We start from the raw sequence: 72089 nt of genomic DNA, 5'->3' as shown, positions 1-72089 counted from the left end.
TGGGCCCAGTGAAAAAAGACAGAGTGCAACCCGGGGAGGATGGGCCCAGTGAGATCAGACACTGTGTAACCCGTGGTGGATGGGCCCAGTGAGATCAGACAGTGTGTAACCCAGGGAGGATGGGCTCATTGAGATCTGACAGTGTGTAACTCGGGGAGAATGAGTCCAGTGACATCAGACAGTGTGTAACACTTGGAGGATGGTCCCAGTGAGATCCGACAGTGTGTAACCCTGGGAGTGTGGGCCCAGTGAGATCAGAAAGTGTGTAGCTTGGAGAGAATGGTTCCAGTGAGTTCATACTATGTGTAACCCGTGGAGAATGTTCCCAGTTGATTCAAACAGTGTGTAACACAGGAAGAATGGGCCCAGTGAGATCAGGCAGTGTGTAACCCGGGGAGCATGGGCCAAGTGAAATCAGGAAATGTGTAACCCGGGCAGGATGGGCCCTGTGAAATCAGGCAGTGTGGAACCCAGGGAGGAGGGTCCAAGTGATATCATCGGTCTGTAAAACAGGGAGGATGGGCCCAGTGACATCAGACAGTGTTTAGCCCGGGAGAATGTGCCCAGTGAGATCAGAGAGTGTGTAATCCGGGGAGGATGTGTCCAACGAGATCAAACAGTGTATAACACGGTGATTATGGGCCCAGTGAGATCAGAGCGTGTGTAACATAAAAACATATGAACATCAGACATAGGAGCAGGAGTAGACATTTCGGCCCTTCGAGCCTGCTCACCCATTAAATGAGCTCATGGCTGGCCTTCAGCCTCATTTCCATTCACTGGCCCTTTTGTTATATCTCTTGGTGCGCTTACTAGTCTGAAATATATCGACTTCTGTTTGGAATATACCCAATGACTAAGCCTCCACAGTCGTCTCGGGTAGAGAATTCCAAAGATTCACCACCCTCTGTGTGAAGAAATGTGTTTTCATCTCAGTCCTGAATGGCCTACCATTTATCTTCCGACTGTGGCCCCTGGTTCTAGAGTCCACAGCCAAGGGAAACATTCTCCTGCATGCACCCTATCAAGGCTTATAATAATGGTGTATGCTTCAATGAGATCCCCTCTCATTCTTCTGAATTCAATAGAATACAGTCCTAGTTTACTGAATCTCTTCGCATACGGCATCCCGCCATTCCCGGAATCAACCTCATGAACCGCTGATGCACTCTCTCTATGGCAAGTATATCCTTCCATAGGAAAGGAAACCAAAATTGTACACAGTACTCCAGGTTTGGTCTCACCGAGGCCCTCTATATTTGGAGTAAGACTTCTTTACTCCTGTACTCAAATCCTCTGGTAATGGAGGGCAGCAGACCATTTGCCTTCCTAATGGCTTGCTGCACCTGCACATTCACTTTCAGTGAGTAATGTACAAGGACACCCAAGCTCCTTTGAGCATCTGCATTCCCCAATCTTTCAGCCTTTAGGTAATACTCTGCCGTTCTGTTTTTCCAACCAAAGTGGATAACTTCACATTTATCCACATTATATTGAATCTGCCATAGTCTCGCCCACTCACTGAGCCTGTCGAGATCACCTTGGAACCGCTTCACATTCCCTTCGCAATTGACACTAGCCACCTAGCTTTGTACCATCAGCAAATTTGGAAATTTTACATTTAGTCCCCTCATCCAAATCATTGAGATGGATTGTTACTAGCAGGTGCCCAAGATCCGATCCTTGCGGTACCCCATAATTCATAGCCTGCCATCCTGAAACCCGTTTATCCCTACACTTTGTTTTCTGTCTGTTAACTAATTCTCAATCCATGCTGGTATTTTACCATCAATTCCATGTACCCTAATTTTGTTCACCATCTCTTGTGTGGGACCTTATCGAAGGACTTCTGAAAATCCAGATACACCACATCTGCTGGATCCCCTTTGCCTACTCCAGTAGTTACATCCTCAAAGAAATCCAATAAGTTTGTCAAACAGGAATTCCCTTTCATAAATCTATGTTGACTCTGCCCAATCTTACTAACTATTCTAAAGGCTCAATTATTGCATCCTTTATAATAGATTCCAGCATTTTCCGAACTACTGATGTGAGGCTAACAGGTCTGTAGTTCCCCGTTTTCTCGCTCCCTCCTTTCTTAAATAGAGGGTTTACATTTGCTATCCTGGAATCTGCAGGAACCGTTCCAGAATCTATAGAATTTTGTAGGATGACAACCAATGCGTCCACTATTCCAACGGCTACATCTTTCAAAACCCTAGGATGTAGGTCATCAGGTCCTTGGGATTTATCCAGTTTTCGTCCCATTAATTTTGCTTGTCCTGTTTTTTTACTTATAATAATTTCTTTAAGCTCCTCATTCTCGTCACACCCTTGGCTTTATCGTATTTCTGGGCGGTATTTAATGTCTTCCTCCATGAAGACAGAAACAAAGTATGCATTTAATTTCTCAGCCACTTCCTCATTTCCCATTTTAAATCCTCTGATCTCTGACTGTAAAGCACCTAAATTTACCGTCGCTAGTGTTTTACTTTTCACATACCTATAGAAGCTTTTACAGTCCGTTTTTATATTTTTCGCTAGTTTATGCTCATATTTCATTTTCCCTTTCTTTATCAATTTCTTTGTCCCCCTTTGCTGATTTGTAAAAATACCCCAATCCTCAGGCTGACCGCTTTTTCTGGCAACTTTATAAGCTTCGCCTTTTGACTTAATGCCAGCTATAATTTCTTTTGTTAGCCATGGTTGGATCACTTTTCCTTTTGGGTTTTTATGCCCTAGAGGAATATATATTTGTAGCAAATTATACATTATTTCCTCGACTGTTAGCCATTGTGTGTCCACCTTCCTACATTTTAGTGTAGTCTCCCAATCTACCATGGCCAACTTGTCACTCATACACTTGTAGTTTCCTCTGTTTAGATTGAAGACCTTAGTTTCAAATTGGTATATATCACTCTCCAGCGTAATGTAAATTTCAATCATATTATGGTCACATATCCCTAAATGCCCCTTTACCACAAGATTATTGATTAGCACTTTTTCAGTACACAGTACCAGATCCAGAATAGCCTGTTCCCTGGTTGGTTCCTCCACGTACTGATCCAGGAAACCACCTCACATGCATTCCAAGAATTCGTCCTCCACATGATTAGTGGAAATTTGATTTGCCCAGTCAATATGTAGATCAAAGTCCCCCATGATTACCGTATTACCCTTGTTGCATGCACTTCTAATCTATTGATTGATACTCTGTCCTTCATTACCATTACTGTTTGGTGGCCTATACACAACTCCCACCAATGCTTTCCACCCTTTGCTCTTTCTTAGCTCCACCCAAACTGATTCCAGTTCTAAATCACGGTCTGCCAAGCCAAGATCTTTTATCTCTGTTGTAACAATCTCATCTCTTATTAACAGTGCTACACCACGTCCTTTTCTCTTTTGTCTGTCCTTCCTACATGTTGAGTACCCTGGAACAGTCAGTTCCCGGATTTGGTTACCATGCAACCATATCTCTGTAATGGCAATTACATCATACCCATTTACTTCTATTACTGCATTTAATTCATCCACTGTGTTGCTGTGCCGGGGAGGATGGGCCCAGTGAGATCAGACAGTGTGTAACCCAGGGAGGATGGGCCCAGTCAGATCAGACAGTGTGTAATCCGGGGAGGATGGTACCAGTGAGAACAGACAGTGTGTAACCCAAGGAGGATGGGCCCAGTGAGATCAGACAGTGTGTAATCCGGGAGAATGGGCCCAATGATATCAGACAGTGTGTAACCCGGGGAGACTGGGCCCAGTGAGATAACACAGCGTGTGACCCAGGGAGGATGGGCCCAGTGAGATCAGCAAGTTTGTAACCTGGTGAGGATGAGCCCAATGAATTCAAACAGCGCCGTTTTGTCTAATGCACAGAGAGAAACTGTTACATTTCTGCCTCGAATTCTGGGTATTTGGAGGCAGCCCGGGTGTTCCTGCCGGGTACCTGAGAAACAGGAAGAATCGAACAGAAATACTCGACCCTGAAGCATTAACGTGGATGATCCGGCAGTGATTGGTCCCACTGTTTTCTCGGCAACGAGGGAGATAGTTTCAGATACCGCCCTGGATCTCCTGTTGTAAACTGCAGAGAAACGCAGAGTCTCATAAACCGCTGTATTCAACAGGGCAGAAACTGGGCGTTGTTTAAAATAAACTGGAATTGTATTTCAGCGTGGCTGGAGCAGGGAATAACTGGCAGTTTATACAGGAATTCTCTGAGGATATTTGAGTCGAAAGTTCAAGCAGTATGATTTCGGTTTTTGGAATTGGCGACGCTGCTGTGGAGGAGAACGAGCAAAGCACAGATCTTTCACTCCGGTGAATGATGGAAACGGCAGCGAGCAAATTAATGCCAGAGCTATGGTTTACTTCACGGTCAATATTACATTGTTTTCAGGCCTGCCACAATTAGATAATTACAGGAAACGTGCACATTATGTTCTAGTTCACACGGTCAATCTTGTTCTCGTTTTCTGTCCTGCCATAATTAGATCTCCTGGTAAATGATGGAGTGGTTGAGGAAGCTGCACAGCTGGAAGTAAACAGGGATTGTAGATGGAGGAATGACAGCACGTGAACCAGCACATGATTGTGAGAGCACAATTCAGAGAGAAAACTTCCGATTCAAAGAGCATCCATAGATCGACTGGAGAGAAAGGGAACAGACAGTCCTGTTGACTTAGATATACACTGGCCCCTGAGATGGACCGGGAAGAATGGTCAGAGAGATTCCCAGTGACTCAGGTAGACACTGGTCCTGGAGATTGATCGGGGAGAATGTTCAGAGGGAGAATCCTGTTGACTCAGGTACACACTGGTCCTGGAGATGGACTTTGGAGAATAGTCAGAGAGAGTCCCATTGACTCAGATAAACACTGGTCCTGGAGATGGACTGAGGAGAATTGTCAGAGAGAGTCCATTTGACTCAGATACACACTGGTCCTGGAGATGGACTTTGGAGAATGGTCAGAGAGAGTCCCATTGACTCAGATACACACTGGTCCTGGAGATGGACTGGGGAGAATTGTCAGAGAGAGTCCATTTGACTCAGATACACACTGGTCCTGGAGATGGACTTTAGAGAATGGTCAGAGAGAGTCCCATTGACTCAGATACACACTGGTCCTGGAGATGGACTTTGGAGAATGGTCAGAGAGAGTCCCATTGACTCAGATAAACAGTGGTACTGGAGATGGACTGTGGAGAATGGTCAGAGAGAGTCCCATTGACATAGATACATACTGGTCCTGGAGATGGACTGGGGAGAAAGGTCAGAGAGAGTCCCATTGACTCAGATACACACTGGTCCTGGAGATGGATTGGGGAGAAAGGTCAGAGAGAGTCCCATTGACTCAGATACACACTGGTCCTGGAGATGGATTGGGGAGAAAGGTCAGAGAGAATCTAATTATCTCAGATATACCCTATTACTTTAAATGCTACACAACGGTTGCAAAGTGAGGCATTAAATGGTGATAATGAGACTGGGAAAGTCTAACAACTGAGCACAATTATCCAGCATGAGGCCGTGCAATGGGATATGAAGAGTGATCAATTTCTGTCTCTAAACACAAAGTTACAGGTGAATCTTGTGTGTGGTTTCTAGTAAAGGGATTTGATCTAATTAGTGACTCCGGTCTGAGGTAGAGCCCAGCAGATGGACATGTGCCTGTTTATTAGGTGGGACTGAACTCACACCGACACCCTTAGATCGCTATAATAAATTAGCTCTTCTTTGACATCACTCACTCCCTCCAAATTAAAGGTGTTGCTATGCATTTTCGTCAGATAGGTGGAACATTCTTTCTTCCAGTTCTATTCGTGTCCCCTCCCCGACATTTGTCCAGTACAATGATGATTGTATCGAAGCCGTTTCCTGCTGTTACCCTAGACTGGAAAATTACATTCACTTTGCTTCCAATTTCCATCATTCCCTCATCATCACGTTATCCATCTCCGACTCCTTCCTTCCGTTCCTCGACTTCTCTGCATCCATTTCTGGGGGTAGGCTTTCGAGAAACATTCATAAAATTCCCCTGACTCCCACAGCTAGTTGGATTACACTTCCTCTCACCCCACTTCCTGTAAAGACTCTATTCAATTCTCCTAGTTTCTTCATCTCTGTGACATTTGTTCTGATCATGCCTCCTTCCAAACTAATGCTTTCTATATGCCTTCCTTTTTCCTAAACCAAGGATTCCTCTCCAGCGAGGTTGACATGGCCCTCCACCATTCCATTTCCCAAAATTCTGCTCTTAACCCTACCCCTCCCTCGTAGAATCACAAAAGGGTTGCCCTTATCACCCCACCAGCCTCCACATTAAACGCATCATCCTCCGCCATTTCCGCCACCTCTGGTGTAATAACATAACTAAACATATTTTCCCCTCCTCTTTCAGCCTTCTGAAGGTATCACTCCCTGCGCGACAGCCTGGTCCACCTCTCAATCACCACCAATCTCTGCTCCACTTGCCACGACACCTTATGGTGCAAAGGCAGGAGGTGCAACACCTGCCCTTTTAACTCCTCCCTTCCACTGTACAGGGACCCAAACATTCCTTCCAGGTGAAACAGCGATTTACTTGTTGTAGTTGCAATTTAGTGCACTGTATTCGCTGCTGACGATGCGGTCTCCACTATATTGGGGCCATCAAACTCAGATTGTCTGATTGTTTTGCGGAACACCACTGCTCATTCTGCAAGCACGACCCCAATCTTCCGGTCGCCTGTCACTTTAATTCTCCGCTCCACTCCCAATCTAACCTGCTTGTCCTGGGCCTCTTACACTCTTCCAATTTAGCTCAATGTAAGCTCGAGGAACAGCACATCATCCTTCGATTCTGCACTTTACAGGCTTCCAGACTCAATATCGAGTTCAACAATTTCAGGCCATAACCTCTGCACCTATTTTTTCAGATGGCAGATGTTGACAATTCTGGCATTCCCATTTGCATTTCTTCTAGACATATATTTTGTTTCTTCACTTGTCCCATTAACATCTCCTTTTCCTTTGCACAATCATCCCTATTGTCATTTTATCACTCCAGCTTTCCACCCGATCACAGACTTTCTGTTTCGTTCTTTCCCCCCTCCCCGTTTGCCTGCCCCGAACTTACTTAAAATTGGTTACCTGTACAACTTTTGCCAGTTCTGACAAAAGGTCATCGATTTGAAACGTTACACTGTTTCTCTCTTCACAGATACTGCCTGACCTGCTGAGCATTTCCAGCACCCGCAGTGTTGTGCTTTTATACTAGTCTATGCTTCATTGAATTACTATGTTTTGAAATTTTGTAGATTGTAATTCATTGGGAGTAATTTAAAGTAGTAGAAACAGGGCGGTAGTGTAATATTGGTGATATGGAATTGGCCTCCCAGTATAAAGCACGCCTGATACCCACTCTGTTGACGTTAAAGGGAAGGAAAATCGTCCATTGTGTAAAATGATTGGCTAATTCGATATTGCTCACATTACACTATCGCCCAGAGATAAAAATAAAACCTGATTAGCTTTAGCACAGCACTCTCTGTTTTTAACTTCAAATGATTTACTGCCATAATAACCGTGCGTAGCTAATCATTTTTAGAATAAAGTACGATTTGAAGTTAAGAAATATCTTGGCACTGATCCACAAGCAGGTCCCGCACTCACCTGAAAGCACCGCACGTCCCACACTCACACTGATCCATCTGCACATCCCACACTCACTCTGACGCATCCGCATGTCCCGCAGTCACCATGACCCACCTGCAGGGCCCGCACTCACCCTGACCCGGCCGCACATTCCGCACTCGCCCTGACACTCCCGCACGTCGCGCACTCACCTGACCCATGCGCACTTCCCGCAATCAAACTCCAGTATGATTTGGACAGGTTGGGTAATTGGGCAGAAGCATGGCAGATGCAATATAACGTGGATAAATGCGAGGTTATCCACTTTGGTGGCAAAAACAAGAAGGCAGATTATTATGTGAATGGCAATAGATTGGGAGAAGGGGAAGTGTAACGAGACCTGGGTGTCCTTGTGCACCAGTCACTGAAGGTAAGCATGCAGGTGCAGCAGGCGGGTAAGAAGGCAAATGGTATGTTGGCCTTTGTAGAGAGAGGGTTTGAGTACTGGAACAAGGATGTCTTGCTGCAGTTGTACAGGGCCTTGGTGAGACTACATCTTGAGTATTGTGTGCAGTTTTGCTTGCCTTATCTGAGGAAGGATGTTCTTGCCATGGAAGGAGTTCAGCGATGATTCACCAGGCTGAAAACTGGGAGGGCAGGAACGACGTATGAGGAGAGATTGGGTCAATTTGTCTTGTACTCGCTGGAGTTTAGAAGAATGAGAGGGTATCTCATTGATACTTATAAAATTCTAACAGGACTAAACAGACTAGATGCAGGAAGGATGTTCCCGATGGTCGGGGAGTCCAGAACCAGGGGTCACCATCTAAGGATAAGGGGCAAGCCATTTAGGACAGAGATGTGGAGGAACTTCTTCACACAGAGAGTGGTGAAACTCTGAAATTCTCTACCACAGAAGGCAGTAGAGGCCAATTCATTAAATATATTCAAGAAGGAGTTGGATATATTTCTTAACGCTAAAGGGATCAAGGGATATGGGGAGAAAGCAGGGACAGGGTACTGCATTTGGATGAGCAGCCATGATCGCATTGAATGGCGGAGCAGGCTCGAGGCGCCGAATGGCCCACTCCTGCTCCTATCTTCTATGTTTCAACTTGGTCTAGCCGCACGTCCCGCACTCAGCTGAACCACGTGCACATTCAGCACTCAAACCCTGATCCACTGTTTTTTCTGCACTCACCCTGACACACCCACACGTCCCGCACTCACCCTGACCCTTCCGCACTCATCCTGACCCACCCGCACCCTCCCTGGTCCACCCGCACATCCTGCACTCACCACCTGATAAACAAACAGCGGAAATATTTTTCACGACTTTAGAATTTACAAATTCGATGGCCTTGTCTCTCGATTTAGTATCAGCGGTGCAATGAATATATTTTGAATATACATATGTCTGTTCTATTCTAATATGCCCTGCTATAACCTGAAATTAATTTTTTTACAGCTAACAAGTTGCCTGAGATGGGGCATTCATCAAGTAAACCAAGCAGTGCTAGAAAACAATCCCAGATTCAAGGCCCTCCTCTTGGGGAAGGTGATCAGGTCCCAGGAACTGGTGCAAGTGAACTGAGTCAGATTCAAGTCCCTGCTCCTGGGGAAGATGATCAGGCTGCAGGAATAGGTACAAGTGAACAAAGTCAGGTTCAAGGCACTGCTCCTGGGAAAGGTGATCAGGTCGCAAGAACTGGTACAAGTGAACAGAGTCAGATTCAATACCCTTCTCCTGGGGAAGGTGATCAGACTGCAGGAACCGGTACAAGTGAACAGAGTCAGATTCAAGGTCCTGCTCCTGGGGAAGGTGATCACGCCTCAGGAACCGCTACATGTGAACAGGGCCAGGAAAATTGTCCTGCTCCTGGGGAAAGTGATCAGGCCCCAGGAACCAGTACAAGTGAACAGAGTCAGATTCAATGCCCTGCTAGTGGGGAAGGAGATCAGGCCACAGGAACTGGTACAAGTGAAAATATTCATTCCCCCGGAGATTTATTAAGTACGAATGCTACAAGATTTGAACAAAAAACAGGTTAGTAGAATGAAACTCACTTCAAATAAAACATCTCTGATCATTTCAACCACTACAACTAAACTCAATCCATTCATTTATTGACCTGATAAAAATATATAATATAGTTACAAATATGAAACTTTTGTCAACGGCTATATTTGTGGCATATTCTGGTTCCTGTTCTCTGCCCCTATACTTTATTGATTCGGGGATTTTTTTAGACAAAAATGCCCAGGGGCTAGAAATTGCTTTTAGTGCGCAGGATGGTCACCGCCCTTTTAATGCGCACAGAATCATGCGGCCTCATAGAAGGCCTTAAATGTGCCCGTTCCTTGAGTTTAAGTAAAGTAAGTGTGTTGTCAGCGCCACTTGTGCTGTGGATTGGCCACACGCAGATTAAGTGTCATAAACTTCACCATTTCTGAAGCCAGATATAGAGAAACTGCGCCTCTAAAAGTGGGGGAGCTCTCTGTCTGTACGCAACTGAAAGTGAAGATTGTGAACAATGGACGGCACAGCAGACGCAGCAAGGGCCGCCCAATTTTCAGACACTGAATTTGAGGGTTTGCAGGTGGGTTCCAGGAATAGGGACTTCTTCTATCCACCCGGCGCCAGGAAGATATCCAGGCAAGCTGTGATTTAGGAGAGTTAGCAGAAATATAGCCCTAGAACAGATGCATTGCGGGAAGAAGTACTACCACCTCACATGGAAACCCAAGGTAAGACTACTAACTAAGTTATATCATTACTCTCACGTTAGCCTTGCAATAACTGTTGCCCCGGCACTATCAACTCTTCCCTCTCCAATTACCAGAACTCTCCTCGATTCACTGCAAATTCCTATCTGTGTATTCGGCAGCCCAGTCGCAGCAGCAATATCTTCTGGATATGGGGAATACATTTTAATAGTTTCTGCTAAATGACATAATGACACAACAGGTTGAATAGAAACATATAACTCAAAAGGTTTCCCGTTGCCATGGCTTAATAAATGATTTTAATATTGACAATGCCTGTTTCACTTCCTTTTATAATATAGAATATTGTTCATTTGTTCAGTCCTCCCAGCACTGGGGGGGGGGGGGCGTAAAGTGACCATTCACTCATGTCCGCCTGCCATTCTCGCCAGTTTCAACAAACACAGTGAGAACACATTCCAATTCATCTGCCAAATCATTAGCAAAACCATGGAGATTCGCCAGTAACGAATTATAGTTCTTATTTATAATGCGCACTTTCTGTAAGCGTCACAATTATTGCTGCCCTCGTCCCTTGTCACATTCACTTCCTACTTTCAGTGGGGTGTCGGTGTGAGGCTGGGTCAGTGGGGTGATGGTGTAAGGCCGAGTCAGTGGTGTCTCGGTCAAGGGCTGGGTCAGTGGGGTGTCGGTGTAGGGCTGTGTCAGTGGGGTGTCGGTGTGGGACTGGGTCAGTAGGGTGGCAGTGTAGGGCTGATTCAGTATGTTGTCGGTAATGGGCTGACTTAGTGGCCTCTCGGTGTAGGGCTGGGTCAGTATGGTGTCGGTGAGGGGCTGAGTCAGTAGCGTGTCGGTGTAGGGCAGGATCAGTGGGGTGTCTGTGTGGGGCTGGATCAGTGGGGTGTCTGTGTAGGGCTGGGTCAGTAGGGTGTCAGTTTAGGGTGGGTCAGTAGGCTGTCAGTGTAGGCTGGGTCAGTATGGTGTCGGTTTAGCGCTGGATCACTGTGTTGTCGGTGTGGGGCTGGGCCAGTAGGGTGTCAGTTTAGGGTGGGTCAGTAGGGTGTCAGTGTAGGGCTGTATCAGTGGGGTGTCGGTGTAGGGCTCCGACAGTGGGCTGTCGTTGTAGGGCTGGGTCAGTAGTGTGTCGGTGCAGGGCTTGGTCAGTAGTGATCGGTATATGGCTGGATCAATGGGGTGTCGATGTAGGGCTGAATCAGTGGGGTGTCGATGTAGAGCTGGGTCAATGTGGCTTCGGTGTAGGGCTGGGTCAGTAGGGTTTTGAAGTGGGGCTGTGTCAGTAGGGTGTCAGTGTAGGGCTGTATCAGTGGGGTTTTGGTGTAGGGCTGGAGCAGCGGGGTGTCGATGTAGGGCTGGGTCACTAGTGTGTCGGTATAGGGCTGGGTCAGTAGTGTGTCACTGTAGGGCTGGGTCAGTATTGTGTCTGTGTAGGACTGGATCAGTGGCGTATCCATGTAGACCTGAGTAAGTACGGTGTTGCTATAGGGCTGGGTCAGTAGAGTGTCAGTGTAGCGCTGTATCAGTGGGTTGTTGATGTAGGGCTGGGTCTGTGTGGTGTTGGTGTAGGGCTGTGTCAGTAGGGTTTCAGTGTAGAACTGGATCAGTGGGGAGTTGGTGTAGGGCTCGGTCCCTGTGGTTTTGAAGTAGGGCTGGGTCTGTGTGGTGTTCGTGTAGGGCTGGGTCAGTTGGCTGTCGGTGTAGGGCTGGGTCAGTGGGGTTTCGGTGTGGGACTGGGTCCGTAGTGTATTGTTGCAGGGCTGGAGTGGGAGGAGACTTGCACAAGTTGAGTCAATTGGCCAAATTGTGTGCTGTACATTCTATGTAATTCTATGTAAAGTGGGAAGCGACAATATCACATTTTCTGAAGCAGTTATCTGAAACGGAACTATTGGAAGCTTTGTTCTTATTTTGAAGCCTGCAACACGCACACTCCTCCAGTGGAACTGGGAGATTCCAGTCACCAGCTAGAGGATGTGGAAAGTTATGTTAACTAGAAATGAGTATAACCATTTCTAAAATATTTATCTGCAAATGGGAATGATGTATTTCAGAGGAGAGAGTTTGATCAAAGAGACTCGCCCAGTTTGACACGTTGGTGAAGAGTTAGACATGTTTATATCCATCTCCCCGTCTTCGCTCGGTGTCCCAAATTTCTTCCCAAATGTCTGCCGATCTTTCTCATAACTACAGGTTTGAATCTCTCCAATCGTGTTTCAGCTCCTGCCACAACACTGAATTGGCAATATACAAAGTCACAAATGAAACCTTCTATGACTGAACGTAGTAAACCATTTCTTCTCGACTTCTGCAGTCTTTGACACGGTCGAGCACAACATCATCCAACACCTCTCCTCCATTGCCCAGCTCAGTGGGGCTGCCCTTGCTTATTTCCACTTTTACCCATCCAGTCCTATCCAGAGAATCTTCATCATCGGCTTCTCATCCTGCTCCCGGACTATTAACATTGGATTCCCCCATTGCTCGCCCCTTGCCTCCTCCTACTGTTCTACATGAAGACGTTATCCAAAGACCAGAGATCAGCTATCATGTGCAAGCACGTAACACTTTGCTCCACATCTCCACAACCTCTCTCCACCCACCCACTGTATCTTCTTGTCACGCTGTTTGTCTGAGATGAGCTACATATTTCTCAAATTAAACAGTTGGAAGATCGAAGACACGATCTTCAGCCCTCGCCACGAATTCTGCTCCCTTGCGAATGATTCCATCCCCGTTCCAGACAGTGTCTCGGATTGAACCGGACTGTTTACAACCTCAGCATTTGATGTAACCTCAAGCTGAGCTTCCGACACGATATTCTCTCCATCTCAAAGACCGCCTACATCCAACTCTTTACTATTATGCAGCTTCGCACCTGCATCAGCCCACCTGCTGCTGAAATCCTCATCCATGCTTTTCTCACCCAGTGACTCGATTTTTCCAATACTCCCAGTCACTTTGCCCCTTTCACTCTTCGTAAATTTAAACGCATGAAAATCCCTGCTCACTGACCACCCCGTCCTTGTGAACCTACATTGGCTCCCGGTCCCTCGACACATCCAAATGAAAACTCCCATCATCGAGTTTAACTCCCTCAATGGGCTCATCGCTCACTCGCTCTGTAACTGCCTCCAGACTTACAATCCCCAACCTCTCTGCTCCTCCGACTCTGGCCTCTTGTGCATTTTCGTCCTCTCCTCCCCTGATCTATGAGGTCGAGGCCTTCGACTGTCCCGGTTCTCTGCGCTGAAATTCCCCACCTAAGCATATACTCCTCCCTCCTCCTTTAAGACACTCCTAAAACACAGTTATTTGACTAATCTTTGACTAGCCTTCCTTCTACCCACTTTATTCAGCGTCCACCTTTTGTCTGATTCGGCTCCTGTGACGCGCCTTGCGATGTTTTTAGATGTTAAAAGCGCTGTAGAAATGTCAGATGTTGTTGTGTGTTTAATTTACTCGTGTCAGCGTGCGTGATACAGCAGATAAATGAATCTTAATAGGTTTCAAACTTGGGTTCAACTTAATTCTGGAGAATAACTTCAACTATATTTTGGATAATTTACTGATCCTAGACTGAATCACTTTTACATTTCCACAGTGGGGAAAGGGAAGGACGCTGACTGATAGATTGACTGGACACACTCACAGCGAGACACGTGGGGAAGTGGAGAATATTCACTGTAAAACAGCAGTCAAATCTACCACATATAGTAGTGATAATGGGGGACTTAATTATACTAATATAGACTGGGATAATAATACTGAAAAGGGCAGAGAGGGGGAAGAATGTCTGAAGTGTGTTCAGGAGAACATTCTTGATTAGTACATTTCCAGCCCAACGAGGAATTGCTGGATCTGGTTTTGGGGAATGAGGTGGGTCAAGTGTCAGTCAGTGACCACCCCTGTATAAAAGGCACTAACAGCCTTCTGTAGTTTCAGTTTCCCGTTTGTCTCCATTCAGTAAAGACTTGTTATGATCAACTCCTGCTGTCCGTGTCTCAATTATACATGGACATAATATTGGCGACGAGCAGATACGAACTTACCTACAGTCTGCAACACCTCCTGGGATCCATTCCTGAAGCGAAGTGAGCAGAGGTCGAGGCCAGAAGGAAGAAAGAAGCAGTAGAAACGGGCGTCGACCGTGGGCATCCGCCCCTGCGTCAGCGGAGTTGAAGATTGCAGGAGAGGCTGTCGAGAGCGGGGCTTGGTTCCTGTCGATAGTGCTTCAGCTAATCGGGCTGGTGGCAGGTAGTAAACTGATCCTTCCTGGGCTGCGGCGGTCTAGAACTCGAGTGGGTGGCTTGCAACGGGGCCGAGCAGCGTTGTCGGGAAGAGGAGAGAGAGAGAGGGTGGAGCACACAGGGCGCGGCCGGTGCTATGAAGCCGGGCAGCGTACAGACCCGAGAAGAGGGAGGCAAGAGTCCCACTGGGTTGTTCCACGACGGAAAAATATTAAAATAACAAAATATATATATATTAAACGCGCAGAAAGCCGCAAGGAGCTGCAGGTTGCAACAGAAACCTTGGAAAGCAGCGCTAGCAGCAGCGGGGAAGAAGGCAAAGCGCGGGAGGTGCCATTTAGTTAAATCGGGAAAGAAGGCAAAGCGCGGGAGGAGCCATTTTAGATTTTCAAGATGCCAAAGACTGGCTGTGTCACTGCCTTTGATAATGCAATAGAGGACTGGACCACGTATGTGGAAAGAGTCGAGGTATATTGTGAGGCAAACGAAATAGCCGATAAGAAAAAGGCATTGGTACTGCTAAACTTAATGGGCACAAGAACGTACGGCTTATTGCGGGACCTGATTGCTCCAGCCAAACCGAAGGCGAAGAGTTTTAACAAAATTATTGCTATCCTACAGGAACACCTAAACCCTGCACCGCTGCTGATAGCAGAAAGATTTAAATTTCACAGGAGAACTCAGCTTAAAGATGAGAGCAATGCTGAGTACCTTACGGAACTACACAAGCTATCAAAGCACTCCCAGTTCGGAGCAGGACTGGCAGATACCCTACGGGACAAATTTGTCTGTGGACTCCGGAGTAAAGAAACCCAGAAGAGGTTACTCTCAGAGAAAGAGCTGACGCTAGATAAGGCTTTCAGCGTGGCAGTATCGTACGAAGCAGCAGCCAGGGGAGCTGCGGAAATACAACAAAAGCCACAGGAATACGACACCCACGAAATGACACGGGGATTTGCAAAATGTTATTGCTGCGGCAAAACTAACCATGACCAGAAGGACTGCTGGTCCAAACACAAAATATGCAGGCAATGCGGAAAGATGGGACACATTGCATGAGTTTGCAGGTCTGGGAAGAAGACCAACAACAACAAAAATGCTACTAAGGAACCGTACAGGAAAGTACAAAAGATGACGGACAGTAGTTCCGAAGACCAGATGAGTGATAGTGAATCCGGGAACAAGAGACTAAGCTGTCTCAAACTTCACAATGTAATCGCAAAAGCGGATCACCGAACCATTTGGGTCACCCTCACGATAGCAGGGACCCAAGTCAAAATCGGATTGGATACAGGATCAGCTCTAACCATCATGAATCGACGAGACTACGAGCGGCTATTCTCACACATACCCTTGAGAGAGACATCCATTGTCTTGAGGATGTATGCGGTGGAAAAGTATACCCCAGAAGAAAAATAAGGGTGCCTGTCGAATACAACGGCAAGAAAATAAGGAAATTGTATCTCTACATTCTGCAAGATGGTGGACCACTGTTATTGGGACGTGAATGGATCAGAAAGATAAGTTTAGACTGGCACTCCATTCAGGCACTGACGGTGGCGGGTAAAAAAGATGACGACGTCACTTCTGGACGATTGTCAACAATCTTAGCTGACGCCAAAGAGGTAATTCAATAAGAACTGGGCACTCTTAAAGGCGTAACCGCCTCGATAAAAATAGAGGAGAATGCAACTCCCAAGTTTTTCAAAGCAAGACCGGTACCATATGCAATTCGCCCAAGCCGCCGAGGCAGAGCTGGAGAATCTGGAGCATGCAGACGTGTTATCTAAGGTAGACTGGAGCGAGTGGGCGACACCCATCATTCCGGTCACGAAGAAAACGCTAAGCAAAAGGTCTGAGGAGCCAAGGAAGGTTCGCATCTGTGGGGACTTCAAGTTGATGGTGAACCCAGTCCTTCACACAGTACAATATCCTCTTCCAAGGATAGAAGATATCTTCGCCTCACTATCTGGCGGGAAGCATTTTACAAAAATTGACCTAGCACAAGCATATTTGCAGATGGAGGTTGAAGAATCCTCTAGGAAGTATCTCACGATAAACACTCACAAAGGTCTTTACCAGTATAATCGACTGGTATTCGGAGCAGCATCAGCTCCGGCGATCTGGCAAAGAGCGATGGAACAAGTCCTGCAAGGGATTCCGGGGACTCAGTGTTACTTAGACGACATCCTAGTGACAGGTGAAGATGACAGTGCACACCTTGCCAACCTAAAGCAGGTGCTCACTAGACTACGTGAACATGGGCTGCGAGCCAACCGCCCCAAGTGCGAGTTTTTTAAGAAACAGATATCGTATTGTGGCCACGTGATTGATGAAGAGGGGTTGCATAAGTCCCCTGACAAAATTGAAGTGGTAGTTATGGCTCCAGCGCCTGAAAATGTGTCACAACTGAGGTCATTCCTCGGATTGGTGAATTACTACCATAAGTTTTTGCCGAATTTGTCCACAATTCTGCATCCACTGAACGCCCTACTATGAACGGGAGTAGCATGGAAATGGAGCGATGAATGTAAGCGGGCCTTTCAGGAGTGTAAGGACCTAATCACTTCAAGAAAAGTATTGGCTCACTACATCCCATCACTACCGATAAGGCTGGCTTGTGATGCGTCTCCCTATGGCATTGGGGCGGTACTGTCACATAAATTCCTTAATGGTTCAGAGAGGCCGATAGCTTTTGCGTCACGCTCGTTAACTTCAGCCGAGCGTAACTACGCTGAGATTGACAGAGAGGCCCTCAGCCTGGTGTGGGGGGTGAAGAAGTTCAATCACTACCTGCACGGTCAGAAATTTACACTACTAACGGATCATCAACCTCTCGTCTCCATTTTCAGCCCTCAGAAGGGCGTACCGATAATGACAGCACAACGGCTGCAGAGGTGGTCCCTTTTTCTAGGGGCACACCACTAAGACATCGAGTATAAGGGAACTAAACAGCATGGGAATGCTGATGGATTGTCACGCCTACCGTTACCGACGGTGGAAGAAGAACTGGCGGTGGATCCAGTGGAGTTATTCCACTCGACCATAGTCGAATGACTCCCTGTGATGAATGCAAACATAGAAAAGGAAACACGAAATGACCCGACACTCTCCTGGGTCTATGATTTAACGGTGAAGGGATGGCCAACACATGGTGAACCACTGCTGCCAGCATTCTCGCCGAGAAGAGAACAGCTGTCAGTGTGCAGGGGGACCTTGATGTGTGGATCCAGAGTAGTAATTCCACCTAAATTGACGGATAGAGTGCTCAATGAGCTTCATCAGGGTCATCTGGTTGGGGTAAAAATGAAGAACTTAGCCAGAGCGTTTGTTTGGTGGCCGGGAATCGATAGAGAAATCGAAATGATGACCAAGAGCTGTACAGGATGCCAGAAGGCCCAAAACGCCCCACCACAAGTTCCTCTACATCCATGGGAGTGGCCCTCATCTCCATGGCAAAGGGTGCACATTGATTTTGCTGGTCCCTTTATGGATTCGATGTTTTTAATTGCGATGGATGCACATTCAAAGTGGCCAGTGGTAATAAAAATGTCCCCAACCACCACAGAAAAAACTATCACAGTCTTACGAACCATATTCACCAGAAATGGGCTGCCTGAACAGATTTGCTCTGACAATGGACCACAGTTTGTGTCTGAAGAGTTCCAGAGGTTTTTAAAGAACATGGCTTTGGACATGAAAAAGTCACATCGAGCCCAGTCGACCGTGCAAAGTGCGCCTCATTAACATCTGGGGAAGTGTGTCAAAATTTGGAGAGCTGTCCCACAGAATAGGCAAGCAACAGCCTGTCAAAATCATACTCACAGAATCATAGCTTTCAGCTAATGTCCCAGAATATGCCATCATCACCAGATGAGGCGTAAAGCTCACTTTGCCATTACCATCAAGCCAGGGGGCCAAAACTGGTTCAATGAAGAGTGCAGAAGAGCATGCCAGGAGCAGTAGCATGAGTACCTAAACAGCATGCTACAGACATAAGTAATCGATTCAACAACCAGCGGATCAGAACAAAGCTCCGCAGTCCTGCCATATACATAGATACATAGATACATAGAAGATAGGAGCAGGAGTAGGCCATTCGGCCCTTCGTGCCTGCTCCGCCATTCGATGAGATCATGGCTGATCCTTTAATTCAGTATCCCGTCCCCGCCTTCTCTCCGTAACCCTTAACCCCTTTTGCCCGTAGAAATATATCTAATTCCCTCTTAAATATATTTAATGAGCTGGCGTACACTGCCCTCTGTGGCAATGAGTTCCACAGGTTCACCACTCTCTGAGTGAAGAAATTCCCCCTCATCTCTGTCCTAAATGGTTTAGCCCTTATCCTTAAATTATGTCCTCTAGTTCTGTTCTCACGCGCCAAGGGAAACATTCCTTCTGCATCCAGTCTGTCTAGACCTGTCAGAATTTTATACACTTCTATGAGGTCCCCTCTCAATCTTCTAAACTCCAGTGTGTACATCCCTAAACTACATAGTCTCTCCTCATAGGTCATTCCCGCCATTCCTGGTATCAGCCTGGTGAATCGCCGCTGCACCCCCTCCATGGCAAGAACATCCTTCCTCAGATGAGGCGACCAAAACTGTACACAGTACTCGAGGTGTGGTCTCACCAGTGCCCTGTACAGCTGCAGCAAGGTATCCCTGTTCCTGTATTCTAACCCTTTTGCTATGAAGGCCAGCATACCGTTTGCCTTCTTGACCGCCTGTTGCACCTGCATGCTCGCCTTCAGTGACTGGTGTACAAGAACACCCAGGTCTCTCTGTACTTCCCCCTCTCCCAATCTATTGCCATTTAAATAATAATTTGCCCTCCCGTTCCTGCACCCAAGGTGGATAACTTCGCACTTGTCCACATTATAGTGCATCTGCCATTTATCCGCCCAATCGCCCAGTCTGTCCAAATCGCTCTGGAGCTTCCTGGTCTCTTCCTCTGAGCCCACCCCCCCTCCTAGTTTAGTGTCGTCTGCAAATTTGGAAATGCTGCATCCGACTCCCTGATCCAGGTCATTAATGTAAATTGTGAACAGCTGGGGGCCCAGGACAGATCCCTGTGGTACCCCACTTGTTACTGCCTGCCATTCAGAAAATGAGCCGTTTATTCCAACTCTCTGTTTTCTATCTGACAGCCAGTTCCCTATCCACGCCAAAACTTTCCCCTTTATCCCATGAGCCTCAATTTTCCATGCTAATCTTTTATGTGGGACCTTATCGAAGGCCTTTTGGAAGTTCAGGTACACCACATCTACTGGCTCTCCCCCATCTATTCTACCAGTTACTCCCTCAAAAAATTCCAATAGATTAGTCAAGCACGATTTACCCTTTGTAAATCCATGTTGACTCTGTCCTATCCTGTCCCCATTTGCTAAGTGCTCCGCTATTTCATCCTTAATGATGGACTCCAGCATTTTGCCCACAACTGATGTAAGGCTTACAGGTCTGTAATTACCTGCTTTTTCCCTACCCCCCTTTTTGAATAGTGGGGTAACGTTAGCTACCCTCCAATCCATCGGCACTGTTCCCGAGTCTAATGAATTCTGAAAAATCATCCTTAGTGCATCCGCTATCTCTAGGGCCACCTCCTTCAGTACCCTAGGATGCATGTTATCAGGCCCTGGGGATTTGTCCACCTTCAATCCCTTTAGCTTCCTTAACACCATATCCTTAGAGATATTGATTTGCGTCAGTTCCTCCTTTGCCAATGTCCCTATTTTTCCCGATATCCCAGGGAGGTTTTTTGTGTCTTCCTTCGTAAAGACTGACCCAAAGTATGCATTTAGTTGATCTGCCATTTCCTTATTTCCCATTATATATTCCCCCGTATCTGACTGCAATGGACCAACTTTGGTTTTCACCAGTCTTTTCCTTTTGATATATTTATAAAAGCTTTTGGAGTTAGTTTTTATATTTTCCGCCAGCTTGTTTTCGTAAGCTATTTTGCCCCTCTTGATCATGCCCTTTGCCCTCCTTTGCTCTATCTTAAACTGTTCCCAATCTTCCGCTCTGGCGCTTTTTTTGGCTATTTTATACGCCCTATCTTTGGATTTTATGCTGTCTCTAATTTCCCCTGTTATCCACGGTTGAGTCACCTTTTTAGATTTCCTTTTATGCCAGATTGGTATAAACAATTTTTGCAATTTTGTCATTCTATCTTTAAATGTTTGCCATTGTTTATCTACCTCCAGTCCTCCCAGGAACGTTGTCCAATCAGACCTACTCAGTTCCCGTCTCATGGCATCATAATTCCCCTTGTTTAAATTCAGGACCTTAGTCTCTGAGTCAATTTCTTCGCTCTCCATTTCGAGTGAGAAATCGATCATGTTATGATCGCTCTGACCCAAGGGTCCCCGTACAACAAGATTACTGATTAGTCCCTTCTCATTGCACAGTACCCAGTCCAATATATCCGTCGTGAATTTTGGTGGACAATTCAACAACTATTGGAAGGAGGAGGCTCCATGAATATTCCCATCCTCAATGCTGGAGGAGCCAAGCACGGAAGTGCAAAAGACAAGGCAGAAGCGTTCACAACCATCTTCAGCCTCCTCTGGAATTCATCACCATCACAGAAGCCAGTCTTCAGGCAATTTGATTCACTCCACGTGATATCAAGAAACGGCTGAGTGCACTGGGTACATCAAAGGCTTTGGGCCCGAAAACTTCCCGGCTGTTGTGCTGACGGCTTGTGCTCCAGCACGAGCCGCATGTCTAGCCAAGCTGTTCCAGTACAGCTTTAACATTATCATCCAACCGAGAATTTGGAATACTGCCCAGGTATGTCCTGTCCACAAAAAGCAAGACAAATCCAATTCTGCCAATTAGCATCCCATCAGTGTGCTTGCCATCATAAGCCAGTGATGGAAGGTGTCGTCGCAGTGCTATCAAGCACCACTTACTCACCAATAACCTGCTCACTGATGCACAGTTTGGGTTCTGCCAGGACCACTTGGCTCCAGACCTCATTAGAACCTTGGTCCAAACATGGAGAAAGGAGCTGAGTTCCAGAGATGAGATAAGAGTGACTGTTCTTGACATCAAGGAAGCATTTGACCGAGCGCGGCACCAAGGAGACCTAGTAAAATTGAAGTGAATGGGATACAGGGAAAACTCTCCACGAGCTGTAGTCATAACAAGCACAAAGATAGGTGGTTGTGTTTTTTGGAGGCCAATCATCACAGCCCCAGGGAATCGCTGCAGGAGTTACTCAGTGCAGTGCCTAGGCCCAAACATCTACAACTGCTTCAATTAATGAACTTCCGTCCATCATAATGTCAAACATGGGGATGTTCGTTGATGATTGCACAGTATACAGTTCCATTCGCAACTACTCAGATAATGAAGCAGCCCATGTCCACATGCAGCAAGATCTCGACAACATTTAGGCTTGCGCTGATATGTGACAGGTAATAATCGGGTCCCAGGAGTGCCAATGAATGATTATCTCCAACAAGCGTGAATCTAACAACCACCCTTGAAATTTAACGGCGTGCCATCGCCGAATCCCCCACCAGCAATATCCTGGGGCTCATCATTGACTAGAAATTTAACTGGACAAGCCACATAAAAAATGTGACTACAAGAGAAGCTCAGAGGCTGGGTATTCTGTGGCGAGTGTCTCACCTCCTGTATCCCCAAAGCCTTTCCTCCATCTACAAGACACAAGTCAAAAGCGTGATGGAATATTCTCCACTTTCCTGGATGAGTGAAGCTCCAGCAACACTCAAGAAGCTCGACACCATCCAAGACAAAGCAGTCCGCTTCATTGCACAGCATCAACCATCATAAACATTCACTCCCTCCACCATCGGCGCACCCTTTATGCAGTGTGTACCATCTACAAGATGCACTGCAGCAACTCGCCAATGCTTTTTCGGCAGCACCTCCCAAACCCGTGACCTCCAACACCTAGAAGGAAAATGGCAGCTGGCGCACAGGAACTCTATCACCTACTTCCCCCAATCAAACACCATCCTGACTTGGAAGTATAGCGCCGTTCCTTCATTGTCGCTGGAACAAAATCATGGAAGTTCGTCATTAACAGCACTGTGAGATTACCTTAACCACAGGGACTGCAGCGGTTCAAGAAGGTGGCTCAGCTCCTCCACATCAAGGTCAATTAGGGATGGGCAATAAATGCCCGCCTTGCCAGCGACTCCCACATCCCAGGTATGAAAAAAAGATCAATGCCTGACACTTGTGTGGTTCGAATATTCTTTTCCAGTTATCAGCCCAAACCTCGATGTTATCCATGTTTTGCTGTATGCGGGCATGGACTATTTCATTATCTGAGGAATTACCAACAGAGGTAAACTCACTGAGCAATCATCAATGAGCAGCCCCACCTCTGATGGAGCGAAGGTGAATCAGCTTGAGATAGTTGCGGCTAGTACGTTGCCCTGGTATGAGAAATATTTTGAGGTAATTGAATGTCAGACAATAGACTGAAAAACAAGGCATCAAGTGGGTGATTTCTGGATTTTTTTGCACTGGTCTGCTTAAGGCGGCAGTCAACGTGTGACTTCAATGTTGGAGCAGCACAGAAGGATTCACGTTGTTGGGACATAGAAACATAGAAACAGAGAAGATGGGAGCAGGAGTTGGCCATTCGGCCCCTCGAGACTGTTCTGCCATTTAATGAGATCATGACTGATCATCCAAATTCCGTACCCCTGTCCATGTTTTCTGCCCATATCCCTTGATCCCTTTAGCCTTAAGATATTAGAGTGAGTTCGGGGAAAAGGGAAGGGACGGCCACGATCTGAACAGACCATGAATAATGGTTTTCAGAAAAGCTGGATGCAGCAGGCGAAAGAGAATCAGTTGAAATGTCCGGAGTTTGGGGAAATCCTGATCTGAGTATATAAGGGAGTTTAATTATTACAACTTCTTTTGAGCAGGATCAACAGATTTATGAAATAGTGCAAAGATATTACCAGGAAAAAAGAAGGGAGATTTTGAAGTAATGAGCGATAAAGTTAGTTTATTTATTTTTTCAAAAGGGAAACAAACTAGGGTGAGCATTAACAACATCGACTGAATGTTATGTGTGTGAATGTAAAAATCGTTCCAAAACATATGAAAGCTAAAAGCAAGACTGTTGGAGTCCAGTATCTCTGCGACGTTTGTACAGGACTAGGAGAGAAATGCTTGTGGTTAGAACGCTTTCAGCAGCGAGAGAAAATTGTTGCTGTTTGCTGTATTAATAGCTGGATTGCATCAATCCCAAAATCAGACCAGAGCACTCAATACTGCAGCAAATCATTAGGAATGTTGAAAATGTAGTAGCAAGGTGCAAAGGGAGATAGGGCGGGGGTGGTTAAAATGGTATATGCGACAAGGCCAACGGAAAATATAAAAAGTCAGGGTCAATATGAAGTGATATAATAATTCAAGGCTGGAGGACTCGGGGCGAAGTGGGAATCTAGATGTGAAGGATGAAGTTTTGTGGAGATACCATGTGATTTCTTTAGTTTCTAAACATGATTTTGGTAGTGCGAATGTAGGTGTAATAGAGGAAGATGTGGGACCATAGTTAGAGATAACTGTAGAGAAGGATTTGGATTTTAGAAAAATTGCAACGTGGATAAGTCACTGGCCCCCGAGAAAATGCATTCCAGGACGTTAAAGGAAGTCACAGAGGAGATAGGAGAGAGACTCCACAATTTTTCAATTCTCTTTAGATATAAGCAATATACTTGAACACTGAAGGAGCCTAAGTAATGTCTCTGTTCAACAATGGCGGAGAGAGGAAAAATCGGGTAACTGGAACATTTAGTCTATGGCAGTCATGAGCAGACTCCTCGGATTTGTAATTTAAGGTTGAATTAGTGAACGTTGAGATAAAGGGAATGATCAGGGGAGGCTTGAACAGATTAGCTGTAGACAATCGTGTTTGAAAAATTTAAAAACTTTTTTTAAAGAATTGAAATTGTAGATCGACGAGATATAGCAAGTGCGTTGAATGTGATTTTTCACAAGGTGTTCGATATAGCTCGCAGGAGGCTTCAGCCATTTGGTATAAGAGGAAATGTTGCAGCTTGGATATAAAGTGGATAATGTGTTTAGTTTTCTCCATTTGTGTTCACAGATCCGAACTCTTCAATCACTGAGATCTTGACAAAGTGCAACGATTGCAAGCTTTTCAAGTTGACGAATTTCTACTGGGACAGACTGGAAAATGCGGTTGAAGAAGGGGTGGACGGAGTCAGCTCGTTGTTAACATACGAGAAGCATTTCAGTGGAAAAGAACATGGGGTAAGAGGGAGGGACACAGAATGAGTTTGAATTATTAAAACATCACAAAACTGACAGGATGTCAGATCTTAGAACCATATAATGTTACCGAAGAGAAACAGGCCAAATAGGAAAGAAAGGATTATAACTGTTAATGGAGTATATCTGAAACAACAACACAGAAGTGAAAATACCCAGCAGATCTGTCAGTATCTGTACAAAGAAAGGTTAAGATACCAGTTACGATATAACCCTTTGTGGGCTGAATTCAAAGTGAACTTGTACTTTTAGTAGTACTGGGAAACAGAAAGGCAGGAATCAACTGACGGGATTTGGATGGAAGTTCATGAGTTGACTGATATACAAACTACTTAAAGTAAATCGAGGAACTGTGAGAAGATAACCATGTGCCTGCAAAATGAAACTAATTTTTTTTTGAAAATGCTAAATCAGTGAACAGGTTTGGACCCAAACAGCGCAAGCAATCAAAAAATAACCTGTGGGGAGCTTAGGATCAACCGAATAGAATGATCCAATTTATATTGATTCAGATACCAGAGCTAAATCAACTTGTTGGTTCTATGAGGAGCCTCAGGATGTTTAAGCAAATTATACAGCTATAGTTAGTAGAATCACAGAAAAGTATTGCACAGGAGGAGGCCACTCGATGTGTTGTGTCTCTGCTCACTCTTTGAAATAATAGTCCTGCTTAGACCCAAGTTCCAACATTTTGTCCATAGCCCTGTAAGTTCCTCATCCTCAAGTACTTGTCCAACTCCATTGAAATTATTTATGGAATCAGCTTTCACCATCTTTTCAGGGACAGCGTTCCTAATTCTGACAACTCTGAGTGAAAACAATTGGCCTCATCCTCCCTCTAGATCTTTTTCAATGATTTTAAAGCTATGACATCTGGTTATTGAACTACTCACCAGAGGCAATCGTTTTTCTCTATCTTCTCTATCAAAACCTCTCATCATCTTTAATATGCCTATTAGGTCACCTTCTTTGTTACAAGGAGAACGTTCCTAACTTTTCCAACCTAGTAGTAGAAAAGATTGGAGTCTGAATACTAACCAATCCAGGCAAGTTCTCAGCACGGGATACCAAAGAATTACTGACAGTGCCCTAATTAATACACCTAGATCAGGGGTGTTAAACAGAGAGTTCCATCCCGTCCATGTAACAGAAGTCCCTCATCCCTGGTGCTTTCTGTAATTTGTTAACATATGTCTTTCCAAGTGACAATTTTGTCCTGTATGATGGTCTTACAGTTTCCCCACCACTGGCATTAGGCCAACTGGCCTGTAGATGCGATACCTCTCCTCTTTATTGAACAGGGGTGTGACATTGGCAACTCTCCAGTCCTCTGACACCACTCACATGTTCAAGGAGGATTGGAAGTTTTGAAGGCTGCAGCTAAAACAACGACAATTTCCACCCTTACTTCCCTCAGCAACTGAAGATGCATTTCATCCGGACATGGTAGGGTTTATATTTTAATTGCTGCCAATATTTTAAGCGCCTCCCCTTTACCTATTTGCATCTTGTCCAATTTCTCTATTATGTCTTCATTTACTGTGACATTGTCAGTACACTCTTCATTTGTGAAGACAGATGAAAAGTATTAATTTAGCACCTCAGCCATGCCCTTTGGCTCCACAAAAGATGTCTTTTTTGGTTGTTAATCGGCCCCACCTTTTGTTTGATTAACCTTTACCAAATGACTATAGTATTCACCTTTACATTAACCAATGATATTTTCTCATACATTCTCTTGGCCCCTCGTATTTCCGGTTTCAGTTCTCCTCTGCACTTTCTCTATTCTTCTTGATTCTCTCTATTGTATTATGAATATGACATTTATTATAAGCCAACTTTTTCTGTTTAATGTTAACCTCTATAACATTAGTCATCCAGGGAGCTCTAGATTTGGATGCCCTTCTCCCCCCCCCATAGGAACGGGGCTGGTCTGTACCTGTGATATCTCCGCTTTGAATGCCTCCCATTACTCATATACTGTTTTACCTGCCAATCTTTGTTTCCAATTCAACAGATCCGTTTACACCTCACTGAAGTAAGCCCAATTTCAGTTGAGCATCTTCACCTTAGATTGTTCATTGTTCATTGTCCCTTTCCATTACTAACCGAAACTTAATAACATTGTGATCGCTGTTCCCCAGATGCTGTCCCACTGAAACCTGCTCCGCTTTCCCACTTCATTGCCCATAAATAGATCAAGCACTGTTTCCTTCCTTGTTGGGCTGGAAAGGTATTAATCAAGAATGTTCACGTCTAAACATTTCAGGAGTTCCATCTCTCCTTAGCATTTACGATGTGTATTCCCCAATCAAATGTCACCGTCCCCCACCGCAATATTTTTCTTCCATATTCCCCCTGAACTCACTGTGTCCAGGAATGTTAAGTTCTGATGCCTCCCCTTGTTTGAGGCAGGACTCCATATAGCTATTATATCATAACCCATATGTCTGCAGCTTACCAACATTATTGGTCATGCCCCGTGCATTGATGTATATGCATTCTAAACAAGCCTTAGTATTTTTGCATATCTCTCCTCTGTAATTCCTCCTCTTTCTGGATTGTTTCATATTCTAGGGCTATCTGTATCTCGCAATGCACGATACAACTTGCTTGTCCTCTCTAATTCTATATCCTGGTTCACGTCCCCCTATCAAATTAGGCTAAACACTCCCATTCATGGCCAATATTTGCTCAGAGCATTGCTCAGACCACAAAAGACTGAGCAGTATTGAGCCCCCTAACATCAGAATGAACGAATAATGTGGAGTGGGGTCAGAGCAGGGCAGGACGGGTCATACTAGGACCTAGGACCTTCCATTATAAACCACAGTCACAGAGCTGAATTTATCAACTTACAGGAAAAAACAGATCAGTGGATCATTATCTGGGTCTTATGAATGCTTGAAAAGTTAAAACAATCGAACTGTGGACCTTGGACCGTAAGGACTAACCCAGACACATGATACAAGTCTCAGACGAGACCAATGGTCATCCCCAATTCACATTGAATTGAATGTGTGGCAGCCCGTCCAGTATCGAAAGCATTGATGTGTCCAGAACACCTCTCAAAAAATAGGTGTATTTTGAATAAAAATGTGTATTATCGAAATAAGCATGGAGTGAAAAAATTATTGGAGAGAACATATTGTTGCTACAGCAGAAGCAATAAGTATAAATAAGCAAACCACAGTTAATTAGTGGCGATGTCAATGAGCAGATATTCAGGATTCCCCTTGACAGCATTGGATGGAGTCAGACAGCTGTGTTCAGATTAATGCGGGGAGATTGAGGTGTGGAGATTAAATACATGAAGTACAGTCCCTGGTGGGGTGGGGTCTACATGGTCTTAGCAGGATGAGAGCTTCTAGGTAAAATAGACTGGCATATTCCCATGGAGAAGCGGTTTTTCCCACCACTTCAATAACTCCCTGCATGATTCATTGAAATTTCATGGACCTCAGAGTATCTGCATTTCCTGAGATGGAGTAAAATACGTGTGCTTGAGGATTTATAACCTGCTGCCCAATATTCTGCTGTACATCGTCATTCATCCATGTCAAACAGACTGGCGAAGTTAGTGTCAAAAGATTAACCAATCTGTAACTAATATTCACGCCAATTAAATGAATTATCATGGTCCTGCTGTTGAACGGAATCAAACATATTGAATTCAATAGACATGGTGAGTATGGGGCTAAATTAATCTTTCTCTCCGCTCATCAATATATTCATTATTATTCTTTACAGAAAGTCATTGAGCTCACAAAGAGAAACCGGGCGGACAGTTCCAAACTTCTCCTAAATCTAGTGATGGAGAAAGGCTCTCAGGCCCAAAGGACAATGTGGGAATCATTTGTGAAAATGCGCCATGGTGTACCAAAGCTGGACAAAATACTGAAAGAAATACAGGAATTTGGTACAGTAAAATCACTCACTGAATTCAACTTCACATCTAAATTTCCATATTTTACTAAAGTAGTGCACAGATTGGCTTTCATGAAAACTAATTTATTTAAACAGGTCTCCTTCGAATTAATGACGTGGAAGCCACAAAATGTTTATCCGAACTTCCCACTCAACTGAAAGGTAGGTGATGGGGTAATGATTTCAAACAGATTATTTCGGTTCTGATGATCAGAGGCTTTCAACTTGAACATTGGTTTCGAGATGTTTAGAATCTGGGGGTGAAATATTCAACAGCTGGGCAAACAGCATTCAACTTCATTTTCACTTGTCATTGATGCTGAAATGTGTCATTGAAAGGTGTGGGATGAAGTTACAATACACACCCGGCTTGGGATTATCTGTAAATTTGCAGATGTTGTCATTACTCCAGTAATTTATTCAACTGTTCATGCGATTGGCCATTGCTGCCAGTGCACATCACTGACCAGGATAAAACATCAAACTCCCAGTTTGTCAGTCGGTCTAATAAAGCGATTAATTAGCAGAGAAAATCAATTTATTGGGGCTTCCCTGGATGACTCAATGGATGATGTACCAGTGAGTGTAGTGCTTAACCATTGGCTTAGATATTTGGTCGCGCACTGCACGTTTTTCAGCAGGTTATCGGACTCCTGTGGCCAATATACTGGACAAGAAGTGTACACACATTTCCAGCCTGAAGTGTGGATCGGGCCTCGCTGTGATGTCGGGAATGCACGGCACCAAGCGGCGGGTCAGCCAATTTAAATACTGAAAAACTGGTTAAAATGTAGTTAAGCATAATTTCCCCATGTACTTACCCTTTTACCAGGTTTTTAACAACGTGCCTGGAGAGCGGGTATTATGTCAGGTAAGTATGTTGTGTTCTTAATGACTCTCCATTGCTGTGAGTAGGTGACAGATGCAAAAGTGTTCTAAAACCTACCATTTCACAGCAGTTCATTTTACAAACGTCGATGCTGGAGCCTTCATGAGTTGCAACCCACTTTTGCACTTTATGCAGTTTGGAAGTGTTTGGAGTAAACTCCCTATCCTTGTCACCTCCTTGGAGCAAATTCTCTCACCATTAACAGATCGCTTCCGTCATCTAAAGTTCAGCTGCCACCTATTCCAGCAGAATCGGTACTCTTGAAAAAAGCTCACCTAGTTCCTCAGAATCCCACCATGATCAGCCCCAACACCAGCTGCACCAGCCACACCAGCATCACTAACAACAACACCAACCTGCTCCGCAATAACCAAATGCTGCACAGGACACAGGGCATCAGCACTCGAGCACATTGCTGCCCAGGATGCCAGGGATGGACTCACCATGGCCAGATTTATTTCACTTAACACTGTCTGCCACATGATGCGCCAGGTTGGCACGACCACAGACCCGCACCATTAACATCTCTACAACGCCCAAACCATTCCATTCACACTCATCAGCACTGTGGGGGATACCGTTGGGTCTCACAATTCACTGCAACTCACTTATCCAATTCCAAAGGTGCAGACAATTCTGTCCAAGAACGCAATGCGCTGAAAATAAAGATTTCAATGTTTCACAGCATACCACCACAAACTTCGCATGACTATTTGCTAAAGCACCCATGTGCCTACCCTTGTGTGTTCTTTTTTGGTATACTTGCAGTAGGATGAGGGTGAGTGTGAGGGGTAGCGAGTGAGATGGAGAGGGATGGGTGGAGGTGCAACGTAAGTTGGTGTGAGCAAGGATATGCAGGAGTGGGGTAGGGATGGCAGATGGTTGGAGATGTGATGAGTGTCACAGCAGGATGAGGTTGAGTGTGGCGTTGCAGTAACTTTCCGTGCACTACTGAGATCACTGAAGGGTTTGCACCACTGCAGCCTGGTCCTCCTGATTACAACCATGTTTGTGCCTTCCGGTGCAATGTGCAACCAGGCTGTGTTGGTGTCCTGGGGAGGTGTCTTCCACCCATTGGAAGGGAAGAGAACCTCCCTGCCTGCTGTGAATCCCTCTATAAGTAATTAGAGAGAGTCAAGGGAGAGCCTGGGTTCAGCCGTGCACATCTGTGCGGTGGTTGTCTGTGTTTGCAGCACCTCAATACTGTAGAACACTGACAGCACAAATGTCAAAATATACTTGGACATGGGTCCTTTAAGAAAAGCGGCAGATGAGACGTCACGAAATTACGTTACCAGACCTGCTTCCGTTTAATTGGCCTGGAACCGCGCAGGGTGGGGCTTAACAAGCCCTATCAATGGAAAATGGTTCTCACACAGCGGGATGGAGCCGGGAACGGTGTCGCCATCCGACACCAAGCTCGGTCGCACTTAACCCGCCTCGGCAAGAGAAATTGCGGTTTTGTGTCTGTATTGCTTGCTCGTTTCCCTATCCTAGTGCTCTTATGGGGTAGTTCCCCTGTGGCTACAGCTTTTGAGCTGGAACGCTGCTGAATGACCCTTGTCGACACTTCAGATGGCTGTGATGGGTGAACTCGAGCAGCCCTGTGCTCAACATGGCCGGCTGCAGACTGCGGAATCTTGACGTGGGCCCAGGTGGCTGTTTGACACTAACAGGAGCACTGGTGGACTGGCTTTTGGGGGAGCAGACATCCTGTCCTCCTGAGAGAGGACAGTAGGTGCCTCTCCCATGGAGCCAAGGCCATCGTCCTGGGACTGTCCCTCAGCACTCCTAGCAGCAACGTCAGCTGCCATGGAAGATGCCAGCAGCCAGTCCACCAGTGCTCCTATTAGTGCCATTATGGTGGGCTCCACTGGTGTGCTGATGGAGCTGATCACTCGGCCCGTGTTGCACAGAGTGGGCTCCAGGCCTGCGCAAAGCCTTTACAGAAGTTGGGGCTGGACACCTCCATGGTCTGCAACACTGTGCACTAGAAGGCTGCCCCGTGCACCGAGCATTTCCTGGTATATGTCCATCAGCTTTCTTCGGTAGGTGGGCCCCTCGAAGTCAGTATCTAAGTCCACTGCAGCAAAGCTAGAATGTGGTCTCTCCCTCCAGTGAGCACGTGCCCAATCATCCATCCACATCTCCTGCACATTCACCATGCAAGGACCCCTTATCTATCCTAGCCTCTAAAGCACCTGTGGTGCCAATATCTGAGATGCTACTTGCGATGGTTAGCTCGAGTAATGTTGCATCTCCAGGAAGACTAGCCTCCTGTTCCTCTACTGGCAGAAGGATGTCAACATCTTCAGCAGCTGAACTGAAAGAGATGGCCAGTTGTTATATTTTAGATTAAATTTGGAAAAGAGAAAGAGAGAGAGAGAGAGAGAGCGTTAATTGTTCTGGTGAAAACATCTGTAGGTTGTCTTGCACAGTATCTAGGAGAAATAGATGTAAAAAGTGAAAAATAGGAAACGGTGTGAGGAAATCTGAAACGTTTCCTCCAGTGATATCAGTCACCGCAGACAAGGCTCTGACCTTGCCGGTGATGGTCAGTACATATTCTCTGCGGTGGGAGAGTGTGTGCAGACAGGCTTGGCCTCTTCTGGTGAGAGTTTCAAGTCTCAAGTCCACTTGAACTTCTGCAAGAATGAAGAGAATGTTTTCATAACATTCTTGTGAGGTGTTTGAAAATGTGCATGTCATGGTAGGAACGCTGATATGCAGCGTGTGAGATGTTAGATTTGGGGTGTGTGACTTTGAGGGGAAGAATATATAGTAATTTGTGATGCAGTGCTTGTAGGAGCGTGAAGAGCATTGGGTTGGGTAGTATTATGAGTGTAGTGAGTTATGAGGCTAGAGATAGGGTAGCTGTGAGCAGAGGGTAAGAGAGTGATATTCTTACCTTGACAACCCCAATGCTGTCATTACGGAACTGCAGCCATGTCTTGGGAGCTAAGCCTCTACCACAGCTAAAATTATCAGGGAGGTGCATAAAATGATGTGGGGCTTATATGGTGTGGATATGGAGCACCTATTTCGCTAGAAGAGAGGTCAGTAACCAGGGGGCAGAGATTTCTAGTAATTGGTAGAAGGATTAGAGGGGAGCTGAGTACTTTTTTCACCCAGAGGTTTCTGAGGGTCTGGAACACCCTGCCTGAAAGGGTAATAGAGGCAGAAACCCTCATTGCTTTGATATAGTACTTGGATTTGCACTTGATGGGCCATAAAATTCAAAGTGGGATTAGGCGGGACAGCTCTTTTTCGACTGGCACAGGCACGAAGAACCAAATGGCCTACTTCTGTGCCATAAACTTCCATCATTCTCTGATTCCTTGATTTGCTCTGCCACCTCTCACACTGTCGATGGGGTTGCTGACTGGAAATTTCTTGCCCACTAGGGGACGGAGCATGTTCCTCCTTCTGTCCACTGCCACGATCAGGGCCTCTAGGGCATTAGGGGGCACCATCTAAAAACATAGGAAATAGGAGCAGGTGTAGGCCATTTGGTTCTTCGAGTCTGTTCCGCCATTCAATAAGATCATGACTGATCTTCTACCATGTCTCCATTTTCCTGAACTATCCAAATATCGCTTGATTCACTTAATATCCAAAAATCATTCGATCTCTGTCTTGAATATACTCAACAACTGAGCCTCCACAGCTTTCCAGGGTAGAGAATTCCAAAGTTTCACCACCATCCGAGTGAAGATATTTCTCCTCATCTCAGTCCTTACTGTCCGACTTCTTATTCTGAGCCTGTGACCCTCTGGTTCTAGACTCCCCAGCCAGGGGAAACATCCTCCTTGCATCTACCCTATGAAGCCCTGTAAGAAGTTTGTATTTTTCAATGAGATTATCTCTCATTCTTCTGTACTCTAGAGAATATAGGCCCAGTCTACTTAAGGAGTCATAGGACAATCCCCCCATCCCCGGAGCTGTTTGGTGAACCTTAGTTACACTCCGTCTATGTCAAATATATCCTCTGTTAGGTGAGAAGACCAAAATTGTACAGAATACTCCAGTTGTGGTCTCACCAGAGCCCTACATAATTGCAGGAGGACATATTTACAATTATACTCAAATCCTCTTGTAATAAGTCGAACATACCATTTGCTTTCCTAATGCTTGCTGTTGTCTGTAGCTCTAGCAGCCATTTGACCAATTCACCATTTTCTCCCAGAGAGTACCTTAACAAAGTGCTGGTTACCTCTTAAGTTGAGTCAGGGAGGCCCGATGTTTAGCACCCACCCCCGGCCAAAAGAAAACACAGTCACATAGCCATTGAATAGTATGGGTAGTGCCAGCCGCACCACTGGTTCATTAAAATCAGAACAAATAATAGCTTCTGCCTTATTCGATGCTAAGAGGATTCTGCAGTGCACGCTCCATTCACCACACCCCCGTTTTCACGCCCAATCCAATTTGAGGCCATGCGGTCTGTATGTGCATCACAATTCAAACAGTGTTAGTATTTTCTGAAACAAAATTACAGCAGGAACATTCTGAAGTGCAGAATATATCCACTTGATGCAAACAAGTCTGTCTTTGTAACAGTGAAAATCTCACCTGCCCGTCTGTTCCGTGTCCCCACAAACACATCAAATTGTCTCTCGGGTGACCACCAGACAGAAGAGAATAACCAAGCAGGTAGTGCAGGAGACATCAGAATGCATCTCGCTCACCAAACAGTATTCTGATCTGAGTACTGGTGAGTGACATGGTTCTTCTGGGGAATGTAGCCAGAGTCAAGTGCAAGGCACCACTTGTGGTTCAGCTGCACGTGGGGGGGGGAGGAAAAAGAGTGGCAACCAATAGTGACATGGCATTCTATAGTTAGGGGAGCAGACAGGCGCTTCTGCGGTTGTAGACGTGACTCCAGGACGGTATGTTGCCTCCCTTGGTGCCAGCATCAAGGATGTCGCTGAAAGGCTGCAAAACACTCTGATCGGGGAAGGTGAACAGCCAGAGGTCGTTGTCCATATTGGTTCCAACGACATGGGCAGGAAGAGGGATGAGGTCCTGCAGGTAGAGTTTAGGGAGCTAGGAGAGAGATTAAACAGCAGGACCTCAAAGATAATTATCTCTGGGTTACTCCCGGTGCCACAGGCTAGCGAGTACAGGAATAGGAGGATAGAACAGATGAATGCGTGGCTGGAGAGATGGTGCAGGAGGGAGAGCTGTAGATTTCTGAGGCATTGGGATCTTTTCTGGCCAAGTTGGGACCTGTACAATCTGGACGGATTAAACTTCATGGGCACTATCAGTAGCATATAGGAATAGAAAAGAGGAGTACCATATTAGATAGGAGCAGACTAAGAAAGACTACGAAAAATTCAAAAATATATTTAGAATGCATGTACGCAAACGAAGAAAGTGTGGTGAATAAGTTTTGTGAGCTACAAGCACAATTAGCCTTGTGGCAGTATGATGATCTGGCAGTTACAGAAACTTGGCATTAAAACGATTAGGACTGGGCACTTAATTTTCGAGGGTGCAAGGTGTTCATAAAAGATAGGTAAGAAAAAAGCGAGGTGCAGTGGCAGTGCTGATTAAGGAAGACGTTTTAGTGTTGGAAAGGGAGGATGTTTTTGAGGGGACAAGGACAGAATCAATTTGTTTATAGTTGAGCAACAAAAAGATATAGATATAGAAAGGCTATATGATCAAGCTATTGAGGGTATTCTATAGGCCTCCAAATAGTGAGAGAGGGGTGGAGGAGCAAATCTGCAGGGAATTCGCAAAGATATGAAAGAGCAATAGAGTGGTGATATTGGAGGACTTTAATTATCCAAATGTCGATTGGGATAATGCTACTGTAAAGGTAATGCAGGGGCAGAAATTTCTGAAATGTCTTCAGGAGTATTTCCTTGACCAGTATGTTCTTGGCCCAACTATGAAGGAGGCATTGCTGGACCTGGTGCTGGGGAATGAGGTGGGCCAGGTGGACCAAGTTTCTGTGGGAGAACACTTGGGTACGACTGATCATCGTATCGTATGTTTTATATTAGCAATGGAGAGGAGCAAGGAAAAATCTAGAGTGGAACTTCTAAACTGCAGTAGGGCCAATTTCAATGAGATGTGAAAGGACCTAGCCAGGGTAAAATGGAATCCAAACTGCCAGGGAAACTGTAATGGAACAATAGGTGATCTTTAAGGAGGAGATGTTCCAAGTACTGGCTAGGAACAATCCAAGAGGAGGGAAGGCTAAAAAAAACAAAGCAAGGGCTCCATGGATAAGGAGGGAGATAGAGAAGATAATGAAACCGAAAAAGAGGGTGTATGATGCATGTCAGGTGAATTCTTCAAGGGAGAACCAGGCGAAATACAACGGCCCAGAAATTTGTGTCCCAACACGTGAATACGCACGGGGTACTCACGCGTGGACCCGGTGGAAGTGCTGGTTTCTTGCATGCACTACGCAAGCGTGGGAAAGCGGCACTTCCGATCCCCTGAACGAAGGGGTTCAGAGGTCGAAAGCATGCGCGCGGGAGTCTGCGCGTGCGCTTTGAACTTCCGTTTTCTTTACAGGTTTTTCCGTGAGGGTAAGTCTTTAGATTTTAGAAATGTAAAAACCAGGCGTAAGGACTGCATTTTAAAACGTAACTTCTCAATTAATTAAAATTAAATCATTTTTTCCACAGGTTTATTATTTTTAAATACTTTAAAGCAAGGTAAGTTTATTTTTAGCCCCGTTTTTTTATAAAATTATTTTTTTCAAAATTTTAAATTATTGTTTAAAATAGTTATTTAATGTAAGTTATAGTTTTTTTTTAAAGTGTGATGTTTTTTATAAATTTATTTGAAGGTTAATAACTGTTTTGAGCCCTCGGCATTCATACATGTTGACAGGTCTTTCTGTCAATCTTATGACTGGGCTTTTCCCTCCTCCGATTGGCTTCCCATGGCTCACGTGATCCCAGGGGATGCATCGCACTAACTATGCCCCTGGGATATGCAAGCACAGTGCGTCTGGGTCTGGGCCTGGGCCAGGCCCCAGAGAGGAATTTCACACAGGCCCAAAGCTCAACTGCCGGCGCGCTAGGTAAGTGTAGGTTGGGGGCTTGCACCCGCGGGAAGCCCCTGACCCGAATTTCTGGGCCATTAACTTGAGAGGGGAAGTGAAGATGAAAATAAGATTGGCAAAGATAGTATATGAGAGTAGAATGGAGTTTAAAATAACAGTGAACCCAAAAACCTTCTACCGTCATGTAAGCAGTAAGCAGGTAGTAAGAGGCGGGGTGGGGCCTATTGGAGTCAAAGAAGATGTTATATGTTTAGAGGTGCAAGACAAGGCTAGAATACTCAATGAGTACTTGTTATCGGTGTTTACTAAGGAAGTGGATGCTGATAAAATATCGGTAGGAGTGGAAAAGTTAGAAGCAATGCAAGGGTTGCAAATTGATAGGCAGGATTTAATAGAATGGCTGTGTTTGCTTAGAGTTGATAAGTCGCCTTGTCCAGGTGGCTTGCATCCCCGGTTGCTAAGGGAATTTGGGGAGGAGATAGCGGAAGTGCTGGCCATAATTTCCAGATCTTCCCTAGAGGCAGGGGAGATGACTGAGGATTGGAAAGTGGCAAATGTGACACCATTGTTCAAGAAAGGTGTGAGGACAAACCTAGTAACTATAGGCCGGTCATTATAACATCAGCAGTGGGTATGGTTTTAGAAACAATAATCAAGGATAAAACTAACGGGCATTTGGAGAGGTTTAAGCTAATTAAGGAGAGGCAACACGGATTTGTAAAATGTTGATCATGTTTGACTGAACTAATTGAAATTTTTTCTGAAATAACAGGGAGGATTGATGAAGGGAATGGAGTGGATGTTGTCCACGTGGATGTTAGGAAGGTGTTTGATAAAGTATCACATAGAAGGCTGGTTATAAAAATTGAGGCTCATGGAAAAGGTGGGTCAGTGGCAGCTTGGATAAGGAATTGTCTAAGGGACAGAAAACAGAGAGTTGTGGTAAATGGCTGCTTTTCAGTCTGGAGGATGGTAGACAGTGATGTTCCCCAAGTGTCAGTGCTGGGGCCACTGCTTTATGTATTGATACCTATGAATCTAAATAAGCTGGATATTGGAACACATTTAGAATTTCTAAATTTGCTGCTCACACCAAAATTGGGGGTGTGACAAACTGCCTGGATGATACCAAGTGATTGCATCAGGACGTCGAATGGATGGCCGAATAGGCAAACAAGTGGCAGATGGAATTTAATGCAGAGAAGTGTGAGGTGAAGCATTTTGGCAGAAGGAACAGGAAGAGGCAATTTAAATGTAATGGTACAGTTTTAAAGAGTGTGCAAGGACAAAGGCCCTGGGAGTTAATGTGCATAGGTCCCTGAAGTGGGCGGGAAATATTGAGAGAGTGGTTAGCAAAGCATATGGTATCTTGGGTTTCATAAATAGAGGGATTGAGTGCACAAGTCAAAATGAAATGCTGAATCTTGATAAAGCGCTGGTTAGGCCACAACTGGAATACTGTGCCCAGATCTGGTCCACACACTTTAGGAAGAATGTGAAGGCCACTCAGAGGGTTCAGAGGAGATTTAACAGAATGGCTCTGGGGACGGGGGATCTTAGCTCAAGGACTGGTTGGGGAAGCTGGGTTTGTTTTCATTAGACCAAAGGAGGTTGTGGAGTGATTTGATAGATGTGTACAATATTATGACGGGTTTGGATAGGCTAGATGGGGAAAGGCTGTTCCCACTATTTGATGGTACAAGGAATAGGAGACACAGATTTAAGGTTGTGGGCAAGAGTTACAGAGGGGATGTGAGGAAAAACCTCTTTACACAGCGAGTGGTGATGAGCTGGAACTCACTGCCGATGGAAGTGGTGGAAGCGGACACATTCAATGTTTTTAAAATAGACTGGATAGGCACTTGAGGGAAATAACTTGCAGGGCTACGGGGATAGAGCGGGGGATTGGGACAGATTCGATTGCTCTGCAGAGAGCCGGCATGGATTCGATGGGCCGAATGGTCTCCTTCTGTGCCGTTATGACTCGATGTCCATGACTCATCCAATCGTAGCAAAATAATCGAATCTCCTACATTTTCTCCTCTACCCGCTCCTGCACCTGCACCTTTGGTAACCCCCAAGGATATATCCTTGGTTCCCTCCTATTTATGATCTGCATTCTGCTCCTTGGCGACATCATCCGAAAACAAAATGTCAGATTACACTGAAGAGATCCTGCTCTACCGCACCACCATCTCTCTCACGTGCTCCAATTCTCGGATGTGTCACATAGCTTGTCCAACATCCAGTATTGGCTGAGCAAACACTTCCTCCTGTTAAATATTGGCAAACCAAAACAATTATCTTTGGTCGCGGCCACAAACTCCATTCCCTAGCCACGGACTCCATCCCTCTTCCTGTCAACTGTGTGATCTGAACCAAAAAGTTAGCAACCAATGCATCCTATTAGATCCTGAGCTGAGCTTTCACTCCCATACACTCTCCATCAACAATACCTCCTATTTGCAACTCGGTAAAATTCTCTGCCTGCGCCCCTGCCTCAGCCCATCTAATGCTGAAATCCTCATCTATTCCTTTGCTATGTCCAGTCACAATTATTCCAACACGCCATGGTTTGCCAAGCAACCAATCTGTAAATTTGAGCTTATCCAAAATTCTGCTGTGCCTATCTGCTCGCACCGAGTCCCGTTCACCCATCACCCATGTGCTCGCTGACCTACTTTGTCTACCGGTCTGGCAAAACCATGCTTTTGAAATTATCATTGATGTATTCAATCCCTCCATGACCTCACCCATCCTTATCACTACAATCTGCTCCAGGCCTACAACCCTCCGAGATCTCTGTACTCCTCAATGTTGAACTTTGTGCATCCCTGATTTTCACTCCTCTGCTATTGGCGGCTGTGTTCTCAGCAGTCTCGACCCTGAACTCTGCAATTCCCTCTCCAACCCTATCCACCTCATTTATCGCCTTTTCACGCTGAACAGTCTACCTCCTTGACAAAGCTTTTGGTTACTCGTTCTAATATCTCTTTATTTGGCTCGGTGTTTCATTTTATCTGATTATTCTCCTGCTAAGCCACTTGAGTCGTTTGTACTAAGTTAAGGGGGCGATATCAATTCAAGTTATTGTTGTTAATCCCCTTTTTACCTTCACAATAACACTAACAATACCCTGTGACGTGTTAACAGGAAATGTATAGAATTTCCCAAGAGCTCACCCAAGAGATGAGCAAACATTAGTACATTGTGAGCCTGTCCCTCTCTCAGTGCTGCCCAATCAGTACATTGTGAGACTGTCCCGCTCTCAGTGCTGCCCAATCAGTACATTGTGAACCTGTCCCTCTCTCACTGCTGCCCAATCAGTACATTGTGAGTCTGTCCCTCTCTCAGTGCTGCCCAATCAGTACATTGTGATCCTGTCCCTCTCTCAGTGCCGCCCAATCAATACATTGTGAATCTGTCCCTCTCTCAGTGCTGCCCATTCAGTACAATGTGAGCCTGTCCCTCTCTCAGTGCTGCCCAATCAGTGCATTGTGAGCCTGTCACTCTCTCAGTGCTGCCCAATCAATACATTGTGAGTCTGTCCCTCTCTCAGTGCTGCCCAATCAGTACATTGTGAGCCTGTCCCTCTCTCAGTGCTGCCCAATCAGTACATTGTGAGCCTGTCCCTCTCTCAGTGCTGCCCAATCAGTACATTGTGAGCCTGTCCCTCTCTCAGTGCTGCCCAATCAGTACATTGTGAGTCTGTCCCTCTCTTAGTGCTGCCCAATCAGCACATTCTGAACCTGTCCCTCTCTCAGTGCTGCCCAATCAGTACATTGGGAGCCTGTCCCCCTCTCAGTGCTGCCCAATCAGTACATTCTGAAACTGTCCCTCTCTCCATGCTGCCCAATCATTATATTGTGAGCCTGTCCCTTCTCAGTGTTGGCCAATCAGTACATTGGGAGCCTGTCCCCCTCTATGTGCTGCCCAATCAGTGCATTGGGAGTCTGTCCCTCTCTCAGTGCTGCCCAGTCAGTACATTGTGAGTGTGTGACTCTCTCACTGCTGCCCAATCAGTACATTGTGAGCCTGTCCCTCGCTCTGTGCTGCCCATTCAGTATATTGTGAGTCTGTCCCTCTCTCAGTGCTGCCCAATCAGTACACTGTGAGCCTTTCCCTCTCTCAATGCTGCCCAATCAGTACATTGTGAGACGGTCCCTCTCTCAGTGCTGCCCAATCAGTATATTTTGAGCCTGTCCCTCTCAGAGCTGACCAATCAGTACATTGTGAGCCTGTCCCCCTCTCAATGCTGCCCAATCAGTATATTTTGAGCCTGTCCCTCTCAGAGCTGACCAATCAGTACATTGTGAGTCTGTCCCTCTCTCAGTGCTGTCCAATCAGTACATTGTGAGCCTGTCCCTCTCTCAGTCCTGCCCAATCAGTACATTGTGAGTCTGTCCCTCTCTCAGTGCTGTCCAATCAGTACATTGTGAGCCTGTCCCTCTCTCAGTGCTGCCAACTCAGTATATTTTGAGTCTGTCCCTCTCCGAGCTGACCAATCAGTACATTGTGAGTCTGTCCCTCTCTCCGTGCTGCCCAGTAAGTACATTGTGAGACTGTCCCTCTCTCAGTGCTGCCCAATCAGTACATTGTGAGCCTGTCCCTCTCACAGTGCTGCCCAATCAGTACATTCTGAACCTGTCCCTCTCTCAGTGCTGCCCAATTCCCGATTTGTTATTTATACAAAAGCTCAGCTCTGCTGGTTGGGGGGTTCAATGATTTTTCCATTATAACCACTGCAGCCATAAAACCAGATTCACCTGTGGATTTGTAATGAGATGTCGGCAGTACATTGTGCGACAGATAGTATTCACCATCAGAGGGAACATTTCACCTTCACCCAGCTCACCATGTTAAGTAAATATTAGTGTCCCATGTAGATTTGGATCATCTCTCAGAAATGTACTCTGTCAACCAAGATTCACATGAACTGTTTTGCTTTTCTAACTGTCCTTGATTAAAATATCGAAGTAGATCCTGTGACATTTTACTGTAAACAGTAAATCGGAGATTTCTTAGAATATATAACTAACATTGAGACCATTTTTTGTCTGTTCTATTTGAAGATCTTCAACAGAAACACAAGGAAACACTGCGGGAACAAACTGAAACACTGAGAGTGAACACTATCCTAATAAAGGAGAAGGTTAAGATTTTCCAGCTGGTTGATCGATACGCTGAGCTAACGGTCATTTCTACTGTTCGAGATCGGACACTTGTAGAACATGAACTGCTGGCAAGAGGCCGAGACCATGAAGAGTGGAGAGAGAAACACCTCCGGAAAGAGCTGGAGAAAATCCGAACTGATCAATTGTTCCAGAGCAGTTTTTCCCGGAGTAAGTCCAATTTTGGGAGTTCAGGAGCAGTGAGCGGAGTCCCGGGGATTGGAAAAACAACAATGGTACAAAAGATTGTTCATGACTGGGCAACTGGGAAAATATATCCACACTTTCAATTTGTTTTCAGCTTTAAATTCCGGGATTTGAACGCTATTAGCTGTAGAATAAACCTAAGGAATCTGATACTGGATCTGTATCCTTACTTTGGGAATGTTCTGGGAGAGCTCTGGAAGAACCCAGAGAGATTGCTCTTTATATTCGATGGTTTGGATGAATTCAAGGACAGTATCAATTTTGCTGACAATCGGAGAAATACAGAACCTCAGCACATGTGCACAGATCCCGAATGCTGGTGTGAAGTGTCTGACATTGTGTACAGTTTAATACAGCACAAGCTGCTCCCAGGATGTTCAGTGCTAGTGACCAGCCGCCCCACTTCATTACATTTATTAGAAAAGGCTGAGATCAGTGTCTGGGTTGAAATCCTGGGATTTGTTGGTGAAGAACGTAAGGAATATTTCAACAAGTTTTTTGAAGATCAGGAGGTGGCAGCAGCTGTTTTCAAACACGTGGAAGAGAACGAGATCCTGTACACAATGTGCTACAACCCTTCCTACTGCTGGATCCTCGGTCTGTCACTGGGTCCATTCTTTACACAAAGAGAAAGCAATCAGCAGCGAGTTCCTAAGACCATTACCCAACTATATTCCTACTATATCTACAACATTCTGAAAAACCATGGCCGAGAGATTGAAAGCCCCCGTGCTGTGATACTGAATCTTGGTGAGATGGCCTTCACAGGAGTCTCTGAGAAGAAGATTGTATTTAGAGATGGAGATTTGAACAAGTACAATCTGCAACCTACCCAGTTCCTGTCTGGGTTCATGATGGAACTTTTGGAGAGAGATGATTCTGCCCAGAGCGTGGTGTACACATTCCCACACCTCACCATCCAAGAGTTTGTAGCCGCACTCGCACAATTCCTGACTCCAGATCCCGGGGACATCCTGAAACTCCTCAGAGAATCTTTCAGCAAGGAAGATGGGCGATTTGAGATATTTCTCCGTTTTGCTGCTGGTCTCTCCTCCCCACAGGCAGCTCGGCCCCTGGAGGAGTTTATGGGTCCATTTCTTCATCAAACCACATGCCGGGTGATTGACTGGGTGCAGGAGAAGGTTGAAGGACAGATTGGGAACACAGGGAGTGAAACTGATAAAAGGAACCTCCTGAACACATTCCACTACCTGTTTGAGTCTCAGAATAAAGCATTGGCTCGGGCCACAGTGGGATCTGTGAAAACACTTTCATTTCGTGGATTAAGATTGACCCCAATTGACTGTGCGGTCCTGTCTCATGTCATTGGACTCTGTGATACAGTAAAAGACCTCGATATGCAGAACTGTTACATTCAGTGTGAAGGGCTCCAGCGGCTTGGACCTGTACTGCACAAATGCCTGGCTTTGGGGTAACTGTTATTTGTCTATAACTGTTGGGCGAATTGTAGAACAGTCACAGATTGTGTTGTTTCTCCATAATGAACGTAAACAAACAGTTCAGTCAAACAAGAGAGAAGCAGATTCGACACAAATATGACCAAAAATAAGAGGCAATAGTCTGTAATCGCTGTGGACTGGAGAATCTCAAATGAATCCTTATGGACAAGTAGGGATTTTATAGTGTTTGTCGGATCAGCAAATACAGGTCACTGAGGCCTAGAAATTCGGTATGGCCCCGCCAGGTCTTTTGCGCCCGAAATTTAGTGCTCGCCAGGATTCCCGTAGCGCCCGCCTAAAATTCAGTTGCGACGGGCCAAGACGGCGGCGGGCGCTATTGCAGGGTTTGGCCGCCTCACTAGGGGCGTTAAATGTCACTTTCAGGCGTTCAGCTCCCGCTGCGGCACCTGATGCGGTGCGGCAGGCTGGGGTACTGCAGGCCTCCTCCTTCTCTTAAGGAGGAGCTGCCTGCAGCCGTCAGATCACCGGTGGATTCCCCCGGCAAATGAGCCCGGCACCACGGAGAAGTGCCGGGCTCGCGGGACACAGACATCAGTGCCGCGGGGGGGGTGGTGCAGGAGTCCGGGGAGGGAGGTGTGGCCAGGTGGCCACCGGGAAAGCGGCCGGCCGCCGCTCCACCTTTATGCGCCGGCCTTTCGGAGCTGCAAGACCCCGTTTCACAAACGCTGTTTGCGGCTGCCACGGGCGAGGCGGCCGCAACTGAATTTGGCCATCGGGCCGGAATAGCATTGCAACCGGGGTGCTGCGCACACCGATGACGTCATCGGTGCCGGCGCAGCGCTACCGGCTAACGCCGATGTTAGGGTCCATCTGAATTTCGGGCGGTAAAAAACTTTAGGCGCAAACCACTTTATAGCCAATAAGTGGGCACAAACGCAACTGAATTTCTAGGCCTGAGTGTCTGATAATTTAATTACAATAAATCATATTTAATCAGGCTGTTTTGCAGAAGATAAGCATAAAATATAATCCGGCAGTAAAGATAAAATGAATTTAAAATATTTTCCAAACCCACCAATTCAACTGGAAACAGGAGAGAAACCCAAGTTTAAATCACTAACTGTTCAATATTTACTCGAATAGCATGCAGGGTGTGTCATGTCAAGGGTTTAGTTTCCTGGATTGGGAATATTGTGGAATCGGGAAATATTTCAGCTCTAAACATTTACAACTATACACAGTCCTGAACATTGAGTAAGGATTGATATTCAGGATCTTCTGTCAGCCGGTAAAAAGTTTCCAATCTAACGTGTTGTGGGGTATTAGTCCCGGAGTACAGACACGCACTGGCCAGCGGTGGGGCCTCACACACAGCGGGCGGCTCCTGGGTAAACCGGAGGGAGTGAACCCTGTGAGGCCCAAATCGGGGAAGGAACTTCCGAAAATTACCCAAAAATTCTCAGGCCAGTTACACCACTCCACTATAAACTAGGAACACAGGGACTTATAAAACTTGTAACGGGACAGAATAAACTCCATTGCAGCTTTTGAAAAACATTCACTTTAAACCAAAAGCAAAATACTGCGGTTTCTGGAATTCTGAAATAAATACAGAAAATGCTGGAAATACTCAACAGGTCAGGCAGCATCTGTGGAGAGAGAAAGAGATTTAACGTTTCAAGTTGATGACCCTTCATCACCGTTCTGAAAAATGGTCATCGACCTGAAATGTTAACTCTGTTCCTGTCTCCACAGATGTTGCCTTGACCTGCTGAGTATTTCCAGCATTTTTGTATTCATTATAAGCCCTCTGACACCCACAGCTTCATCTGACCTCGCTTCCTTTAAGGACACTGGTTCATTCTTCCAGTTTTACCATCTCTGCCGCAGGTGCTCTGATAATGCCACGTTGCATACTATTGATTCTGACATGTCTTCCTTTTTCCTCAAACTTGGATTCCCATTTACCATAGTGGACATGGCTCTTGACCATGTCCATTCTCCTTCCCGCAATTCTGCTCTCATCCCTTCCCCTCCCTCCCGGAACCAGGATATGGTTCCCCTTGTCACCTTTCAGCACACCAGCCTCCGCATTCAACGGATCATCCTCCACCATTTCCGTCACGTCCAGCATAATTCCACCACAAAACACATCTTCCCCTCACCTCCACTTTCAGCATTCCGAAGGGGCCACTCCCTTCACGACACCCTGGTTCACTCCTGAATCACCCCCAACAACCCTTCCCCTTCCCACGGCACCTTCCCTTGCAAGCACAGGAGATGCAACACCCGCCATTTACCACTTCCCTTCCCACCATCCAGGACCCCAAACACTTCCAGGTAAAACAGTGATTTACTTGTACATCTTGCAATTTAGTATACCGTATTCACTGCCCATTGCCATTCACATCTCATCTAGATTCAACTTTTGTTTCTTAACTTGTCCCATTACCACCTCCTTTTTCTTGCACCATCATCCCTTTTGTCTTTTAATCTCTCCTTTCTTCCACACTATCATAGACTATCCCTTTTGTTCTTTCCTCCACTACCCCCTCCCGCACATTTGCCTGCCCCTACAAGTGCTTAAAAATCTGTTATACCTGTAACTTTTTCCAGTTCTGACAAAGGGTCGTCGAGCTGAAACTTTACCTCTGTTTATCTCTCTATAAATGCTGCCTGACCTGCTGGGTATTTCCACATTTTTCTGCTTTTATTTCAGAATTAATCCTCCCTGTTATATAAAATCCTGGGGGATGGATTTTTACAGCAGCAGTTAGCGTTTCACAATGTAACTCACCCCTAGATTAATATAATGCACAGAGCATAAAGTACAGGGTATCACCGCTTTATCATATAATTCATGAAAATCGCCCCATTCCCATAAAATCCGGGATTTATGGAGCAGCATAAATGAGACAGGATTTCCCAGACATGATGGAGCCAGTCACTGAGCTCCAGAAGGGTAATTCTGATCATCAGGGAATGAAACCGGACTGAGGCATATTTAAAGGCATGATACAGACAGCATTTTACTTAATAAATACATTTACGTACAGTCCCTGAATATATGGGGAGTTGGACAGAATGAGATTCATCCCCAGTGACATGAATAGGGGGGAATTTTGCGGGGGTCAGCGGGCGCGATCGGTGGCGGGTCGATAGGAAAACTGGATTTTTCCTGGATCTGTCAGCGCTGAGCAGACCTGACAGACAGCGACGTGGGTCGGGGGGGGGGTGGTGGAATTCAATTCATTATGACCTTGTTAACAAAGGATTAACAACTATTTTAGCTCACCTTCAGAGTTTACCAGGTCGCCCACGTGGTCCACGCTGCTCGGGGATCACGTCAGGTAAACAGGGCGGTAGTTGAATGGTCATAGAATCATTTGATTACTTGACAGCTGGAAATGTGCTATAAAATCTCCCATCTCACAGCTGTTCACTTTCCAAGCTCAGAAGCTGCTGGTCACTGCATTTGGAAGACAGAGTGGGCTTTATGCAGTTTGCAAGTGTTTGGAGCAAACTCTCTATCCAGTATCCCCTCAATTGTACCACCTCCCTCACCATTGACAGATCGCTTCTGTCATCTCAAGTTCACCTGCCATCTATTACATCAGCATGGTTAAGGAAAATACTGTCTCACTTTGTGCCTCAGAATCCCACCACGATCAGCCCCAACACCAGCAGCACCACCAACAACACCAAACTGTTCCGCAACTCCTGATGCTGCACAGCATAGAGGGCATCAACACCTGTCCACATTGCTTTCCGGGACGCCAGAGATGGCCTCAGCATGGCCAGATTTTCTTGACTTGATGCTGCACCCCCAGGATGCCACATGATGCGCCAGGTTGCCACCAGCCCAAACCAACAACTTAAAGCATCCCTACATGACCAAACCATTCCTGCCACACTCGTCAGCATTGCTGGGGGTACCGTTATGAGACACCATTCACTGCAACTCAATAAGCCACATCCAAAGGTGCACACTAATGTGTCGAACAATGGAAAGTCTTGAAAATAAAGATTTCAATGTTTGACACCACATTAAGCGAAACTTCACATGAACATTGGCTAAAACATACAAGTGCCTATCCTTGTGTGTTGTTAGTTGATATGTTTTGACTAGGATGAGTGAGAGTGTGAAGTTTGGTTAGTGAGATGGGGATGTGATAATAAAGTTAGAGAGGGATGGGTGGAGGTGCAAGGTAAGTTGGTGTGAGTAAGAATGTTCAGGAGTAGGGCAGGGAAGGCAGAGTGAAGGGGATGTGATGAGTGGCACAGCAGGATGTGGTTGAGTGTGGCTTTGCAGTAATGTTTTGTGATCTGAGATCATTGAAAGGTTTGCACCACTGCAGCCTGGTCCTCCTAATGACATTCCTGCTTGAGCCCCACTGTGCAATGTGCAACGAGGCTGCATTGGTCTCTTCCATCCAACGGAAGTGAAGAGAATCACCCTGTTTGCTGTGGGAGATCCTAGGTGCAGAGGTTGTCAGTGTTTGCAGCACCTCAATACTGTAGCACAATGGTCAATCTCAATGTGAGTGTCATTAAATGACATAATCAATCCTGCTTCCTCGCATTCTCCAGAGCGAGACCGCGACCCGACCCTGTACCCGGCCACACCCGACCCGCCACCAACCCCGGCCGCTCCTGACCCGACACCGACCCCGGCCGCACTTGACCCGCCACCGACCCTGGCCGCACCCGACCCACCACCGACTCCAGCCGCACCCGACCCACCACTTACCCCGGCCGCACCCAACCCGCCACCGACCCCGGCTGCACCAGACCCACCACCGACCCCGGCCGCACCCGACCCGCCACCGAACCCGGCCGCACCAGAACCGCACAGGGAGAGAAATCTGTTTATTAATGCCCTGGAGCACTTTCAGTGATTGTTGTAATATCCGAGAGAGAAAAATATATCAGATCCGGTGTTTGATTCAGTTTGTTTCTCTCTCTCTCTTTGCGTTTAGACTGATCGGCAATGAACTGAGAGATTCAGGAATGAAAATATTGTCTGAGGCTCTGAGGAACCCGGAATGTAAAATAGAGAAACTGGAGTAAGTAGCAGACTGTGTGAGATTGTGTTTATAATGGGCCAGAAAATCGGGTCCCCACGAGTGAGTACACGCTGGGTACTCACAGGCAGGGCCAACAAAAGTGCCAGTTTTGTGCATGCACTGCACATGCATGGGAAACCGGAACTTCTGTTCCCTTGAAGGAAGTCGTTCACAGGTAGGACGCGTGCGCCGGGCCTGTTTTTAACAAGGTAAGTGGTGAATTAAGTAAAATTAAAACATTTATTCCACAGGTTTATTATTATTAAATAATTTAAAGAAAGGTAAGTTTATTTTTAGCCCCTTTAAAAACTGTAATTAATTTTTCCAAAAATTTAAATTATTGGTTAAAATATTTATTTTATGTAATTTATAGTTGTTTTAAAAATGTGATTTATTAAAAAATGTATTTGAAGATTTAGTTCGGTTTTGGGGCTGATCTCTATTCATAGATTTGACAGGTCTTCCTGTCAAATCTAAGAACAGAGATTCCCTGCTACGATTGGCTCTCCATGGACCACATGATCCCAGGCGATGCTTCGAACTAACTGCGCCCCTGGGATATGCAAGCACTGCATGCTGGCACCTGGAGGAGGCCCAGGATCAGAATCCCACACGGGCCCACAGCACAACAGCCGGCGCGTTAGGTAAGTGCAGATCGCGGGCGCAACCTCCAACCCGAATTTCTGACCCATAATAACTGGTTTTCCGACACTGTACACTATTATTATTTATAGTAATAGTGTTATTAATAAACTCTGGGGATTTACTCTGATTCATGTTATATCTCTCTCTGATCCCCAGGCTGGATAATAACGATCTCACAGATTCTTGTGCCGAGGTCTTTGCCTCCGCCCTCAGTACAAACCGGTCACTGATGGTTCTGGGCCTGGGAAATAATAAACTGGGAGATTCAGCAATAAAACTATTGTCTGCGGCTCTGAGGAACCTGGATTGTAAAATACAGGAACTGGAGTAAGTGACAGACTGTGTGAGATTGTGTTTATAATAACTGTTTGTCTGACACTGAGCATTATTATTAGTATCAGTAAAAGTATTATTAATAAACACTGGGGATTTACACTGATTCCTGTTATTTCTCTCCCTGAATCCCAGGCTGTGTGGTGTCTGTCTCACAGATTCTTGTACCGAGGACCTCGCCTCCGCTCTCAGTACAAACCGGTCACTGAGGGATCTGTCCCTGGGGTCAAACTCTTTCACAGACCGATCTGTCCTCGCTCTCTGCCACCTGACACTGAACTGCAAGAGTCTAGAGCGGATCCGGTGAGTGTGTTAATGTTTAATGTAATATATAAAATATCAATGGGATTCAGTCACTTTTATGTGTAACATTTGTCTGTAATTATTATTGAAATATTAACCCCAGTCTCCCTGATATTTACAATGCTGTTCAATCTGTTTATTTCCTGTTTACACTTTAATCTGTTTCAGGCTGTGGGAAAATGAATTCAATTCAACCGGAAAGAGAATTCTGAGCGCGCTGCGGGGAATAGAGCGTGACCTGAGAGTGGATCTGTGAGAGCGCCCGTCATCTCCCATTGTGATGTCGGAGGCCCAGCCACAGTGTACCAAGAATCTGCCGACTGGGCCCACAGCGCTGCTTCTGCAGGAGGTCAGGGGCTGAATGCACAGACAGGATGGGCCCAGGGTGGGGCTCAGTCTGGGCTGCAGTGGGACACTGACAATTGCACTCAGTGCTCCTGGGTGTCTCTCCCAGTGAGGAGTCAGGCTCTGTTACATGTGTACCTTTTTACAGTGTGTTTCTCTCCCAGTGAGGTTTCAGACTCTGTAACAAGCGTCCCTGTGTACAGTGTGTGTGTCTCTCCCAGTGAGGAGTCAGGATCTGTAACAAGTGTCCCTGTGTACAGTGTGTGTATCTCCCAGTGAGGAGTCAGGATCTGTAACAAGTGTCCCTGTGTACAGTGTGTGTATCTCCCAGTGAGGAGTCAGGATCTGTAACAAGTGTTCCTGTGTACAGTGTGTGCCTCTCCCAGTGAGGAGCCGGACTCTGTAACAAGTGTCCCTGTGTACAGTGTGTGTCTCTTCCAGTGAGGAGTCAGACTCTGTAACAAGTGTCCCTGTGTACAGTGAGTGTCTCTCCCAGTGAGGAGCCGGACTCTGTAACAAGTGTCCCTGTGTACAGTGTGTGTCTCTTCCCGTCTGGAGTCAGACACTGTAACAAATGGCCCTGTGTACAGTGTGTGTGTCTCCCAGTGAGGCATCTGAATCTGTAACAAGTGTCCCTGTGTGCAATCTGTGTCTCTCCCAGTGAGGAGCCAGACTCTGTAACAGGTGTCCCTGTGTACAGTTTGTGTGTCTCCCAGTGAGGCATCTGAATCTGTAACACGTGTCCCTGTGTGCAATCTCTGTCTCTGCCAGTGAGGAGTCATACACTGCAACAAGTGTCCCTGTGTACAGTCTGTGTCTCTCCCAGTGACGTGTCAGACTCTGCAACAGGTGTCCCTGTGTACAGTGTGTGACGCTCCCAGTGAGGAGACAGACTCTGTAACAAGTCTCCCTTTGTACAGTGCATGTCTCTCCCAGTAACGAGTCAGATTCTGTAACAAGTGTCCCTGTGTAAAGTGTGTGTCTCTCCCAGTGAGGCATTTGAATCTGTAACAAGTGTCCCTGTGTACAGTGTGTGTCTCTCCCAGTGAGTCATCAGGCACTGTATCAAGTGACCCTGTGTACAGTGGGTGATTCGCCCAGTGAGGAGTCGGACTCTGTAACAAATGCCCCTGTGTAAAGTGTTTGTCTCTCCCAGTATGGATTCGGACTCTGTATCAAGTGTCCCTGTGTACAGTGATTGTATCTTGCAGTGAGGAGTCACACTCTGTAACAAGTGTCCCTATAACCCTCCGAGATCTCTCCACACCTCTGACCTGTTGCACATTCTCGACTTTTCTTGCTCCACATTGGCGCCATGACTTCAGCTGTGAAGGCCATAAATTGTGGACATCCCTCCCTAAATCTCCTCGCAGCTCTAACTCTCCTTCCCCCTCCTTTAAACGCTTCTTAACACCTAACTCTTTCACCAAGCTTTGGGCCCGCTCCCCTAAAATCTCCATGTTGCTCAGTGTCGAATTTTGTCTGAGAATTGCCTTGTGTCATTTCATTACATTAAAGCCGCTATATAAATGCAAGTTATTGTTGTTGTTCCTTTGTTGTCTTAATAAAACTCCACCGCTTACTTCAGCTCACGCCAGGTCTCCTCGACATTTTCAAAAACTGGCTTCATTGTTTTAATATATTAAATAAAGATTCCTCAAAAGCACATCCCACCTTCTTCCCCTCTGGGAAGGCATCGGTTATTCCCCTCTGGACGAGTTCTCGGTCGGTCCCCTCTGGACGAGGCCTCAATCAGTCCCCTGTGGAGGAGGTCTGATAGTAAAAGCTACTGAGGGATCTTTGCATTCTTCTAATTCCCCTCCACTCAAATCAAGACAAGGAAGGCAGGCAGTGAGAGAGACACATGAAATCAAGACAAAATGCAGGATAGAAATCAAAACAGAAAATGCTGGAAATAACCAGCAGGTCCGGCAGCACCTGTGGAGAGTGAAACAGAGTTAATGTTTCACGTCGATGAACTTTCATCAGAACCTTGACTGAATCCAACATTTTCTGCTTTTATTCCTATTTCCAGCACCAGCATTATTTTGCTTTTGATTCCGAATAGAAAGCCTACATCTGTAGGCTGCAAAATGAAAATATAAAATACTGAAAATTGTCTTTCTGCTTTAAAAATGCCAAAAACAGGCAGAGCAATGAGAGAAATCAAATTTTTGTTTGCTGACAGTGTTGCGTGGCAATTTTGCAGGCTGCCCTGTGTGTGTGTGTTTGTGTGTGTGTGTGAGGGAGAGACAGCAAAAGCTGGTGTGTATGTGGGGCTTGACCGAGTGCAAGTTACCTGTTGTGTGCATTGGTACTGCACCTAATATCTTGAAAAAAAACAGAATGTAAACACCATTAGATCACACTGATTTAATTCCAGACTGCAATGCTTTGAGATCTTATGTTGCCTTTCTTTAAAGACTTTGGTAAAAAGCAAAGCTACATATATACATTGACCCAATTGATATGTTCTGGACTGGACTTTATCGAGGAATGTTTGTGGGGTGTTTCAGTGCATATCCTGCAGTGGGATTTTACTCTACCATTAATCCCAACCCAACCAAAACAAGTGAAGACTTTTGCAATAAAAAAAATTATATATTTTAGAAATATTTTCAGTATAACCCATTTGATGTTTTTCAGGACTAGGCTTTATTGTGGAATGTGCTTGGGGTGTTTTCAGAGCAAAAGCTGCTGTGGGATCTTTGCATTCATTTTATTGCATTCCACGCTAATCACAGCCAGACAGACATTTAGTTAACAAAAGTGAAGTAGATATATAATTATTTATCCATGTTTGTATTTGCTTCTTTTCAAACTCCTGGTCTTTCATTTCCCTGTGGGGACCCGGATTTTTGCGGCCTTGGCTTCACCTCTTCCTGTTGGATTGTCCTCATCAAACATGGCCAACAACCAGGAAGGGGCATTATCAAAAATAGACACACACTGGCTGCACCCCTTTCAAAATGAATGTGTGTATGTGTGAGAGTTAGTTTCTGCAAATTGCAGAGTCTGCGTGAGTGTGCTGTATGCGCAGGGGTGTCTGTGTTTCTGCAAATTGCAGAGTCTGTCTGGGTGTGTGTGTCATGTCACTGTAAAGTTTAGTTCAATGTGGGTGGGGGAGAGACTGTGTGAGTGACAGACAGACAGAAAGTCAGTGAGAGCGAGAGAGACATGAAATCAAAAGGCAAGTTGTAGAATAGAAAGCCTGTTTCTGTAGGCCACAATGTGAAAAGATAAGATACTGAAAAGTCTCTTTTTGGTTTTAATCTTCCAACATGGCAGTCATCTCTCTGCAGGCTGGCCAGGCTGTGAGTGTGTGTGTGAGAGAGAGAGATGTGGTCTGCTGTCTTATGGCCTGCTGTTGTTGTATTAAACCCTATTTATTTCATTCTGACCTGGTCCACATGTAATGCTTTTGTGTCTCTCTTTATTGCACTTTATTTCATTTCACTCCACTTCAAGACAGACAGTCAGTCAGTGAGACAATGAAAAATGTCTTTGTGGACTGGCTGACATTAAACAATTCTGTGGGATCTTTGCATTATTTTTTATTGCACTCCACTCAAATCAAGACAAGGCAGGCAGGCAGTGAGAGAGACACATGAAATCAGGACAACGTGCAGAATAGAACTTGAAACAGTAAGTGCTGGAAATACTCAGCAGGTCAGTCAGCATCTGTGGAGAGAGAGCGTGAAACAGAGTTAACATTTCAGCTCGATGGCCTTTCATCAGAACTTTGCCAGAATCTGATGAAAGGTCAACGAGCTGAAACATTATCTCTGTTTCTCTCTCTCTCCGCAGATGCTGCCTGACATGCTGAGTAGTTCCAGAATTTTCAGTTTTTATTTCAGATTTCCCACAACCACAGCTTTTGCTTTTGATGCAGAATAGAAAGCCTGTTTCTGTAGGCCGCAAAATGAAAAGATATGATACTGAAAAGTGTCTGTTTCTTTTTAAACTGCCGAACACAGCAGAGGAATGATAGAAATCAACTTTCTGTTATTGCTGACAGTGTTTTGTGGTAATTTTGCAGGCTGGCCTGTGTGTGTGTATGCGTGTGTGAGAGGGAGACAGACAGCAAAAGCAGGTGGGTATGCAGGGCTTGTCTGTGTTCAAGTTATCTGCCATGTGCAGTGGTACTGCATCTCATGCCTGAAACAACCAGAAAGTATACACCATTAGATCATGCTGACTTCTTTCCAGACTGCGCTGCTGTGGGATCTTACTGTGCCTTTCCTTCAAGAAATTTGTAAAAAGCAAAGCTACATATATACATCAAGCCATTTGATATTTTTCTGGACTGGACTTTATAGGGGAATGTTTGTGGAGAAGCCGGAAGTGCAGGGCGGGACCCCGCTCTCTGCAACACAAGCTACGCGCCCATTTAAAGTGACAGTCCACTGCAAAGCACAATTATATTGCAAAGTGATATTCCATTGTAAAGTGATATTCAATTGGTAAAGGGCTATTATGTTGCAAAATGCTACTCCATTGCAAAGAACTATTATATTGCAAAAACCTATTCCAATACACAGGACTATCCCATTGGAAAGTGCTATTGCATTGCAAAGCAATATTCAATTGCAAGGCATTAATTCATTGCAAGGGGAAATTATGTTGCAAAGTGATAGTCCATTGCAAAGGACTATAATATTGCAAAATGCTATTCCATTGCAAAATTCTATTCTATTGTAAAGTTCTATTCCATTGCAACCTACTATTATATTGCAAAGTTGATGCGCCATCAATTACTCAAAAGACTGAGGTTGAGCGAGTAACAATCAGGCTTTTATTAACTAAAGAATGAAGGTCTTGTCTCGAGTGGTCGACCCGTCCAGAATACTAAGGGACTGGGAGGTAGTCACTTATATACCTGGAATAGTGGGAGGAGTCAGCCGAGGCATGTCCAGACCTGTACCTAGTGGAATACACATACAGACACAGACAGGTATGACAGTGGTTTACCACATTCACCCCTTGTTTAAAAATGAGTCCGGCGGGGTGAAGTGTATTTAAAAGTTCGTGTATTGGAGTCTCTCTGGAGGTCTTGTCTGCCGCTGTGATCGACGTGGCGACGGCAGGGGTGGTGGAGCTTCCGGCATCGCGTCCCGTGTAGGCTGGGGCCCTGGAGTGTAGTCCTCGTGGGTGACGGGCTCAGGCGTGCCGGCTGCTGGGGTTGGATATCGGGTCGTGGGGGGGGGTGGTAATGGGTAGTGGGTTACAGCGGTCCCCGAGGGTGCGAGGTCTCGTATGGAGACTGTGTCCTCCCGCCCGTCCGGGTACGCAATGTAAGCGTACTGGGGGTTGGCGTGGAGGAGGTCGACCCTCTCGACCAGGGGGTCCGTTTTATTGGCCCTCACGTGTCTTTTCAGTAGTACCGGCCCTGGGGACGTCAGCCATGGCGGTAGCGATGTCCCCGATGTGGACTTCCTTGGGAAGACAAACATTTTCTCGTGAGGGGTGGCATTGGTGGCAGTGCAGAGAAGTGACCGAATCGAGTGGAGCGCATCGGGGAGCACCTCCTGCCAGCGGGAGGTCGGAAGGCCCCTAGACTTTAGGGCTAGTAGGGCGGCCTTCCAAACAGTTGCATTCTCTCTTTCCACCTGTCCGTTCCCCCGGGGGTTGTAACTGGTGGTCCTGCTTGTGGCTATACCCCTAGCGAGCAGGTACTGGCGGAGTTCGTCGCTCATAAACGATGAGCCCCGGTCGCTATGGATATAGCTGGGGAAACCGAACAGGGTGAAGAGGCTGTTCAGAGATTTAATGACCGTGGCACTGGTCATGTCCGGGCAGGGGATAGCGAACGGGAACCGGGAGTACTCGTCAATGATGTTGAGGAAGTACACATTGCGGTCGGAGGAGGGGAGAGGCCCTTTGAAATCGACGCTCAGGCGTTCGAAAGGGCGAGTGGCTTTTATCAGGTGGGCTCTGTCTGGTCTATAAAAGTGCGGTTTGCACTCAGCGCAGACTTGGCAGTTCTTGGTCATGGTCCTGACCTCCTCGATGGAGTAAGGCAGGTTGCGGGCCTTGATGAAGTGGAAGAACCTGGTGACCCCCGGGTGGCAGAGGTCATTGTGGAGGGCCCTCAGCCTATCGATCTGCGCGCTGGCGCAGGTGCCACGCGATAGGGCATCTGGGGGTTCATTGAGCTTCCCAGGCCGGTACAAGATCTCGTAATTGTAGGTGGAAAGTTCGATTCTCCACCTCAAGATCTTGTCATTTTTGATTTTGCCCCTCTGCTTGTTGTTGAACATAAAAGCAACTGAACGCTGGTCAGTGAGCAGGGTAAATCGTTTTCCGGCCAGGTAGTGCCTCCAATGACGCACAGCCTCCACGATAGCCTGGGCCTCCTTCTCGACCGCGGAGTGTCTGGTCTCTGGGCCCTGGAGGGTTCGTGAGAAGAATGCCACAGGTCTCCCCGCCTGATTAAGGGTGGCGGCCAGAGCGAAGTCGGACGCATCGCTTTCCACCTGGAAGGGGATGGATTCGTCCACTGCGTGCATGGTGGCTTTGGCAATGTCTTCCTTGATACGGTGGAAGGCTAAGCGGGCCTCTGCCGTCACGGGAAAAGAGGTGGACTTGATCAGCGGACGGGCTTTGTCTGCATAGTAGGGGACCCACTGAGCGTAGTAGGAAAAAAACCCTAGGCACCTCTTCAGAGCTTTTAGGCAGTGGGGCAGTGGGAGTTCCATAAGGGGACGCATCCGGTCCGGGTCGGGACCGATGACCCCGTGTTCTACAACACAGCCAAGGATGGCGAGGCGGTCTGTGCGGAATATGCACTTCTCCTTGTTATATGTCAGGTTCAGGAGTTGGGCGGTGCGGAGGAATTTCTCGAGGTTTGCGTCATGGTCCTGCAAGTCATGGCCGCAGATGGTCACATTATCTAGGTAAGGGAAAGTGGCCTGCAGCTCGTTTTGATCGACCATCCGGTCCATCTCCCTTTGGAAGACGGAGACCCCATTGGTAACGCCGAAGGGAACCCTAAGGAAGTGATAGAGGCGGCCGTTTGCCTCAAAAGCAGTATACTGGCGGTCTTCAGGGCTGATGGGGAGCTGGTGGTATGCTGATTTCAGGTCAATGGTCGAAAAGACGCGGTACTGCGCGATCTGGTTGACCATGTCAGCTATGCGGGGGAGTGGGTAGGCGTCCAGCAGGGTGTAGCGGTTTATTGTTTGGCTGTAGTCGATGACCAGGCGTTGTTTCTCGCCGGTCTTAACGACCACAACCTGGGCTCGCCAGGGGCTGGAGCTGCCCTCAATAATCCCCTCCTTCAGGAGCCGTTCCACTTCGGTTTTGATGAAAACCCTGTCCCCGGCACTGTATCGCCTGCTCTTTGTGGCGATGGGCTTACAGTCGGGGGTGAGGTTAGCAAACAGTGGGGGGGGTGGGACTCTGAGTGTGGAGAGGTTGCATCTGGTGCGCAGCGGGCAATTTGGAGGCTGCTGGCTGCGGACTGTGAGTGGGGGGAGGGGGCCACCGTACGCCATCGTAACGCTTTTGAGGTGGCACTGGAAATCCAACCCCAGTAGAACGGCAGCGCAGAGGTCGGGCAGGACCAGGAGTTTAAAATTATTGAACACAGTCCCATCTACTACTAGTGTCACCACGCAGTAGCCGCCAATGTCCGCTGACTGGGACTCGGAGGCCATAGAAATCCGCTGGTGCGCAGGCAGGACTGGGAGAGAGCAACGCCGCACCGTGTCGGGGTGGATGAAGCTCTCTGTGCTCCCGGAGTCAAAAAGGCAGTTTATTGCATGGCCGTTTACCTTAACGTCCATTTTGGACCGAGCTAGCTGGTGCGGTCTCGTTTGGTCCAGCGTCACAGAGGCCAGCGTAGGGGTCGGTGTGTTGCTGCGAGTATCAGATGGGGGGGGGTTGGCGGTCTGCTGCGTCCCGGCTGGTGTCCAAGATGGCAGTGTCCATGATTCCCATGTGGCTGGAGTCGTCCAAGATGGCTGCTGCTGCGGTGGTTCGCACATGGCTGGGGTTGCCCAAGATGGCGGCTCGCACGGCCCACACGCGGCGCTGCTGGCGTTCGGGGTGGCTTTGGCCTTGCAGACGCTGGCGTAGTGTCCCTTTTTCCCGCAGCCCGAGCAGGTCGCATTCTTCGCCGGGCAGCGCGCTCTGGGGTGTTTGGCCTGGCCACAGAAGTAGCATTTCTGGCCTTGGGATACTGCTGTCTGGCTTTGGGACACTGCTGCGGTAGTTGGGCCGTTGTTGGGCTGTGGCTGGGGTGGCACGGTGCTATGGGGCTGTCCTACCGTGTCCCAGGTTGTCGTTCCCCGCGGCGTCCATGGTGCAGAGGAGTAGGCATCCATGCCCCGGAAGGCTGCGTCCAGCGTTAGTGCGATGTCGGAGGCTTTGTCGAGGGTGAGGTCACTCTGCTCCAGCAGTCGCTGTCGGGTGTAGTTGGACCTGTGGCCCGCTACGAAGGCATCCCGGATCAGTTCCTCCATGTACTTAGTGGGCGTTACCGCCTTACACCCACAGGCCCGGCCAAGCACGGACAGTGCTTGGAGGTATTCCTCAGTCGATTCCCCAGGTTGTTGCTTGCGACTCCCCAGAAGGTGCCTAGCATATACTTCGTTCACAGGGCGCGTGTACTGGGTCTTGAGGAGCTGGAGGGCGGCTGTGTATGAGGTCGCGTCCCGGATGACTGAGTACACTCGGTGGTTCACCTTGGAGAACAGGACAGACAGTTTGTCCGCATCCGTTTCGACCGCAGTGGAGGCAGTCAGGAATGTCTCGAAGCACGTGAGCCAGTGAGCAAACTTGGTGGAAGCGTCCGCTTCCCGACTGTCCAGGTCCAGGCATGCTGGTGTGAGGATCTTCTCCATTATAAAAAATTTAGTTAATAAAATTGATGCGCCATCAATTACTCAAAAGACTGAGGTTGAGCGAGTAACAATCAGGCTTTTATTAACTAAAGAATGAAGGTCTTGTCTCGAGTGGTCGACCCGTCCAGAATACTAAGGGACTGGGAGGTAGTCACTTATATACCTGGAATAGTGGGAGGAGTCAGCCGAGGCATGTCCAGACCTGTACCTAGTGGAATACACATACAGACACAGACAGGTATGACAGTGGTTTACCACATTATGCTATTCCATTGCAAAATTCTATTCTATTGTAAAGTTCTATTCCATTGCAACCTACTATTATATTGCAAAGTGCTGTTCCATTAAGAGGACAATTGTACAATCAGAGAAATTTACCGCACAGAAGGGGATCATTTGGCCCATCCAGCCCGTTCTGGCTTTCTGCAAGAGCAATTCAGTACGTCCCAGTTTCCTTTCCTTTCCTGTAGCCCAGATTTTTTTCCCTTCACGTACTTATCCAATTCCCTTTTGAAAGCCACAATTTAATCTGCCCCCTCCACCCTTTCAGGCAGTGCATTCCAGATCTTAATCACTCGCTGCGTAAAAATGTTTTTCCTCATATCGCCATTGTTTCTTCTGCCAATCACCATAAAGCTGTGTCCTCTGGTTCAGGACTCTTCCACCAATGGGAACAGTTTCCCTCTATCTACTCGGTCTTCACACCTCATGATTTGGAACACCTCTATCAAATGTCCTTTCAAACTTCTCTGCTCCACGGAGAATAACCCCAGCTTCTCCAGTCTATCCATGTAACTGAAGTCACTCATCCCTGGAACCATTCTTGTAAATCTTTTCTGCGCCCTCTCTAAGGCCGTCACATCCTTCCGAAAGTGCGGTGCCATGAATTGGACACAATACTGCAGTTGAGGCCCAACCAGTGTTTTATAAATGTTCATCATAACTTCCACGCTTTTCTACTCTATATGCTTCTATTTATTAAGCCCAGGATCCCGCATGATTTTTTAACAGCTTTCTCAACCTGCCTTGCCAATTTAAATGATTGTGCACATGTAACCCCAGGTCTCCCTGTTCATGTAACCCCTTTAGAACTGTACTCTTTGTAATATATTGCCTCTTCTCATTCTTCCTACCGAAATGTATCACTTCGCACATTTCTGCATTAAATTTAATCTGCAAAGTGTCCACCCATTCCCCCAGCCTGTCAATGTCCTCTTGCAGTCTATCACTATCCTCCTCACTCTTCACTATATTTCCAAGTTCTGTGTCATCTGCAAATTTTGAAATTAGGCCCTGTACACCCCCAAAAAAGCCACTGATATATATCAAGTAAAGCTGTGGGCCAGATGCCGTTGCCTGGGGAACACCACTGCATAATTTCCTCAAGTCCAAAAAACAACCGTTCACCACTACGCTCTGTGTCCTATTACTTAGCCAATTTCATATCCATGCTGTCACTGTCCCTGTTATTACATGGGCATCAACTTTTCTGGCAAGTCTATTGTGTGGCATTTTATCAAACGCCTTTTGCAAATCCATGTACACTATATCAATCGCATTGCCCTCATCAACACGCTCTCTTACCTCATCAAAATCCTCTATACAGACGCTTAATTTTAATATTTCCTGAAATGCTTTGACAGGCAAAAAGCTTTTGCAAAGTAAAATATTGTTGGTAAATGTAACAAGCAGTCTTTCACTGATAAGGCAGGGAACATGGTTGTGACTGCAGGGGGTAGTGATAGACAACAGAGATAATCAAACCCTCTCAGATTGTAGACATGGTGTCTCTGGTGATCTTTCTGAGGTGAGAAGTCAAACCTTTGAAGTTTTGAAATGCAAAATATGATATGACTCATGAACCTAACCAAGTGGTTCTCTGCCACCTTTGTAAGTGAACTTTAGGAGTGAATGAACAATTTTGGGCTGTGATAAGGACAAACTGAATAATAGCCACACAGGTTGTGTGAGTGTAAACGTTTGCCATCTCAAACCGCTCAGACCAACATTAAAGGAAGATTTCACTCTCTCTGAATGAATGATTTAATGCAAAAGACAAGGACAGCTGCATAAAACACAGTCGCTAAAGAAAATCAGCACTGCAGTCAGAAGAAGGTGGCTTGACCAGTCATCTTGCCTATGAGCATCAAGCTGCAGTCGGAGGAAGGAGGTGCCAGGCCAGTCTTTTCGTGTACAAAGATCTACAATCAACGTTGGATGGATCATTGGCGGGTGGTTGTATGTATGATTTCCTGTGATATTATTGTCGAACTGCTCGAACAGTGATTGTGATTTTGAATCTGTCTTGGAAAAAATAAAAGGTTGTGGCAACATGCCACCATTGGACATAATCCGCTCACGGCGGCACGGACAGTTTACGCAGGTGCACTGCCAGCAGCAGCCGCCCCCAGCCGTGGGCCCTTTCCTCCGGCAGCTTGTTTCCCGCAGGGACAGGCTGCCGGGAGCACTTCCTGTCTGAGGAGTATTTAAGTGGTTGCGCGGGCTTTTTAAGCACTTGTTTTTGCCATGATGTAAATTAAAGCAGTTGTGTTCCATCAACTCTGGTCTCGACTCCCACGATTGCCGTGGTATCTCAACAAGGTTAAAGACAGAACCCGTGTGTCTGGTGTAATTTCTCATAAGTCTACAGTCCGAACTCTATAACCTGTTGGATGGGGCGAGGGGTAATTCCGCACATCTTAAACAAGTTAGTTATATTCGATTTGACTTTGACAAATCCGTGCTGGCTTTGCTTAATTAACCCACACTTGTCCAAGTGACTGCTACTTATGTCCCGGTTTATCGATTCTAAAAGCTTCCCCACTATCGAGCTTGAACTGGCAGGCATGTAGTTGCTGGGATTATCCTTACAGCCTCTTGTTGTACCAGGGTGTAACATTTGCAATTCTCCTTTACTCTGACACCACACCGTATGTAAAGAGGATTGGAAGATTATGGCCAGTACATCCGCAATTCCAACCATTACATCCCTCAGTTACTTTGGATTCATCCCATTCAGTACTGGTCATTATCTAATTTAAGTACTGCCAGCCATTCTACTACAGCCTCTTTATCAATTTTTAACGCATCCAGTATCTCATCTACCTCCTCTTTCACTATAAACTTGGCAGCATTTCTTCCTTGGTAAAGACTGATGCAAAATACTCATTTAGTATCTCAGCCATGCCCTCTGCCTCCATGTGTAGGTCTCCATTTTGGCCCCGAATTGGTCTCACCTCTCCTCTTACAACCCTTTCATTATTTATATGCCTACAAAAGACTTTTGGATTCCATTTTATGTTAGCTGCCAGTCTAATCTCATAATCCCTTTGCCCCTCGTATTTACTTTTTCACTTCCCCTCTGAACTTTCTATATTCCCGTTATACGCAGCACCTGATATTCCGTTATAAAGCATGCAATGGAACTGAATATCATGCATTGCGTATTCCCATCCCTGGCCAGTGTCTCAGGTTGAGTCGGACTATTGTCCACCTCACTGTCCTGCTTGACCCTGAGCTGAGCTTCTGTTCCCAGACCCTGTCCAACACAAATACTGTGTCACATCGATCAGCTCCGCTCTATCTGGCACAAAAACCACATTCCTATCTTTGTCTTCTCCAGACATGTTAAAGCCAATGCTCCCTGAACTGCCTCACGCCGTCCGCTCTCCATAAACATCAGCTCATCCAAAACTCTGCTGCCTGTAACCTTACTCGCACTAAGTCGGAATCACAGCTCAAGCCTGCGCTCGCTGATCTACGCTGGCTCTCGGCCAAGAAACGTCTCGATTAGAAAATCATCCATCATTGCCTCGCCCCTCCCTATCTCTGTAAACTCCCCCAACTCTACAAGTCATACAATGTGTAGTTGCTGCCGTACAAGAGCAGAGATGGCCAGGATGCTTTTCAATGTCTCCGAGAAATCTGTGTTGCTCCTACTCCGGCCTCTTGTGAATCGCCCACATTTTTCAGCCCTCCATTTGTGGCCGTGCTTTCAGCTGTCCAGTCCTTAAGCTCTGGCGTTAAATCCTGGATTTTGCAGTCAGCAGTGAATTAACAGCGTTCGCTGTTCATTACACTTCCTCTTGCCCACAGATTTTCTCTGGATTTTGCTCATGAATTTCGGTGAATAGAAATCCAAAACAGCGCGGCGCCCTCTACATGGGATGTGGGACCCGGGTGAAATGGACAAACAATTGTGCATCTCCTCAACCCATCAGATTGAAGACTCCTTACTGAGGCTCTCAGTGTCTGAATCAGGAACTGAAAATTAGAACAGCTAATTCAGTGACAAATCATGTACAGAGAGCGAAATGAACAGAGAAAAGAAAGCGATGATTCAGAGAGTGAAAGATACAATAGACAAAATTAAATGTTGAAAAAGAATTATTTATATATATTTATTTCATTCTTCGGATGTGGGCGTCGCTGGCAAGGCTAGAATAAAATACCTATTGCTAATGGCCGTTGAGAAGGTCGTGGTGAGCCATCATCTTGAACCATTGCAGTCTGTTTGGTGAAAGCACTCGCATAGCGCTGTTAGGAAGGGAGTTCCAGGATTTTGTCCCAGCAAAGATGATGGAACGGTGATATATTACCATCCTCAGTGACTTATATCATATGTGACTTGGACAGGAACTTGGTGGTTATGGTGTTCCCATGCATCTGCTGCCCTTATCCTTCCAGGTGTTAGAGGTTCTAGGTTTGGGAGATGCTGTCGAAGAAACCTTGGCAATTTGCTGCAGTGTATCTTGCAGATGGTACACACTGCAGCCACAGTACACTGGTGAACGTTTAAGGTGGTGAATGGTGTGCAAATCAAGCGAGCTTCTTTCTCTTCGATGGTATCGAGATTCGTGAGTGTTGGTGGAAGGGAACCCATCCAGGCAAGTGAAGAGTATCCCATCACACTCCTTCTTTGTGCCTTGTAGATAGATGGTGGAAAGGCATTGAGGAGTCAGGAGATTAGACACATGCCGCAGAATAACCAGCTTTTGACCAGCTCTTGTAGCCACAGTAGCTATGTGGCTGATCCAGTTTAGTTTCTGATCAATGGTGACCACCATGATATTGATGGTGGGGGATTCGGTAATGGTAATCACGTTTAATTTCAAGGGGCGGTGGTTAGACACTCTATTGTTGGAGATAGTCATTGCCTGACACTTGTGTGGTGCGAATAATACTCGGCACTTATCTTGTCCAGGTATTTCTGCATGTGGACATGGACTGCTTCATTATCTGAGGATTTGCGAGTGGAACTGAACACTGAGCAATCATCAGCGATCATTCCCACTTGTGCCCTTATGATGAAGGGAAGGCCATTGACGAAGCTGCTGAAGATAGTTGGGCCGAGAACACTGCCCTGCGGATCACATGCAGTGTTTACCTGGGGCTGAAATGTTTGGCCTCCAACAACCACAATCATTTTCCTTTGTGCTGGTATGACTGCAGCAAGTGGAGAGTTTTACCCTGATTCCCATTTACTTCAATTTTACTAGCTCTTTGACGCCACACTCGAGCTTATGCTGTCTTGATGTCAAGCACAGTCACTCTCACCTCACCTCACCACTGAAAAACTGCACAAGAGAATTCCAAATTTCTACCAACCTTTGCACGTCAAATGGTTTCCTAACTTCACTCCTGGCTATATTTTTTAGCCTTTGTCCACTAGTCCTAGACTTCTCAACCATCGCAAATTGTTTCTTTCTATCTGCCTTAATAGTTTGCCTTACTATCTCCAAACATAATAAATCCTTCCTAATGTGCCCAGAACTGAATCCAGTCCTCCAGCTGTGTTCTAACCAGGGCTTTGTATCGCTGGAGCAAAACTTCTACCACTTATATTCTAGTCGGCTAGATATAAATCCCAGCATTCCGTTAGAATTTTTGATTATTTTCTGCACCTGTCTATGATATTTTAATGACCTATGTACACGGCTCTGTAAGTTTGTTTGGACCTCCACTGTTTCTAGCTTTTCCCCATTTAGAAAGTACTCGGATCTATCCTATTAAGGTCCAAAGTCGATGAACTCACATTTGCCTACGTTAAAATCCATGTGCCAGTTTTATCCAGTCACGTAATCTATTAATATCTCTTTGTAATATTATGTTTCCATCTACATTGCTTACAATGCTGCATATATCGGCAAACTTAGATACCTGGTTTGGATCTGCGTCTTGTTAAGAAGATGGAAACTCATGGAATGAAGTGGAAAGTGACGTATGGCTACGAAATTGGCTCAGTGAAAGAAAGCAAATTGTGATAGTGGATGGGTGTTTTTCAGGCTGGGAATTAGTTTGCCGTGTTGTTCCCCAAGGGTCATTTTTGGGTCCAGTATTCTTTTCATTTTTTTTAATAAACAACCTAGGGAGAAGCATTACAAAGTTTGCAGAAGACACGACACTTGCAAACGTAGTAGATAATGATGATGATATTTATTTGGCTTCTGGATGACATAGCAAGGATGGTGCAATTGGAAGAAGCATGGCAGAGAAGTGCGGAGAAGTGTAAGTGATGCACTTTGGGAGGACTAAAATAGAAAGACAGTGTAGTATAATTGGCACAATTTTGAAACATTTAAATGATCAGAGGAACCTAGAAGTCCATACAGCAAATCCTTAAAGGAGGCAGGGCAAGTTGATAAGTTGGTTAAACAAATTAGATGGTTTACTTGGGTTTTAAATAGAGGAATAGAATATAAAAGAGAAGAGACCGTGTTAGAAATTTATAAATCACGGTTAAAGCCTCAGCTGGAGTATTGTTGACAATTCTGAGCACAACACTTCAGGAAAGATGTAAAGGCATTAGAAAGGGAATAGAGGAGGTTCACCAGGATGTTAACAGGGATAAGGGACTTCAGTTATGAGCAGTGGTTGGAAAAGTTAGTTCAGTTCTCCTTGGAAAAAACAAGTTAAGAGGAGGCCTAATAGAGGTTTTCAGGATGATGTGAGGTTTGATAGAGTAGACAGTGAGAAACTATTCCCTCTAGTGAGTGGGTCAAGAATGAAAGATATTGGCTACCAGTGAATCTGCAGTCAATTTGCCACATCAAAGGCCGAGTTTTATACCAGATGCTAAACTTCTCCCAATAGCGTGTTAGACTCTCACCTCGACTGAAGAGATTCTCAGTAAACTTCCTCAAATTTCCAATCATTGTTCAAGCTTTCTGTTTCCAGTTTTCGACTCTGGGGGTCTTGGTCTCAACAGGTCTTCTCTATGAACCTAGCGAAATTTCTCCTGTCCCAGTTAGTGTAGTGATGATTCGACTTCTCTCTCTCGACCTTCCTGGGATACTACTTACTCAAAGACATTTTTTATATAAAAATTATTCATCTTTATTAAAGAATATGTTACAGGAAAACAATGGGAATATTTATATGACTATTAATATATTTAATTGGAAAATATTTACAATTTCTTTGAATCACATACTTTAAATTAAATTGTTCTTTTCTTTCCTTACCACTATTTATAGGGACTGTACTCACTCAATGTCAAAAAGCAGCCAGAGCTCCGCCCCTTCGATGTGTTCCAGGGTCACATGACTGTGCTCTGCTGCTGGTGCGCAGTCTCACTGAACATGAGCGCAGGTTGTACAATCAGGCCTGTCTCCGAATCCACCCCCATTTCCTGAGGCTCGAGACAGAGAGCAGAGACTCGCTAAATTACATCTTATGCATTCTCCCTCGTGTCATCCAAATGCGAGGTTCCACTATTTAATGCACCCCATGTCCTCCACGTGTTTCTAAATTCAAAGTACCCCTTCTCTATATATCAGGCAAAGTGTCTCCCTCCAGCTTTGGCAGTGACAGGCACTCTGAGGTGAGAGTGCTGAGATGAGGCAGGGATATTACAACCACCTCTCTGTACTAAAAATAGTCTGCTCGCTTTAACAAGAACGAGCATCAGAGGCAATAATATAAGGGATCATCAGTGGTATCAAGTGATTGAATCATCCGGCTAGGAACAGCACGCGTAAGATATTGGGATAAATTCCCTCAACACTGTACCATCAAACACTGCCAGGTAGGGCATGGGTTAGATACAGAGTAAAGATCCATCTACACTGTGCAATCAAAGTATTCATGGCAGGTGCAGTACGGGTTAGATACAGAGTAAAGCTCAATTTACAGTGTCCCCTCAAGCACTCCAATGGCAGGTACAGGACGGGCTAGATACAGTGTAAAGCTCACTCTATACTTTCCCATCAAACACTCCCAGGGCAGGTACAGCCCGGCTAGATACAGAGTAAAGCTCACACTACACTGCCCCATCAAACACTCCCAGGGCAGGTACAGCACGGGCAAGATACAGAGTAAAGCTCAATCTGCACTGCCGTATCAAATACTCCCAAGACAGGTACAGCAATGGGTTAGATACAGAGTAAAGCTCCAGCTACACTCTCCCCTCAAGCACTCCAATGGCAGGTAAAGCACGGGGTAGATACAATGTAAAGCTGCCTCTACACTCCCCCCTCAAGCACTCCAACAGCAGGTACAGCACGGGTAGATACAATGTAAAGCTCCCTCTACACTGTCTCATCAAACACTCCCAGGGTAGATACAGCACGGGTTAGGTGCAGAGTAAAGCTCCCTCTACACTGTCCCCATCAAACACACCGAGGGCAAGTACAGCACGGGTTAGATACAGAGTAAAGCTCCCTCTACACTGTCCCATCAAACAGTCCCAGGGCAGGTACTGCAATGATTAGATACTGTACAAAACTTCCTTTCTACTGTCCCGTCACTAATGGCCAGGGCAGGTACGGCAGGGTATCAGTACAGGGTAAATCTCGCTGTATTTTGCTTCATCAAGCACAGTCAACTCAGATACAGCATGTGGTGAATGCAGTGTAAAGCTCCACAGACACTATCCAGTGAAACACACCAACTCAGGTGCAGCACAGTACGCTTACAGGATAAATTTCCGTGTACATATAATTCTCACGTGCTCCCAGGGGCAAGGTTCACACGCGAGTCAATCCTCAGTCAAATTATGGTATCAAAAGCCGAGCCTTCAGCCAAATATTCAACAGCTGCCGATACCGGGTTCGACTCTCACCTCGGCAAAATCCTGCACTGATTGGATTATAAGGAAAGATCCTCATCCGTCCAATCATTGCAGAAGCTTCCTGTTTTATCCCGTCTTTGACACGGGAGTCATTTTACCATCAGATATGTTCTGTGAACCCAATGACTTTTCTCTCTTTAATGTGATGATGATTCTCCTTCTCTATTTGTAGGGGCTATATTCACTAACAATATCTGCTGCCAACTCCAGCTCTGCCCACAGTAACACACCTGTTGGGCCGTAACCAGGTGTGGAAACTGTCACCAGGTGACATCAAAAAGGAGCCAGGAGCCAATCACACAGCAGCCAGTAACAATGACACAAAGCAGCCGGAGCCCCACCAAGGCGAGGTTTCACAGGGTCACTTAACCACGCTCTGCTCCTGGTGTGCAGTCTCATTGGTGATGAACACATGTTGTACATTCAGTCCTGTTTCGAAACCCATACCCAGGTATTAGATACAAGGCAGGGAGCAGAACCACGAATAATTGCCCCTTACGCATTCTCCACCCATCCTTCAAATATGAATACGCACTATTCACTGGCCCAAAGACTCCCTCGCACAAAGCCGGCAGTGGGTCTCGCGCCTGCCTTGGCAGTGAAATGCAGTTTCAAGTATTGGTCCTTGAATGAAGATATAAAAAGCACCTCTGTGTTCTATTACCATTATATTCCCTGTAACAGGAAGAGGTGTCAGAGGCACGTTGTTGAGATCATTAGGGCTATGGGTGTGTTGAACCATCGGAGCAATAATTAGCGGGGAAATCATGGGCAATAATAGATAAAGTTCCGTTTACACTGACCCATCAAACACTCGCAGTTCAGGCACTGCTCGAGATACGTGCAGAGTAAAACTACATCTACACTGTCCCATCAAACACGTCCAAATCATGTACGGCATGGGTTAGGTACACCGTAGAGCACATTTTAAAATGTCCCATCAAACACTTCTATGTCAGGTACAGCACGGGATAGGTACTCAGTAAAGCTCACTCTAAACTGCACCATCAAACCCGCCCAGATCAGCTACAACATTGTTTAGATACAGAGTTAATCTCTCTCTAAACTGTCCCATCAAACGCAAATAGGTGTGGTACAGTATATATTAAATACCGAGTAGAGGTCCTTTTACTAATTCCCATAAACTTCCCCAGGTTAGAAAAAGCACGGGTCAGATACAGAATAAAGCTCCCACGACGCTGTTCCAACAAACTCTCACATGGGTAAAAAGTCCCATCATACGCTCCCATGGCAGTTGCAGCACGGGCTAGATACAGAATAATGCTCCCTCGAAGCTGTCCCAGAAAACACACACAGGTGAGGAACAGCACGGGTCCGATACAGAGTAAAGGTACCTCGACACTGTTCAATCAAACACTCTCAGTTGAGGTAGACAGGGGTTTTGATACAGTGTATATCACACTATATTCGTTTACCACGCAGAGTGAAGCACAGCATCTCATGGACAGTATGGTATGAGTACAAGCCCAAATCCCTGTACATATAAGAATCACGCACTCCCAGGTGAGGTACGGGCTAGCTTTGTATACCAGTGAATCCACAGTCAAGTTGCTGCATCAAATGTCAAGCCTTTTGCCAGAAATTAAGCGGCACCCAATAGCTTGTTAGACTCTCACATTTAAGAAATCCTGTACTGATTGGATACTCACTGGATCACCTCGCCTTTCCAAGAGTATCCCAAAATCTATGGATCTCGGTCTTGAATATAGTCAATGACTGAGCATCGACAGTCCTCTGGGGTAGAGAATTCCAAAGATTCACAACCCTTTGACTGAAGAAACTGTCTCCTCATCTCAGTCCTTTATGGCTTCCCGCATATTCTGCGACACTGATCATTCAGTTCCAGACTCCACAGCCAGGGGAAACATCCTCCCAAAATCTACCCTATCAAGACCATTAAGAATTCTAAACGTTTCAGTGAAAGCACCTCTCATTCTACTAAACTGTAGGGAATATATGCCTAGTCTACCCAATCTCTCCTCATAGTCAATCACCCCATTCCAAGAGTCAGTCTAATGAAATGTCGTGGAACTCCTTCTAAGGCAAGTATATCGTCCCTTACGTTAGGAGACCAAAACTGTACACAGTACTCCAGGTGTGGTCTCACCACCGCCCTATATATTGCAGTAAGACGTCTTTACAATTATCTTCTAATTATTTTGTAATAAAGGCTAACATACCATTTGCTGTCCTAATGTATTGTTTAACCTCCATGTGAACATTCTATGATTCGTGTAGAAGGCACCCATTACCCTCTGAACTCTGACGATTCCCAAACTCTCACCATTCTGCTTTTCTATGTTCCCCGCGAAAGTGGAGAGCTTTGTACGTCTCCACGTTATATTCCATCTGCCTTATTCTTGCTCAGTCACTGAAACTGTCTATAAAAGCTTTGCAGCCACTTTGTGTCCTCACAACTTATTATTCCACCTAGCTTTGTTTCGTCATCAAACTTGGATACATTCCACTCCGGCCCTTCATCTAAGTCATTAACACAGATTGTAAGTAGCTGACCCCAAGCACTGATGCATGCTGTACCACACTAGTTACAACCTGTTAACTCGAAATTACCTGTTTATTCCTACTCACTGTTTTCTGCCCATTAGCCAATCCTCAGTCCATATTAATATCTTACCGCCAATCCCATGAGCTCAAATGTTGTGTAATAACCTTTAGTGTGGCACATTATCGAATGATTTTTGAGAATCCACATCTACTCCATTCACTGGTGATTCTGTGGCTGAAGGGCAGCATATAGATGAGAAGTAGGAGGGGACAAAGAACAAAGAAACATAGGAAATGCTAGTGGAAAAATGACCACACTTCACCTAGTTAACCTTCTAACATCCTGCTAGTCGCATGTTACATTAATACAGTTGTTTACTGTTCATCGTAATCGATCTCCATCAATTTGTCTACAACAAACCCAGTAAAGACAAGAGTAAATCTCCTGTGACACAGCGCTCTGTGGAACACCGGTTCAAAGTCACCAGTTCACCCGAAGCTTGCACACTTAGGTCATGTCTCAAATTATTCATATACCGTTTCCCAAAATGTAACTTCCTGAAAGCAATCACTCTAATTTTCAGTTGAGTTAGTTATTTCTAACCGCTTCCACGGTCTTTCCAGGGAACCTGTAACAAAGATTGTTTATGATATTGTTTATATGGATTTATATAGAATGTACAGCACAGGAATAGACCATAAGGCCCAACTGGTCCATGTCGGTTTTATGCTCCGCACGAGCCTCCTCCCACCTCACTCACCTGAACATATCAGCATCTCCTTCTATTCCTTTCTTTCTTATGTACGAACCGAGCATCCCCTTCAATGTATCGATGTCACTCGCCAAAACTAATTCTTGTAGTAGCGAATTCCACATTCTAACCAGTCTCTTGTTGAATAGGTTTATCCTGGACTCCCTGTTGGATGTATTAGTGCCTATCTTATACTCATGGCCATTAGTTTCCTTCTCCTCACAAGTGGGAATGTCTTCTTTTCGTTTACCCGATCAAACCCATTCATAATTTTAAAGATTTCTATCAGGACACCCGTCAGTACTCTCTTTTCTAGAGAAAAGTGCCGCACATTGTTGAAACTTTCCTGACAGGTACAATCTCTCATTTCTCGTATAAAACTTTTAAATACCTTCTTCACCTCATTCAGTGCCTTTTCTTCCTATTTATTTTATGAAAATCAGAGCCTAGCCTCTGAACCACAGTGTAAGTGCAATGGTAATTCATAGAATCATAGAATCTTAGAAGGTTACAGCATGGAAGGAAGCCATTTCGGCCCATTGTGCCTGTGCCGGCCAACAAAGAGCTATTCAGCTTAATCCCACTTCACATCGCTTGGTCCGTAGCCCTGCAGGTTAGAGCATCCAAAGTGCACATCCAAGTTCTTCTTTAAT

The 72089-nt window shown here is 45.9% G+C and overlaps 1 protein-coding gene across 2 annotated transcripts; it reads left to right on the top strand.

The window, feature by feature from the left end:
• Nucleotides 1-24719: 24719 nt before the first annotated feature.
• On the top strand, nucleotides 24720-51834 carry LOC147092415 (NACHT, LRR and PYD domains-containing protein 3-like). Of its 2 annotated transcripts, XM_085975912.1 has the most exons (8): nucleotides 24720-24887; nucleotides 28656-28824; nucleotides 28929-28994; nucleotides 41824-43561; nucleotides 48530-48616; nucleotides 49418-49588; nucleotides 49730-49897; nucleotides 50066-51834. In XM_085975912.1, the coding sequence occupies exons 2-8, from the start codon at nucleotides 28719-28721 to the stop codon at nucleotides 50151-50153; spliced, it is 2424 nt and encodes an 807-aa protein (XP_085832038.1). In that variant the 5' UTR covers nucleotides 24720-24887; nucleotides 28656-28718; the 3' UTR covers nucleotides 50154-51834. The 2 variants fall into 2 exon arrangements, with proteins under 2 accessions (XP_085832038.1, XP_085832037.1); XM_085975911.1 differs by lacking the exons at nucleotides 24720-24887; nucleotides 28656-28824; nucleotides 28929-28994 and adding an exon at nucleotides 29003-29586.
• Nucleotides 51835-72089: the final 20255 nt, after the last annotated feature.

Source organism: Somniosus microcephalus, unplaced genomic scaffold (genome assembly GCF_052327205.1).
Source record: "Somniosus microcephalus isolate GS21.2 unplaced genomic scaffold, FLI_Smic_1.0 unresolved_chr2, whole genome shotgun sequence".
In the NCBI taxonomy this organism is placed as follows: domain Eukaryota; kingdom Metazoa; phylum Chordata; class Chondrichthyes; order Squaliformes; family Somniosidae; genus Somniosus; species Somniosus microcephalus.
This window is presented reverse-complemented; position numbering and strand designations above follow the sequence as displayed.

Excerpts from the sequence above, each read along its gene's own strand:
- LOC147092415 (XM_085975911.1), top strand. The coding sequence starts at position 29,397 with ATGGATGATGTACCAGTGAGTGTAGTGCTTAACCATTGGCTTAGATAT. Across the intron at positions 43,562-48,529 it reads CACAAATGCCTGGCTTTGGG|ACTGATCGGCAATGAACTGA; the intron begins GTAACTGTTATT and ends CTTTGCGTTTAG. Across the intron at positions 49,898-50,065 it reads AAGAGTCTAGAGCGGATCCG|GCTGTGGGAAAATGAATTCA; the intron begins GTGAGTGTGTTA and ends AATCTGTTTCAG.